The sequence below is a fragment of the Lactuca serriola genome, chromosome 2 (assembly GCF_051521515.1).
Source record: "Lactuca serriola cultivar US96UC23 chromosome 2, Lser_US96UC23_V15, whole genome shotgun sequence".
Taxonomy (NCBI): Eukaryota; Viridiplantae; Streptophyta; class Magnoliopsida; order Asterales; family Asteraceae; genus Lactuca; species Lactuca serriola.
In genome coordinates, this window is record NC_136409.1 from 114254082 (window position 1) to 114319425 (window position 65344).

The window sequence follows — 65344 nt, forward strand, 5'->3', positions numbered from 1 at the left end:
AACTTCGCTTTGACATCTCTTCTTCTTCGATATTGAGTATGTCCCATTAAATGGTGAAACAAATGACAAACACGAGACCAAAATGATCCATCACGAACTTGTGGGGGGCCCGGTGGAAAGTCCTCCTCTACAGTTATAATCCAAGCTTGAACCAAAGCGACCTCCTCTTCGTTCCTCCATATATGTGGTACAGGTGAGTCCATAATTTCAAGGGGGGGGGGGGTAATACGATACAATTAAAATGATATTAACAACTTTTTATAGAGACTCCTTATTTTCCCGGTGCAATGGTCTGTCAACTCAAGTAGCAGTGTATTGTGTTGTCATTCGACGGGGATGACTTCTCAACTCGAACAGTGATCTGTTGTGTTATTAGTATAGTACATTGCGTTCGTCAGTTAATTTTGACTATGAATTGCAAATATATTAGAAGATTGGACTGCGATTATGTGTATAAGCTACTATAAATTGACATTCAGTTTTAAGTAAAATAATTAGTTTACTAACAACCAATACAACTGTTCAAATTTTTTTTTTTGAGATTTTACTCTCTTTGTTGCAATCAAAATGAGTTCTATATCATGGAGCAATGAAGAGTTCTTGGTTCTTACACGTGCTTATATTCATGTGTACGAGACAAGCAAGTTGAACGATCCAATGTTTTGGACCCGTTTAACCAATATTTTCAACGTTGAAAACCGAATGGCTACAAGAAACGATCGTGACGAACTAGACATCTTAGCAAGATAGTATGAATTGAAAATCGAAGTTCTATTATTCAACGATCTTTATACCAAAATTGACGACACCCATTTAAATGCTACTGAGGAGGTCATCTTGGAAGCTGCTAAGGAGGAATACAAGTCATTAAGTAACGGGTTGGAATTCCAGTGTGAAGCCCCTTGGAGTATTTTGAAATATATCCCATTTGTTTAAAATCTATTTCACTTTATTATGTGAGTTCACCTTTATTTTCATGTATTTCGTATGTATTGGATGCATCTCCTATGTTTAATTTGTATTAATAAATGTCCATTGCATTATTTTCATGTATTTCGTATGTATTGGATGCATCTCCTATGTAGCAACGTTCTATTAATAAATGTCCATTGCATTAGTTTTGACAATACATTAGAATACATTACTAACAAGAGTTCCATGAACCATTACAAACATTACAACAATTACATGAAAAACAAGGACATACTACAAACAAAGCATTAAAATAAAACACAAGTCCATGGGTTATTATTAACGGAAAATAGAGCGGTCTACATGAAATATTGATTATTTTTTACAACCTTCCAAACTTCCTCATATTCGAAGTCTCTGCCGTCACGCTCACAGATGTAAAAATCTGTAACAACTTCCAAAAACCCTTCTTCATTCTGACAACGAAGTTTGCTACTTTTTGCATAATTACACGCTCGATTGAATCATGTCACTTCTTCCTTTACATTCATCCATTTAGTAACAACATCTGATTTTTCACGTTGTTGTCCTTGTCCCATCTCATGGTTGAATAAAGTTGTTATGCGAGTCCATTCATCACCAACTAGGCAATGCGGGGGAGCAAGTAACGATACACCATCCTTAACACTTAGCCAGCATCGTGTAAGAACCAACACCTCGTTTGTCGTCCATGGCTTTTCTGAATTGGAACCAGGTACTTCATTCGAAGAACATGCTACATTCAACGACATTTCTAAATATGGGAGTTCGTTTCTTTTTTATGACTTGGGTGTTTGGTTTTTAGATCTTAAACATCTATTTATATAAATAAATACAGGACTATGAATTACAACTTTGACTATGAAATGGTTGCATTTGGACTACGATTATCAGCTTTCTGCAGTGACTTATCATGTCGAACAATCATTTATGTCTTGTCACTTAAGAGTTTCAGTACGATTTGCAGGTTACTGCAGTGACTTGTCATTACTGTCTAGTCATTTCAAAATTGGACTTGTCATTACTGTCTAGTATGTATAAATACCACTTATAGCACCAGTTTATTATAATGTCGACCTTATTATGAGTTCCTCACACAAATTCGAAGTTTTCTCATGCAACGAAGTAGATTGTTACTACTGTAATTCAGTCGACCCTTTTTTACACCCTCTTCAGCCGGGCCATATATGTCAGATGAAAATTTTGAAGAATTGAAGAAGGCTGAAGAACAACAAGAAGAGGACAAAGAGTCATCCCGACTTCTCACTGAACGTGTTAATGAGATTGCATTGGAATGCAAACAAGCTCAACAATGGATAGACCTCAATAAAAACAAAATCAAACAGCATGAAGATTGGATAAAAAGAGTAAGAAGGCAATCAAAACGACTGAAAAATGGCTTGCTGAGAAGGACGAGCAGCTGATACACATTATGGTGCAAAAGGATCATTTGGAAGACAAAATGAGAATTAAGGATGACTATATAACAATGGAGAAAGAGAAATACCCATTGTAGTTCCTTGAGTTTAAAAATTAGTTATAAAATTGTTGTAATATTATCATGATACTGATTAGGTTGCAAAAGGATCGTGTGTTGTTTTTTTTAAATACCATGTTGTAATTGTTGTTAAAATCTGCAAACTAAATATTATAATAAAAAAGCTTCATTAATTGTTATAATCTACAAACTAAACTAAAATATGAAAGCATAGCAATGTCTTGTAAGATTTAATAAAAAAATTACAATACATAATAAGTTAACAGCTCTTCATTTCAAGGTTTTTTTATATCAAAATCAGCGTCATACATTTGTGAGCAACTCGCTGAACCACCAATATTAAATGCCATTTCTGCAGTAGAAATTGTGTGACATGCTCCACTACCAGACGCCCTTCCAATACAATTGTTTCTCGTGTGTCCTACTTGACCACATGTAGAGCACTCTTTTCTAATTGGACCCTCGCCTTGGGATGGAATGCGGTCTGTGTTTCTTGGTCTGCCTGGCTGACATTTATCCATTATAGGTGGCTTAACAATCATCAAATCATCGGGGATCTCCCATTCAGATGGCTTTGGTAGAGGGTTTATCGATTCCTCATATGTTTTCCTCAGTGTTTCGGTAAAGTAAGCATTTAATGCATACCTAGAGCAGTCTTGGTAATTGTTGACTGTTAAACATCTTATGACATAACCACAAGGTATCCCATCAAGTTGCCAATGCCTACATGTACATGTCATATGTTGGAAATCAACAATCACATTTTGTGCCCCCCTTTTTGACCTCGCATTTCGTATTTGAGATCATGCGAACATCCCACTTAGTAAAAGTTTTTTTGTTTTCTTTTACAATTTCATCGGCCCAAGGGGTAAGTATTGGTGTTGCTTCCGCTAAAAAACAGGCAAAATGAAGAAGTTAAGATCAATAACATCAAAATTAATAAAACATTAATATTAAAAATTTACTTAATACCTACAAAGTTACGTCTTTGAAACCACCATTGTTGCATTGTTGCACGAAAAAAATCAATCAACATAAGTATTGGCACCTTACGTGCGTGTCTAGATAATGCATTTATAGACTCCGCACTGTTGGACGACATAAGATTGTATCGGTTCCCTTTAAAATGTGCCCTTGACCAACTTTCTGGATTTATACTTTTTAAGTACTCCCATACTGGTTCTTTTGTCTTTTTCATAACATCCATGGCAGCGTCAAAAGCATCAACAGTGTAAGCCCTACAAGCCTCCCAAAAAACTCCTTTAACTGTGTTACTCTTCCCGAATCTAGATACTATGTTGAAATACAAATGGACACCACAGATTCCATGATGAGCGTGAGGAAAAATGTTGGCAACGGATGTTGCTATAGATGGAGACCTATCAGATATAATTGTAAGCTCCTGCATATTTCCTATGCAATCACGTAGTTTTTGAAAAAATCATGTCCAAGAATCGGTACACTCATTTTTGCATATACCATACGCAACCGGTAATATTTGGTTTTGTCCGTCCTTAGTAACTGCAAGTAACATGGTACCTTTGAACTCTCCCTTTAGATGAGCTCCATCTACTACTAGGGTCGGTTTACAAAATTTGACAAAAGCGCGTACCTACAATACATTGTATATCTATTCAAATACAACAAAAAAAATTAATAAATTAATAAAATATTATAATACTAACGGAGCAACCGAGTGCGACATACAAAAACTCAAAGCAATCATCACCATCTGTTTTAATATGTGTGACAGCACCCGGATTATGTTTGGCCAAGTTGTGGAAATAAGCTGGAAGTTTGGTAAAAGAATCCTCTTTCGTACCCCTTAACGACAACAATGCATATTGCTTCGCACGACATGCCTGATGGTATGAGATATTGATATTCAATTGAGCATTCATATCATTAACAATATCTTTTCCCCGATAAACTCTACTATAATCTTCAGCCAAAACATCAGCAAGATATTCACCCAAAACATATTTGTTTGCTTGTCGATGATTAGGTTGCAAAATTGTTGAGGAACAAGTATGTACATCAACAAATTTATTCACTTGGAAAAGTCCATCATAATTTTTAATTGCTTTTGCTCTTAGTAACCAAGAACAATTTTTCGAAACACACATAGCCTCATACCTTGATTTGGTGGATCTACTTGTCCTCGTCTGAAAACCTTCTCGAAGACATTTTTTACCAATACACCGCTTTAAAAGTTCTTTGTTCTTAAATATACTCTCACATTCAATCTTTTAAAGATTCTTGTCTACCATCTGTGTTAGGATATCTTCATTAATATCAACTGGGCATGCTGGTACAGGGGGCATACCGTACAAAAGGTTATCGGGAAACTTAGCTTTAACTTCATCACCCAAGTCATCTCTATCTGAATTGGTTTGTAGGTCGGTTATATCTAAACGTACATCAGCAACATCAACATAATCCCCGTAAACATGCTTTTTTCATTTTTTTGACTCTGATTTTTTTGTTTTTACTTTTATCTACCACACGCCTATTTATAACTTGAACTTCTTTTTCGGCGACATCATCACAACGACCACCCACATCATTAAGATATGTACCAATATCATCATCACCAACATACTTGTAATTCTCAGGATCCACATAGTTAATAGGTGAATAACTAACATTAACATTTTCAGCAACACTGTGAAACTGAGGTACACTAGGAGTATTGAAAGTACCTATCGGATCGTTGCTCCCTTTATAACTGCATAAATTACCAACCGGCTAATTTCCACTGTGACCACCCTCATTAACCTCATCTACTTCATCAACCACCACAAACACTTTCACAGCCCTTCCTCCACTACATTTGATTACATTTATCAACATTCTAACATCCATCTCTTCAACTATAGCTATATAATAATTTAATTCAGGATGATGGAAACGAAGACTAATTATATATTTGTCTAACAAACCAATTTTGCTTCTCACCAAAGATACAAAATCACTATAAGTAATATACTCAGAAAATATTAAAGCAAATTCAGAAATACCTCCCTGTGGACATACGTATTCCAGATTTGTTCCAATAATTTGTCATCTCCCACCGGTTACAAGACAAACCAAATATTCAATTATTTTTTAGAGAGAATTTTAAAGAAATTTCCTGAACAAATAACAACTAAACTGATAATTTTCTACAAAACTTTTTATATAGTAACATTATTTCGTAGTCAGACCAATTGATTTCGTAGTCAAACCAATTGATGTCATAGTCAAACTAGAAAAAAAAATTAAAAACCAAGTAATTTCGCAGATGGACACAATCCATCTGCGATTTTAAGCTTCATTTGCCTTATATATAGAGAAAAAAAAATCCACCTGCGAATGTACAAGCTGCTAAAGCACACTTGTGCTTTAGCCACTTGTACATTCGCAGATGGAATGTGCAAATCGCAGATGGGGCAATTCCATCTGCGAAATTGAGGGCTATTTTTGCAATTTCGATTTTTTTGGCTATTTTTGTAATGTAATTAGTATAAATGGCTATTTTTGTCATTTTCTCTTGGTTATATTGGTCCGATTAATAAATACAAATAATTATAAAGTAACTAACATAATGATTATGTCATTAGCTAACTAAATAAATAATTAAATATTCAAATTATAAACGAATTGATCTAGTGATTAATCTCAATGATCATGAAAATCAATTGAAGCATAACATGGATATCTAATACTCTCTTACACATTTAAGTTCACAATTATATCACCTAACCCTATGATTGGTTCATCTCTAGTCCTAACATTTATCGACATAAACTAATTAAGATGCAAGTTAATATAATTATATTGGTCCTCTAGACTATATAAAAAAATCATTTTTAGGTAATAAAAATTAAAACTTCAATACATAAGATAAAACAATCAATTAAACATAATAAATAATCAAATTTTATAAATCTAACCAACAAATCAAAAATAGTATTTATGGTTCATATACATATAAGGAGAAGTAAAAGGGTGTTAGCTCATTATTATAACTATAAAACATAAAATAATCAAAGAATATTGTTCAACATGATGTCTAAAACAAACCTGATGATTAAACGATGTTTCGAAGCTTCGGTATTCAAAACGATACTCCAATAATGTTCTTTAGCCTTGAAATCTACTTAAAAAGGGTTATGGATGAATATCTTCTCGTAGTTGTGAATTGGATTCTCTAATATATTGATTTGGATGGAAAATTCTCGTATATAGAGATTCAGATGTTTAGTGTTGTGGTAATAATATGTCATGTCACGTGTTTCAAAGTTTCCACATTTATCTAGAACTCATTAGCTTGATTGTTGCGCAAACATGAATGTGTCGTGTCGCTCTTTCCCATATTTTCGCAAGTTTTGCTCCTCATCTATATCAGCTCTATTCTTATCCCAGTCCACTCCTCTTGTTAATCAGCTATAAATTTATCTATATTTATCCGATTTCAAGCATAATAGTATCATTTATATCTCTAATCTTTAATAATTATTAAAAGAGAACCCTTTTATTCACAAATGAAACAATCAGAGTCTTTGATTGCATTTCATCAATAGATTTACCACCCTTTGATCATTTGTTGACATCATACATCGTTTCTTTTCGTCGATGCTTAAACGCTCCCATAACCTCTCCAAAGTTTCCAAACTTGGACCTCTACAATATGTTTAGTAAACATACACCATATTTTACCCTGATTTTCCTCCTCATTTAGTTTTCTTTCTTTCTGATTACGGTCGCACATTCTCTTTCAACAAACCCCACGAAGATCCTTCTATGTCTTTTATTTATGTCTAAACCCTATAATTACATATCCTTTCTTGATTTGCCTCCTTCATCATGTTTTTATCGAAAGAATGAACAATTGCTCCTGATGTTACATTAACATATTTGCAAAACTCTAGCAATAGTTTTTCATTAGGTTTTGTTGGAAAATGATTTGGAAATGTAACTTTTAGAGAAAAAAAAACTAATTAATACCCGGTCCGTTTTGAATTTGGGTAGATCGGGTTTTGGGTTTGAAAATTCGGGTAACCCGATATTTAAATAAGTCGGGTATTGGGTAAGCTTAAAAAAATTCGGGTATACCCGATTTAGCAAAAAATAATAATAATTAAAACACTTGTTATAATAACTATTAAAGTTGTATCATTATTTTACATAATTATTGTTCCTTATAGGTTAACCAAATGTTATATGGCTTCGTTATTTGAACGGTATATAATAAGTACAAAAGAAATTGTTGAAAATGCAATGAAGTTTTGAACAAAATGTTATAACAAATATAATGAAAGTGAAAAAGATGTTAGATTCCCCTTCATTTTCTTTGTGCACTACAAATCTGTTTCTTTTTTGTCATTTCTTCTTTATGAATTGAAATATAGATATATAGTTGATCCATACAACTTAGATAACATGCTAAAGTTTTTTTATTTATAACTTTTATGTACTACCTTTTGCATTAAATCATGTAATATGTTTGGTTAATCCAAATTGGATCTGATCCTATACTCAATAAACTGTTTTTTTTTACAAAATTTGAAATGGAATGCAAAAATCACATAACATATTATAATGTCTTTCGTATATATACTTGGAATTTCTATAGGGGTCTACAGTGGAAACCTTGTACTCTTCGGATCCATTCTATGGGATAACTTCACTTATTACACAGAAAAGTACACACGAAAGGCAGATACAACTGAAGTAACGTCTGCTAGATATTGGACACTAGACATTCACAATTTGCACAACATCGATGCTATCTCTATCGATGATGACAAACACACATTTGTGCCCCACATCCTAAAAAGATACACTTTTACCAACGAATGGGAAGAGGTGCTCAAAAAATCCAAAAAGAAAGCAACACTAGATGGTATGAATGAGATACAAATAAGTTCTAAAAACACTTTTCAATCATACAAAAATCAATAATCAGATTAACCGATAGTTGCAAGAAGGCATAGGAACACACGATTGTTGAGCACAAATAAGAATTGAAGTAACAATGCAAACTCAACACCGTATTATTGCAAGTTTGGGGTAAAGTATTTAACAAGGCAACAAGAAATGTTACCATCAATGAAAAGAACAGACTTTTGTATACAATACTTTATCAACAAAAAATGTTACCATTAATGATTTAACAAAATATAGAAAAAAACAACCCTTAAGACTTTCTGAAATCATCCCAAAATGAAAACAAATTTGATATCAAGTATCGAGAGGTTTGATCTTGTTTGCAGAATCAATTATGGTTGTGTTCATCTCGGGGTTTTTGACATTTAATAATTTCTTGAGTTTACTATAAGCCTCGGGTGAAGAATCAAAATCCGTGGGACCCGAACCCTCCGAGTTGAGAGCAAATATCACTTCATTCACATCCTCTTCAAGTTGAAGGGAGAAAAGTTTTCCAAACACCTGAAATCAGATCGAGAGATATTTAAAAAATAATAATAACAAAAAATGTATCCCAAATTTGTAAAATGACCATTTTGGGTTCCTTTGTTCTTACCACTTTCATTCTTGACACTACCATTTCCTTGACAGCTGGCGATCGGGATACAAGGTTAATAACAAAAAGACCTTCCTTGGATAATGAATTTTTAACAGTTGAGAGAAAAGACTCTTCAATAAAGTCTGCAGCAGGACACGTCATCCCAGAGCTACACAAAAAAAAAAGTTGGAATTTATAAAATTACAAAAAGTGAATAAAATCCGAGACTTTTTGATAAAAAAATATGGATGTTGGTGGGACAAAAATTGTATTTTTTTTTTGTTGTATTTAAAAGAGTTGATCTCAAAAAAGAGCTTATATTTTGTGTTTTTTTCCGGATTAAACTTCAAATTTATTTTTTTGCATTAAAAAGACTTTGTATTTTATTCTTTTTTCCGATATCGGCCCTTTTAGTCATTTTTTTCCAAAAAAAATTGTAAAATATGAGGGTTTTTTCAAGAAAAACTAAAAAAGTTAAGGGTTTATTTGGGAGCATTTAGAAGGTTGAGGGTTTTTTTCGGAAAAAAGAAATACAAAGTTAAGGGCTTTTTTGGAAAAATGAAATATACAAGGTCTATTTCAGGCAAAAAATAAATTTGAGGTTTAATCCGGAAAAAACACAAAATATAAGCTCTTTTTTTAGAATAACCCTTATTTAAAAAGGTGAACAAGATGGGACACAGACTGGCTCTTGGTTTCTTGTTTGTGTAAAAGACGAAAATGCCCTTGTGATGTTATAAATGGTTAAAAGAGGTAAACCTTGAGTCTGGGGAGTCGACATCTACTATGAGTATGTCGAGTTTGTTGATGATGCCTTCATTTTCTGTTTTAGTGGTGGCAGCGGCAACATCTTCAACGAATTTTATCCCGTCGGTGATGTGTACCTGACATGTAAAATGACTATTTTACCCTTTTTGTTTGGAATTAGTGTTGGATGAAAAATGAATGTTCTGGATGTAACTCCTAATTATCAATTTATGAAATGATGAAATAAAGAATATTTCGCACTAACAATACTAATATCGGATACAAAAATTATGAATACTTGATTACATGAATACAGAAAGTATTTAGGGTTATTTCCAAAAAAGACCCTATATTTTGACTTTTTTTTCTTTTGAGACCTAAAACTTTTTTTTTCTTTTTCAACTCCATTGATGAAATATAAAGGAATAGGTTAAAATTGGGTTTTTAAATATTTGAGATAAATATTATGTACCTCTATACATGAATGATTATAAATTTATAAACGATGGAATACTTAAATGAAAAGTAGTTTAGAAATCGAGGGCAAATTGGTCAATTACCTTAAGGTGTTCATCTTCTGTGAAACCAAAATAATCCTTAGCAAGTCCCACAACTACTGGATCCAACTCAACTGCCTGAACAAGTAATCACAGGTAAGCAAGCAAGTGAAGATTATAAGCAGTTTTTTATTGCAAAAAAAAATTTCAAATCCTTTTTTTTTTTAATAATAAATTTGGCATTTATTAAAAAAATTACCTCAACTTTTAAAAATGGAATGCATCCATGGAGAAACATAGGAAGTAGCCCAGCACCAAGACCAATTACAACTGCCCTAACCTGGAAAAGTATTTATTTATTTATTTTTTTTACTCAATTTCCAAATTTAAAAATAATAATAAAATAAAAAAGATTGTAAAATTTCTCACTGTTGTTCCAGATGATGCCATTTTTTCAAGGTATGAAGAGATGAGCATAAATCCAGATATAATTCCAGAATGATAAGAACTTGCTAAATATCCATGATCAACATTTTGATAATTGCTTGAATCTATTATTACATCAAAAAAAAAAAGTAAATCATTTAATTAAAGGAATTGATATAAAAAGAATGGACACAAACCATTTCTTTTTTGGGTTCCTTTTTTCTTTGATTTTGAAGATGAGCTGGATTTTTTATTTCCTTTTTCATTTACATTTTTTTCAAATGTTTCATCAATTAGAGAAAGTAATGCTTCAGATTGTATCAAGCCTTCTGATCTTTCAAAAGTTAGCCTACGAAATACAAGGTCTTTGGAGAGAGAAAGTTGACCGAGTTGACCATCAACTTTTTCATATATGACATCATCAACAGTTATTTGACCAGTCAATGGTGATGTCACCTATAAAACAAAACCAATAATCATTCACGAATTATAAAAAGATATCATTTTTTACCCAATAATAATATAATTTTGTAGCAACAAAATGAGATCAAAAACCTGGTGAACAATTTTTCTCTCTTTGATCCCATCACTTGCTGCCATAAATCTGTACAAATGTTTGAATATGGAAAAATATTATTAATTTATTATGAGTATCATTAAAAAAAATAGTTCAATGCGTAAAATTAATGAAATGGTGAAAATACATTGTGTTTTACTGTAATTAAACCTTTTACAAAATAGTTGGTTTTTTAAAGGTCAAAAAGCATAATAGTTTAATAATTACTGAAAATACTTAGGTGGCTAAATAGATAAAATGGTAAAACTACTTTTTTTTTTGTTTTGTATTTTGACCTTTTTAATATTAGATTGTCTTTTTTAATCATTAAAAGGTTGTGCTTTTTTTTAAATATTAAAAGAACATACGGAATTTGAGCTCCATCATCAATCTTGTAAGGTGCTAATTGTCTAACAAGAGGAGAAAGATCCTTCTGAAAAAAAGAAAAACATAATCCAATTTAGTTTGTAAATAATCGACACATGTGACATTTATGCCCCTAAGATTAATAATAAAACAAAAAATTCCACCTGTATATCCTCACTACTAATACCCATATGGCTGGCATCCAGGAAAACCTAATATGAATGATGAATAAATATAATGGTTAAAAATTTAAAATTTATATGCTAAAAAAAAGTTATTAAAGATTTATTTATATATATATGAAAGTAGGTTACCATTATGAGACGAGCTGACTTTGAACTCTCAACAACCATCCATTGTCCTTCTTCTGAAGAGAAGAGCCATTCATGAGCCCGAGTCTGAAATCTATAATTTAGTTACACAATTTATAAAAATGAAAACTAAAATAAAATACACCAACATTACATACTTTTTATAAAAGTTTTAACCCTTTCAATGAAAATCTTATTTCATTTGTCATTCTATTACATCCGACCAAGCACACATGCCTTAAATATGTGTTTTCATAGAAATATACAAAATGTAAGAAAGGTAAATGACAAAACTGACCTTGGGTACAAGAAAAACCCCACAATGATATAAGAACTCCTCAGAATTTTGTTGAGCATCAAGAAGTACACTTTTATAACAGAAACGGGATTGACCAGGTTCACCCAAAGTCAACTGTACCCTTTGACCAGGATTAAGCTCTGATAAATCCCCTTTGACTCCAATTTTTAGGTCTTCAAGTGAATACACTAAATCATTACCACTTGAGCATTTTGTTCGGATATTATTCTCAGTTTCAAGTGCTTCCAAAACTCCTTTAGCCTAAAAATAATGTCAAGAATGTAACAAAATTACTCATATGCCCCCGTAGAAATAGAAGGATAAAGGTGAGACTTGAGAGATACATGTACCTGATCACCGCTATCAAGGGCATTGTGGTCAAAAGACGTTGATATTGTCTGTAATGTTGTGGGACTTGTTTTCTCAGCTACTACCATAAAGGTTTTCAATTTTGACTTTTTAGATTGTTTTTGAGGGAGTATATGAATGCTGATTTTCCATCCGTATCTGAATTTAGGAAAAAACATGCCTGAAGAGAGATAGGGAAAAGAATGAATCTTTAAAATATCAACAAAGTGATAATAACATCTGATTGGTTGAATGGAATCGAATGAATCAATACCTAATACATGTGATTCTCCAAGGGTTAGACAGATAAACTTTCCCCCTTCTTTCAGAACTCTCTTAACCTGGTAATACAAAACCCTGGTGTTCATTATAAGTGAAGTAAAACAGTGGTTGAAAATTATACTCAAAATTGACTACAAAATACCTCTGATACATATTGATTCCCTAGCACAGGGCCAAGCTCAGGCTCCATTAAAGCATCTAATCCACCCTTATCAAGAACAGCATCAAACGACTTATCTGCAAACTGGAAAGCAACAACAATCAGTTGATAACAATGAAATCAAGTGAAAATTGTGAAAGAAATTGAAAAGTACCTGCATACTAGTCATATCCATGACCCTCCATCGCATACAAGGGCGAGAACGCACGTTTCTCTTCAACATATCCCCAATCACAACTTTAGAGAAATCAATATTGGTTATACACTGAAATCCGGCGTCGTATAACTGTTCAGAAAGCCTAGAGTTGCCGCAACCAGGTACAAGAACTTGAACATCCGATTTCGATGTTTCGCCATTGATTTCCTGTAGTGAGGAAAACTGCAGCTGTGTAAGAAGGAGGTCACGGAGCTGAGGCCACTCGGCGTACCATTCAAAAGGGTCATCTTTGCCTTTGATGCTGAAAAATTTATCCCAATTTTCTTTGCTGGTGAAGTCTTCGAGGGTGCTCAGAAGGTCTGCTTCTGCTTGTTGAGCTTTCTTCTGCTTCCCCATGTCTCTCGACTGTGAGTGTAGTATGTGTGCTCTGGTTCTTTGAAACCTGGTTTCAAGGTCTCTGAAGGGTTTTAGTCTTTGGGCTTATTGTTCGACCCGTTTGTCTTTTCTTGTTTGGGCCGGGTACGGTCCAATTAAAATAACATAATTTGTTAAACGTAATTGAAACGAAACACGCATAAGTCCAAAGACTAAATGTATGTGAATTAAAACAACAATTTTAAAACTAATAATCTCCCCGTAAAGTTGCAATTAGGGGTGAGCATGGTGCGGTTTAGTGCAGTTTTCAGATCAAATCGAACCGCAAACCGCATGGTGCGGTTTTTGCATTCTTAAAACCGTTGGGTGCGGTTTTGCAATGGTTCGGTTTTTCGGTTTTTAAATACGGTTTCGGTTTTTAAACCGTGTTAAGAATTTGGTGCAGTTTTTTTTATGTTTTTTGGTGGGGTTTTTTAAAACTGTAAGAACTAAAAACCGTGTGCATATAAGCTTGTATTGTGTTGTTTTTTTTAATACATTCATTTTCAGCTCAAAACAAAATTCCATAATCAAAAATTGTAAGTCGCTTAAAATAAAACTTGTGACCACTCTCACAAACTAAATAATAATTGAAGGTTGGTTGATTTTGACTTAATTTGTTACAAGCTTTTTACATGTAATCGATTAGTACGTTTGACTAACAATAGAACATTTCTTTTGCACCCCATATAGTCTTATACAAACACAAAATAAATATATAATAAATATATTATCGTTTATAACTATTTTAAATAACATGTATATAATATACATTGATTGATTTATTACTATACACGTTTGCGGTGCGGTTCGGTTTTGGTGGACCGGTTTTTAGGATAGAAACCGCACTGCACCGTTGACCTTCGGTTTTTGCAAAAATTAAATCCGCACCATTGGTTTTTGCATCGGTTGCGGTTTATTGCGGTTTTGTCGGTTTTTCTTTAGTCGGTTCGGTTTTTGCTCACCCCTAGTTGCAATTAACATTACATAATTTGTTAGGAATCAATTTGTTCAGCCTAATCTCCCCATAAAGTTGCAAACACTTGTCATCCCCTAAATGTATATGAATTAAAACAACATTTTTAAAACTAATAATAACAAAAGTCATAAAAGAAACATACTCTAAATCTTCCAATTTCAATGTAATTTTTTTATCTAGATTCTGGGTTGCAGTTCCAATAGATAGCATTGAAAAACATTACCGATGACATCTATAATATACACGATACAAAATGTTAGTATATAATTAGTGTTAGGATGGTCAAATTATATAAAAATATTATAAGATGTAAAATGTGAAATTAAGGTAATGAACTTACCAAAAGAAAACGGGGAAGGGATCGTCTTATCGATAAGATCTTAGAAGTTTGCAAAAGCGAAAGAATTATTGGGCACATTAAAATCAATGCACTTGGTTACTCTAGTGGTATATTGAAAAAACAATTTGTTTTGAGTGTTCACGAACTTCATAACACCATCAACATATAAACCAAGTGTTGGCCTATCAATATAAACATCGGCATATTCTTCAAGTGCTTTTCCCAATATCACATTATTTCTCCACAGTTCATTCAATTTTATTGCCCTTCAAAAAACAAATAAATAAATAATTAATAAATGATTAACATAATAGTGTATAATTGATTATATGATAATATGAAATCATTAAATAGTTTAAAAGCAATTCAGTGTAAATACCTCTTCATCTATTAAAATCATTCTGATGCGGTTTCAACCAAGTTGTTTGTTTCCAAAGTATCATATTTTGGAAATCAATTATGAATGAATTTGAAATTGGTGCGTGATTTTCTACATTAACCAAATTTGTAGCCGACTGTTTTGAAGGCAATTACTCTAATTGATTTTAATATTGATTTTGCATAAATAATTTAATGAGTTGATAAAATCTGCTGGAACAAATAACAAAAATACATGTGGAAAATACATTAAATAAAAAATGCTTAGAAAATACCGTGTGAGCAATGCAAAGAGAAAAGGACATGTGACAATAAATTTGTTATTTATTAGGGAGGATTAAGTGTTGTTTATTGAACTTTACAAAATGTTATTTGTAATAATATTGCAACGAAACGATGTATTTGCTTTTGTAAAGATTCAATGCTAATTGTCGTTGAGAAATATTAATTCCTATGAAGGTCACAAGGTTGGATTGTAGAATTGTTGAGGTGCTTGGTGTGCTATTTTGAGAGTGGTTATTGCTATTTTATTTAATTCATAAAAGTTGTTATTGTTATAATATAACATTTTTAGATAACGTTTAACATAGAAATTAATATAAACCATAGATATATAAATAATATATTTTGTTGACAATATGTATTTAGGGGGTGTTTGGCTTAGCTTTTCAAACCCAAAAGTCCTTTTTGGAAAAGTTACAAAAAATTAGGATTTTCTGACTTTTCTAAAAAGTTCATTTTCCTTATGTAAAAATTTCAAAAATAGCTTCTAAAACTAGTTTGTCAAACATCTTTTGCTTTTTACATTCAAAAGTTCTTTTTGCCAAACTTCTTTTGCTTTTTTTTCTTTTCCAAAAAGAACTTTTGAATGTAAAAAGCTAAGCCAAACACCTCCTTAAGAAGCATAAAAGGAAATTTATATGTAAAAAAACTTATTGAAAAAAACAAGTTTGACGCATAATAATAAAAAAAAGATGCCGCTGCCAGGATTGCCAGGATTAGAACCTGGGAACCTCACGGAGGAAACTTTTATCCAATTGTTTTCCTACAGCGGCTTATGTTGTTAATCATGCTCCATCCTTATATATATATATATATATATATATATATATATATATATATATATATATATATATATAGAGAGAGAGAGAGAGAGAGAGAGATTAAAACCTTGTTCCCTTAGGAACAGTGAAAGGTTCCTACTGGTTCAAATTTTGGGTTTTTTTTTTTAATAAATTTTTTCCGACCACCTTTAACTCTTGCAGAAAATGATTCAAAAATAGTTTTTGAAATGGTCAGATACGTTACTCCTTAAAGACTCAGAAATAGTTTTGCTTTAGTTCTTAATAAGCAATTTTTTTAAACAGGAAATTGATTAAAGGATTACATTTACATTCAGGAGTCCAACTTTTCCTTACTAATTAAATTACCTTTGATATTAAAACTTCCAAAAACAAGTTGACTCCCTTTTTTTTTTTAATCAGGAGGTTGATTAAAACTAAATATCACATCTCATTTTTTTTAGTTGCTATCAAAATTCACGGAAAAGAGGGAAGATGGAAACATATAGGAGATACAATAAACAAAGTTCAGGTAAATCTCAAGTTCCAACATATTCATTTACGTATTTTGAGTATATCTATTATTCCGTCAAAATTTGTTGGTTTTATTTATTTTTTTATATACATTAAATTAGTATTTATGACTTTTTAAGATGGTTTCTGGGAAAACGCTGGATCTTATGCTCATTTATAGCAGTGTATTTTATAAAAATTAGTTTTTATGACAATTTAAGATGGTTTGTGGAAAAATGTTTGATTTTATGCTCATTTATAGCAGTGTACTTTAGAGAAATTAGTTTCTGTGACATTTTAAGATGGTTTTTTTGAAAAATGTTTGATTTTATGTTCGTTTATAGCTTGACTATTTTACCCTTTTGTGAAGCACATTAATATCCGGTTTTGCGAGGAACAAGTGGAGGCATGGAAAGTAATTGTGGATGGTGGACATGTCAAAGGATGAGATTTCAAAATTTTCTCGAATCAAAACTTTTTATAGGATACTACAACATATTTTACTATTATGTGTTTGTAAATGGGCGAATTGCGGAGAATAGCAATATGCTTTACTGTGGCTACCAATTCAGGCAATGTACTATAGTTTCACACAAAAGCAATACCTTCCAACCCCCGTTACGCGGGAAAACCCTTATATATATATATATATATATATATATATATATATATATATATATATATATATATATATATTAAATCACGTTGATTTGGTCAATAAAAAACTTTTGGGATTTAGATTTCTACCACAAAATTTTCTAGCTTTTAAACATTTGCCACAACACTGTTGTAGCCCCCTCGCCTCCTTACCTTCCGGTCATAAATCCTCCACCGACTCCATTACACCGACTCCAATATTTTTTGGGATTACTTTTTTAGCTTAAAAGTCCTTTTTGTAAAAGGACTTTTTGTAAAAGAACTTTTTACAAAAGACTTGTTTTAAAATGTGTTTGTATTAGTTTTTTAAGGTTTTAAGGGGTACAAGCCAAAAGTCACAAAAAGATGGGAAATTGTGACTTTTGTCCAGCTACTTTTTCTTTGTTAGCTAAAAGTTGTTTTTTTGCATTTACCAAATAACTTTTGAGATTTTTTAACTTTTTGAAAAAGTTAAAAGTCAAAAAGTTGTTTGAAAAGGAATCACAAACATAGCCTCTCCGTTTTCCCTCTTAATTTTCATTCCCACCTCCATCAACACACCACCGCCGACCTTGCCTCCCTTAGCCTTCCTTCGACGTCGTTTCCCTCTCCGATGTAGAAAAGAGTCTCATTTGGTACTGTTTTATTAGAAGAGATGATTTTATTTCATTTGCCGGTTCCAAAAAAATTATTTACAAGGGTATTTTTAGCTTTCTAACTAATAAAGTAAGGGCATTTTCGAATATAAAAAAGTATTAAATATTAAATATTGAATAAAAATCTCTCTCTCTCTCTCTCTCTCTCTCTCTCTCTCTCTCTCTCCATGTGACTTCATCGCCTGATATTCCCATTGCTATTTATATGTGTTGTTCCGCCGTTTTCTTGACCAATCCCTTCCATCCACATTTACTACCTCCACCATCGATGTCTTCTCGGTTCTTCTGAGTTTTCTTCATCTGATTTCTTCTGCTTCATTCTGCCATCCATACCCATACCCTTCACTGCCTTTCTCTTCTCGTTACTTCGCACCGCTTTGGAAATACCCCTCATCCATCTTTTATTCGTCTTCTACATCTACTGAAAAAGGGGCACCGGCCAACCCATTTAGGTTAGTCGTCTTTTACTGGTGGTCCTGATGTGCTCCAATGATTGTGGGATTCCAAAGGATACCCAAGAAGGTTTTATTTTCAACTTTTAAACTTCAAATTTTAACTTTACTTAGAATATTATGAATTATGATTTTTGTGATTTCGGTTTTTTAGGTCATAACAGTTAAAAACTATATGTTTTTTAATAAGAATAAAAAATTAATCCCTGTTTTGGTTTCCATTGTGTTTGATTTGGATTTTCATCTTCTCTTTCTCCCACACATGTTTCGGGTTCTACAATTTTATTTGGGTTTAATTTCGAATTCCATATAAAGCTCCTACCCACATTTGTTTTCTTCTTTTGCTATCACCTGTCTTAATTGTTGGTTGGTCATATTTGATCTAACAATCGCCATGGAAGGTGAGTTATGTAAAATCTATACTACCACTCTCAATCTCATTTATTTATGGTATTATTGAGAATAGTATGCCCTTCTTGGTCTCATGTATGTTATTGCCCCCAACTCCAAAAGTTGCTGATCCTGCTTTGATATTGCAGCATCATTCTCCAAGAAAATGATTCAGTTATACCCCCACCCAATTAAGGTTGACATTTGAAAGAAAGTTTGATAAAGCACTCCAACCAGTGGCGGAGCTTCAATATTTCATTGGGGGGGGGGCAAAAATATAATTTGTATAGAAATTGGTGACCAGTGGGGGCCATAGTCAAAAAATTTATATTTTGGACTAAATATGTATAATGTAAACGCATAGGGACTATTTATGTCAAAAAAAAATCAGGGGGGGGGGGGCACAACCCTCCTAGCCCTTGAAAAGACCCGCCCCTGACTCCAACAACTCGATGAATGTCACCAATTTGGTTTTGATATTTTTTTTTGATACATAGCTTTATCAGATAGCATCAACCATCATGGCTGATGAAGAAGCAAAGCCTCTCAATTATGTGTCAGAAGTTGTATTACAATTGAAGAAGAGGAAAAACAATGAAGACTGGGCAAATAGAAGGAAATAGCAGTTGGAGCAAAGGGTGAAAAAGTCTACTTTTAGTTTACTCATTTTGTTCTTGATATTGGTACATAGAGATGACATAGGGATGCCTTATGGTCAAATGTAATTACAAAACTATAGGTACTTATTTTCTTTGATGTTTGAAATTTTTTGAAATGTAACATTGTTTTGTTTCATTTTATGCAGCCTCTGCTCTGAATGTTATGTATTAGAGTTTAAATTCACCAGGACGGTTGACCAAATATACATGAAATGGTGGCGTTCCTTGTAAAGATCATTGGAAAGGTGTTACATGTTCAGCTTTAGGCACTCATGTTATGAACTTCATCCACCAATCATTATTTTCATTCAATGATTCGTAAAAAAAAAGTTTCCAAATTTCATAAAGTTTAATTTCCATAAAGTAATAAAAAAAAAACATTTGTTAACTTTCATAAAGTTTATTATATGGTTTTGTTTTCTTTTTCTAATACCATTCTACAGATCTTTTATTATGTATAATTAAATTCTAATGTATTATAAAAAAAAACTACATTTTAAAGGTTTATGATGGAAGCAAAAATCATCATGTACACTTATTTATGTAATTTTCTAAAATTAAATTATATCTTTTTTTTTTCGTTCTAATGGTTTTTTTTCTCTTGATTTAGATTTTTTTTTTCTGGTGCTGATCTGGTAGTGGTGCTAGTGCTAGAAGGACCGACACATATTTTCTTTGTGTGTAAAACCTCTTTTAATTTTTTTTACATCAGTGTTAGATATGTAATCGGCTATGACAACGTATGTAACAACGTTACTTAAATTTTCAAGGTTAACTCATTGTTCTTAAATTATTTAAGTTAACATTGATTGTTTTGGATTACAGGCTTTGAATAACTTATATGAGAATATCTTGCAGGTGAGTTGACTCAGATTTGCATCACTTTAACTTTCATTTATACAAATAAACAAAATATAAAAAAATAGTTTTATTTTTTTCCAGGCATTTGTCAAGCATTTGAACTTCAAGGTTGTTCGATGTGCTGTAAAATGGATATCCAGGATCCAATAAGGATCAATTTCATCGCCATTTAATCAATTTCATCGCCATTTAATCTTGGAAGTTGATCTTGCTTACATCAACTTTATGTATCAATTTAGAGTTAAAAGTTTAGTATGAATACAAAGTTTTAAGGAAATTGATATGCATGTAGTCACATGATGGTTTAGATATCTGAACTAGAATTCCATTCCCATTCCCATTCTAATTCCATTTCCAGATCCAATTCAACGGCTATTTGGTGCGTTTATTGAATTTTGTCAGTTTTTTTAACCTTTTAACGATAAATAAATCGAATAGAAACCACGTCTTATATGATGGCTTCCATCTACGTTAATAAAATCAACTTTGTATGTTGTTTCCTTTACCGTTTATAACCCCGCAAGGCGGGATTTCTTCTCTAGCTTTATTTAATTCATAAAAGTCATTATTGTTATAAAATAACATTTTTAGATAACGTTTAACATAGAAATTAATATAAACCATAGATTTATAAATAATATATTTTGTTGACAATATGTATTTAACATAGAAATTAATATAAACATGGGAACCTCACGGAGGAAACTTTTATCCAATTGTTTTCCTTCAGCGGCTTATGTTGTTAATCATGGTCCATCCTTATATTATATATAATAATATTAAATCACATGGAGTCGGCCAACAGAAAACTTCTGGGATTTATTAGATTTCTGCCACAAAATTTTCTGGGTTTTAAACATTTGCCACAACACTGTTGTAGCCCCCAGCCTCCTTACCTTCCGCTCATAAATCCTCCACCGACTCCAATATTTTTGCCCTCAACTCCGTTTTCCCTCTTAATTTTCATTCCTACCTCCATCAACACACCACCGCCTCCCTCAGCCTTCCTCCGACGCCGTTTCCCTCTCCGATCCGATGTAGAAAAGAGTCGAAGATGCTTTTCTGCTTCAAACCTGGACCAGAAGACGGAGTTGTCCCTCTGTACCCCTAAATCCACACAGCAGCCACCACTTCTCATGTCGCCAACCACCATCATCTTTTTGTTCTTCTCAGAGAAGTTATTCTTCTATATTATAGAAAATTGGTCCATGATTAGAGCTGTTCTTCCTTCATTTTTTATTCTTTGTTGATTATTCCAAGATTGATTATCTACAGTTGTGGTTTTTTTCTTTTTTTTTACCGATATACCCTTTTATATCAGGGATCCCAAATTTGGTAATTCTTCTGTTTTTAGTAAAAAGGAGCAAACTTTTTAGTTGATTATTATTGTTTCTTTATAATCTCTTCTTTGATGGACAAAAGGGTTCAGTTTTTCTTATCAACATTATCAGTGGTTCCAAGCATACCCATTAAGCCAATGCTGGCAAAGTATACACAAATATTACTCTTATTTTATAAAAAAAAACTTAAAAAAGTTACTTGGTTGATTGTTTACAATGTTACAATGTTTATGTTATAGGATTGCTACTGGTATGACTCCTTGAAGTCTTGAAGCTATTTTTATGTATGAATTTCAGTTGGGAATCATTGATATGGAGTGTGAGCTGATTGATTCCGATAATCTATCAAATCAGATAAGAACACTAAAGTCAATTAATGTTGATGAAGTTATGGTTGATACATGTTGGGGAATTGTAGAAGCCAACACTACTAATTGATTATCTTTGAATTTATTGTCTCTTTTGACCTGTGTCATGCATGTAGATCCCCACTGCTTTTGATTGTCTTTTGGTTCGTGAAGTGAATGTATGTTCTTTCATCGTTTATATAAAATCTCATAAATCATATACAAAGGAAAATACAAACTTTTCTTCATCAACCAACGTTTCGCTAATTAAAGACCAATGTGACGCATATTAATTCGAAATTAGGCGAATAGTTGTGCTTGGGATTAGGCAACGTAAAAATTTAAAATTTTGACAAATAAATATTAAAATTAATATATGTTATGGATATTTTGCATAATAACACCTTTCATATTTTACCTTAACATTCCATGTTATTCCAAATACAAACATTTTCATTTTTAGAAATATAGTAATGTAGTTTTATGCATTTGATGAGTTATTTTCTACTAAAACGAAAACATCCAACAAATACTACAAAGCCTATGTCCGTTTATCACCATACTGATACATACATCTCTACTACTCTGCTTCAGTTCAGATCATGCCACTGAAAAATGCATAAAGTGACATTTGTATTTATTTTGTAGTCTATAATATCAATTAAGATTCATTTATTATTTTTTAAATGCATATCTATGCATCGTATTATTCCAGATCATATTATAATATTATTCATCAAATATATTTCTACTGACAAATAGCATTATTTATTTATGTAAAATTATGTAAGTAGGTGGATATGAAGAAATCTACTAACCAATGGCATGTATGTGATCTCCATGATGATAAATTTTATAAGAAACTAATTAGTAAACATTTAAAAATGTATTAAATTTTAATACTTATATGTAATTAGCAACCATTTTGCAAAAAATTGCACGAAAATTATAAGATGGATTTTTTACCCATTAAACAATGCCAAAGAAGGACCACTGAGTAATGCATTTCGAGCAGCCATCCAATAGTAGGATTCATAAATTATTGTAGTTCAAGCGTTGTATGCAGTGGCAGACGCAGAACGTTTTAGTAGGGGTGGTACTAAAAATTTTTTTCCTGAAAAAATCTAAATTAGTAGTGGCCCTCGTATTTTAAGCCGATGCACCTAATAGAAAAAACATAATACAAAAAAAAATTACATTGCGTGCCAGAATCGAAGCAGTGGCCCGAGACACCCCGGGTTCCACTAACTGTCAATATCAGGGCTTTACTATATGGTCTCTTGACATGCCCCTATTCAAATGAAGGTCAATATGGAACTTATAACTATCCTTAAATGGAAATTTTCAAATCGTATAATTGATTATCAGTCAAGTCAAATAAATACAGATAGTAAGAAAATTAAAATAAAAAATATATATATTTGAAACATAAACAAACATCAACTAAAGCAAACACGCATATATTGCTTACTTCGGTTTCATGTAGACATTTCATCAAAGGTTCATGAACTTGTCAAAACCTTAAGATTACGTATTAGAAGCTCAGTTCATCATAGTTAGAGTTTACCTTCCAAATTATAAGCCCAATTCGGCCATTGTTTTGTAATTAACTCCTCAATAGACAGTTTTGTCACACATAAAAAACACACTCTTTTAAAACAGAGAATATCCAAAACAAAATAAAAGAATAATGTTACTTGCTTTTATTTTATCAATCGTTGTTCCTCATCCTTGTGAGGACATACTTATGCATGTTTATTGTGTTTAGAAAAATAACCATGACTTCTTGTAGAGAGGAATCAAATAATTTTGTGAACCGAATGATGAAAATGTATATCTATACTTTCCACTTCTGAATATTAATTCACACATCACACGTGAAGCAGGAGATGAAAGAATAAGAACTCCAGGCAGCCATCTTGCTTTGTGACCTTCATCTATGAAGTGGAGATAGACCAAATTAGTATTGAAGAACCATAATTTCGATAAAAATAAAAAATAAAAACTTAAAAAAGAAACAAGCCAATAGTCTCTTATGTGAAGCAATACAAACATGATTTAATTAGTTGGGAAATATTTTATCTTTTCACTGGATCCTACATGAAAAAGACATTTAAAGAGTGAACATACAAATTCATATGCCATGAAATACAAACATTCAAAGCACTTGTAACCTAAAAAATTTAAAGATGTATGAGATAAACCTAACCTGCAATCGATCAAAACATAAGAGAGAGCATGAGTCACAGTGGTCTGTGTTTGTCCGTATTGAGAGAGAGAGAGAGAGAGAGAGAGAGAGAGAAAGAAAGAGATTGTTACTAACGGTTTAGCAATGGTGGCCCCCGTCTACATCTTCCACCGGTGGGTGTTGATGGAAGCACCTATATCTGGTAGCTTGTGATGTTTGAGGACAGAGGGTTAAGAGAATCTGTAGATAGGGATGACGACATCAGGATCGAGGTGTTGGGTTTTAGGGTTTCTAGAGAGAAATTGTAGAGATTGACAAAGTTAATCATTATATAAAGAGATGGGGGTCGAGATGTTTTGAAATTTTGAGATTCTAGTTGAATATAACTATATTCCTTATGAAGCGTTTTTGTGATACGAATTTGTTGACTAAATATGATATGATTTAGAGAATTCAAATGTAAAAGAAAGACCAGGTCAAGATAAAATTAGAAGACATGGGTCAAAACATGGTTAGTTTTAGCATTTTTCATGGCAGGTTATTGGGCGAATAGGGTGCTATTGCATCAAAAACATTACATAAAGTGATTTTATGTATTGCAATTTGATTTGTACCTCTAAAAATTCAACATTTGAAGCTAAATACTTATTAAGGTATAAAGATATATATATATATATATATATATATATAATGAAAAATCCTAACAATTCTTTTTTAAATATTATCTTCGTTATTTAATTTATCCAAAAAAATATATAAATAATAAATAAAAAAAAAATCACCATTTTTTTCGAAATATAAGTGAAATATTTTAATAAAATATTATGCTGTAAATAATCAAATCGATTTTTTAGAATGTTAGAATATTTTAATATTTTACTAAAATTGATAGATATGTTAAAATATTTTAATATTCTACATGAATTTTTAGATTTGTTAGAATATTTTAATATTTTATTAGAAATTTTTGAATATTTATAGTTTAATATCCTAGTACAATATTCTATCATTTTAAAAATTTCTTTTAAATATTTTCATGTATATTTTGAAAAAACGATAACTTTTTTTTTTGGGAGAATTTCATATATATCCTTATTAAACGTCTAAATATCGTATTTGCCCGACCTAAACTTTAAATATCATATTTGCCCTTCTTAATGTTTTAGAATATCGGATTTGCCCAAATCTATTTTATAAGTAGTTTTTATTATTTAATAATCTTTTTTTACAATTTAAAATCATTAAAATTGAAAGTATAACTAAATAGACAATAATACCCTTACCTTCTAAATCTCATGAATGCATTTACAGGTCTTTTGTTTGTGTTGGCTCTCCAAGGAGGCATCCCATCGTCTTTACTTGACTATATCTCCTCACGATTGTTTTCCTTGTGGTTAAATGGTTTTTTCCACCATGGTTGATTTAAAGATTGTTTTTTTCCTCACGATTGTTTTTTTTTCCACTATGGTTGATTTAAAGATTTATGGTCTGTATTAATAAAAAAAAATTGCAACTAAGTATTTTCTTATTGAAGAATTTGATATCATTAATAAACAAACGAACCATTAGAGACTTTTGTAATGCTCTAACTTGTTCATGGAAAAGAATTCGATATCAGATCCATCCAATTAGAGTCACTACACCAACACCGATCTTGTTGGCTCTTTCATATCCCAATTTTTTCATTCTTTTCATATCTAAAAAACACATTCAATTCATAATTATGATTTGAGCTAACAAGCTGTAATCAAAACAGAAAAAACATCTCTAATGTAAATTGAATGTATTGATATTTGTGTTGCTCTTTGAGGAATTTTTTCAAATAGTTAGTGTTCATAAAACTTGACATAACTTCATTTATGCGACCAACTAAGATTCATCATACAGGTAAAAAGAAAATAGCTTATCAACTTAGCATTAGTTCTAATCTCGCATTCTCAAATAAAAAACAACAACAATCTTTGACATTTGAGCCACAATGTTATTGTAAGCTCTGCTGTATGAGTATTGCATATTAGTTCACAAAGAAAACCATAAAATTGATGTTTGTAGCTAATTGCAAAAGAAATATGGACAAAAGGAAATAAAAAGGCGCAGAGAGGTTAAGAAGAGGATTGTGTTAAGAATTCATCACAACAGGTAAAGGATACGCTCAATTTGGTCTTCTTCAATTCGTAGTATAATCTTCATCTAATATCAAAGCGAAATCGAAGATTGAGAAATGGCAAGAAGGAGGATTACGGAATTACAATTATCTGCAGTTTATACTCGATTGGGAGAAGGAAAATGGCGATAGGGCAAGAAGGAGGCTAGAAAGTTATGATCGTGAGGAAGACTGCCAGATGCCATTTTAGAGGGCAAGGGTACTATGGTCAATCTAGTTTTTATTTTAGTTTTAATGATTTTAAAATATAAAAAAATAATTATTAAATGTTATAAACTATTAAAAATATATATTTGGGCAAATCCGATATTTTAAATGCTTAAGAATGGCAAATAAGATATTTATAGTTTAGGCTGGGCAAATACGATATTCAGACATTTACCGAGGGCATATACGAAATTCTCCCTTTTTTTTGTTAAAAAAATGACGGAAATATATTAAAAAAAATAATTAAAAATTTTTCATTTTTTTTACATTTTAAAAATGTTTCTTTTATCTCCAAAATGTATGACTAAAATTATGTTCCCATATCTCACAAAATATATTAACAAATAATACAAAAAGTAAATACACTATCATATTACTTTCGTGATTGATAAACTTAAAGTCAACCGCGTTATAACATGGCAATAAATTTACCCATGTTTCTTTTGCGAACAAATTTTGCAACAGTAGTTTAGTTATTGGTTTTAATCCTCTCGAAACATAATTTGTTTACAGAATATATTTTTTTCCATCCAATTTACATTTTCATTATTATAACAAAAAAAAAAAAAAAAAAAAAAAAAAAAAAAAAAAAACATATCTATAAGGCACACACTCACCTTGTAAGACCTTTGTTTTTTATTTATAATTTTCAATTTTCAATATAAACAGAGTTGTGACTTTCTATCTAACATTAAAATAAATATGAGTTTGACAAGATATAAATAAGTATATGAAAAGAAAAAATAAAACAAAAAGATTGATTATACTTTATATAACTTATAATTCATGAATCATGATCATCGTTTACAAAACTTTATAAATCATTTTGGTTATAAAAAAAAAAAATTGTTTTGCAAAAATGCTAACGTCATCATTTTGTGTTAACCGTCTCCCCATCGTTAACTGCCATGTGATTCCCCTGTACATTGCATCATCTTCATTTTGTGTGTTTGCATACAAACATGATACATACAAACCCTCCATCTTTCTCTCTCTTCATCCCGAGTCTCTCTCCTAACAAAACTCCTCTCCTCACTCGTACATCGGAATCGGAATCAGAATTGAAATCGAATTCACAAAAAAATCAATTCAGATGAATGAATATCAACTAATTGAATTCATGTTTTTTCTCTTTTGCTGATTTAATTTAATTGATTGATGAGAAATGGCTGTGAACGAATGGATCAATGGGTATTTAGAGGCGATATTGAGTAGCAAACCATCGAATATTGAAGATAGCAAGGTGAATTTGCGAGACCAAGGGCATTTTAATCCGACAAAGTATTTCGTTGAAGAAGTCGTTACAGGAGTCGATGAGACTGATTTGCATCGGACATGGATCAAGGTCGTCGCTACACGAAACACCAGAGAAAGAAGTTCCCGACTCGAGAATATGTGTTGGCGTATCTGGCATCTCACTCGCAAGAAGAAACAGGTTCATATAACATATCCCTCGATCGATTATCCATCTTCAATTATATTAAAATAGAATCGTAATTGCATCTAATTTGATTCGTTTGAACTCCAATTCCTCCATTGTTGTTGGCAATTGCAATGCATCATTGTACAACTAATCATTGCACGTTTTGTTAGTTTGTGTTTTAGACTCTGTTTTCATCCAAAGGCTATTCTTCTTGAGTTTTGTTTCATCAATTATACATACCCATTCTCTGTAATTTTCTACACCAGTAGTAATTATACACATAATTAATGTTTGGGATTTCTTTCATCACATACAAGTTCGAACCTCAAATGGAAATTTGAACAAAATGTAGTGCGTATACATGCTTTCTTTTGAATGAATGTCAACCATGAAAAACAGATTTTAAGCAGTTTTTCAATCTCTTTATATATCCCTTTACATGTATTCAGGAAAATTTCTAATTTTTTTGTACTTGAAATAGTTGGAATGGGAGGATTATCAACGGATACAAAAGCGGAAGTTTGAAAGAGAAAAAGGGCGAAGTGATGTAAGGGAGGACATGTCTGAAGACTTGTCTGAAGCAGAAAAAGGAGACATTCTTGGTGAACCAGCAACAGTGTCAGGTGAGAGCCCAAAGAAGACTTACCAACATAATGCCTCTACAGTTGAAGTTTGGTCAGATGATAAAAAAGAGAAGAAGCTTTACATTATCCTCATCAGGTATATATCATTTCTTTTCCTTTTCACTCACACCTTCCATTTTCAAACATGGAAATAACTTAAACTTTTCAAACAGTTTGCATGGTTTGGTTCGTGGAGATAATATGGAGCTCGGTCGCGATTCTGACACGGGTGGTCAGGTACACAACAAAATAACTTTTCCATCTAATACAAAGTTGTCAGTATTAGTCCCTGTTTTCTTACCCTAACGTAACCCAGGCGCACATACCAAGATATTGTGTGCTTTGGGAAACCTGACACAAAGACTTGGTACGTGTACGTGCGCCTGATAATGTTACATTAATTTTTACCCTATTTAGTTACCGATTATTGCCCTAATATCGGTTTTCTATCTTTTATCTTGAATCCCAGATCAAGTACGTAGTAGAGCTTGCTCGAGCTCTTGCTAAAACGCCCGGGGTATACAGAGTTGACCTTTTCACGCGTCAAGTGTCCTCACCCGAAGTAGATTGGAGCTACGGGGAGCCCACCGAGATGCTGACAGCTGGCACTGACGATCCTGATGATGACGTTGGTGAAAGCAGTGGAGCTTACATTATAAGAATACCATTCGGCCCACGTGACAAGTATCTTCGCAAGGAATTACTTTGGCCTTATATTCAAGAATTTGTAGATGGGGCCCTCGCCCATGTTCTTAACATGTCCACGGTTTTAGGCGAACAAATTGGTGGAGGACATCCGATTTGGCCGTATGTAATTCATGGTCATTATGCGGATGCAGGCGATAGTGCGGCTATCCTTTCGGGTGCTCTTAATGTTCCCATGGTTTTAACGGGGCATTCGCTTGGTAGAAACAAACTAGAGCAACTTCTTAAACAAGGTAGACAATCAAAGGAAGATATTAATTTGGCGTATAGGATTATGAGGAGGATAGAAGGAGAAGAGCTTTCGTTAGATGCGGCCGAACTTGTGATTACAAGTACTAAACAAGAAGTTGATGAACAATGGGGACTTTATGATGGTTTTGATGTGAAACTTGAGAAAGTTTTACGGGCTCGTGATAGACGGGGTGTGAATTGCCATGGTCGCTATATGCCAAGGATGGCGGTAATGTTATTTTAATTTATACTGCATTTGGTCTGCGTTTGGTATGATGGAATGGAATTGTTATTTTGTTGGAATTAAAAAATATGTTTGTTATCATTCCTCATTCCTTCCATTTTGTTAATTTTCAATCCTTAGCAAGTTGTGTTTTTTTTTTTATAATGAAAGTGAATTGAAAGAAAAATTGCAGCATATAATTATATTTATTTAAGATATATTTTAAGGAAACCAATTTTTTTCCGAAGTTTTCGTTTTACGATTTAATATTTTCTATAAAATAAATATCGTTTTTATTATGACTTAGTTGGGTTTTGACGAATTTTTATTAAGTTTAATTTTTTTTATATGATTGGTTTTAGGTTATTCCTCCTGGAATGGATTTCAGCAAGGTGATCCAAGAACAAGAAAATGACAATGATGATCTATCATTGACAACAGAAGGCAATTCTCCAAAAGCAGTGCCACCAATATGGCAAGAAGTGAGTATATTTTTTGTATAGTCATTTTCATACAAATTTGTTGCATTTTTTTTCTATAATAAAGGTAAGACTTCAAGTCTTAGTAATATATAATTTCAATATCAACCAACTATCAGGCTGTTGTGTATCTTATTTATCTCGATCACATGATTTTTGTGAGCAGTGTGAACCAACTTAAGGGTTGTTGAAAGAATAATATTTTGCAAAATTTTAGAGCATAAATAATTTGTTTAATTGTCGTAGGTAATGCGGTTTTTGACAAATCCACACAAACCAATGATATTGGCATTGTCAAGACCAGATCCAAAGAAAAACATTACCACCCTTTTGAAGGCTTTTGGAGAATGTCGTTCTTTGAGAAAGCTTGCTAATCTTGTAAGTAGGTTGACTTAATTTATGCTTATGTACATTGTTAACTTTTATATATATATATATATATATATATATATATATATATATATATATATATATATATATATATATATATATATATATATATATATATATATATATATATATATATATATATATATGCTCTTCAATATATACAGACACTTATAATGGGGAACAGAGATGATATTGATGAAATGACTGCTGGAAGCGCAAGTGTCCTCACAACCGTATTAAAACTGGTGGACAAATATGACCTTTACGGACAAGTGGCATTCCCTAAGCATCATAAACAAAATGATGTTCCGGAAATTTATCGTCTTGCTGCCAAAACTAAGGTTAATTTTTTTATTTTTTATAACAACTTTAATATTTATGTAACTAAAGTATTTTTTTTAAATATAAATTTTGATTATAATTGTATTGTTATTGTGACAGGGAGTTTTTATAAATCCTGCTTTGGTTGAACCCTTTGGGCTTACTTTGATTGAGGTCTCTTGTTAATTATATATTGTTTTTATTTGTAGCATTTTCCTTTTTTTATATGAATATACTAAAGAGTTGGTATTTATATTGTGTTTTACTTTGATAAAGGCTGCAGCTCATGGACTTCCTATGGTTGCAACTAAAAATGGTGGTCCTGTTGACATTCATAGGGTAAGTAATTATATTATTTCTTTTCCACTTCATAAGTCTAAACAGAAAAAATATAGAAGTTATAAAAAGACGTAAATACCCTTTTGTTTTTCATCTATTTACAGGCATTGAACAACGGCCTACTAATCGATCCACACGATCAACAAGGAATCGCAAACGCTCTTCTCAAACTTGTATCCGAAAAGAACTTATGGCAAGAATGCCAAAAAAGCGGCTGGAGAAACATCCACCTTTTTTCATGGCCGGAACACTGTCGGACATACCTGACACGTGTCGCATCATGTCGCATGAGACACCCCGCATGGAAAACCGACACACCCGCCGACGAATTACCAAGGGACGAATCCTTAAACGACTCACTCCGAGACGTACAAGACACGTCATTACTCCTCTCCATCGACGTCGACAGATTCTCCTCCGTTAACGACTCATCCGACGGCGGAGATATCCAAGACCAAGTCAAACGGGTCATGAGCAGGATGAAAAAACCCTCATCGGAAAAAGTCGGCGAGGTTAGTAACAGTAACAGTAAGTATCCGATGTTAAGGAAGAGACGAAGGTTGATTGTTATAGCGGTTGATTGTTATGATGTAAACGGAGCTCCGGAGAAATCGATGATTGGGATGATTCAGGAGACGTTTAAAGCGATTAAATTGGACGCGCAATTGGGGAAAGTCACCGGAGTTGCTATATCGACGGCGATGCCGTTGTCGGAGTTAATGGAGTTTTTGAAATTGGGGAAAATTAAAGTGAATGAGTTTGATGCGGTGGTTTGTAGTAGTGGGAGTGAGGTTTATTACCCGGGTACGTGTGAAGAAGGTGGTGAGTTGTACCCGGATCCGGATTATGCGTCGCATGTGGATCACAGGTGGGGGTCTGATGGGATTAAGAAGACGATTTGGAAGCTGATGAATGGAGATGAAGAAGGGAAAATTTTGAAGGTGATTGAAGAAGATGTGAAATCGAGCAACTCTCATTGCTTATCGTACTTGATAAAAGACGTGAAAATGGTGTGAAATCAATCGTAACTTAATCAATTTGGTTAACGACTAATGATTTTTTTTTTTTTTATGATTTTAATTTTGGGTTATTGTTTGTGTTTAAAGGCAAAGAAGGTGGATGATTTGAGACAAAAATTTAGAATGAGGGGCTTAAGGTGTCATCTTATGTATTGTAGAAACTCCACAAGAATGCAAGTGATTCCTCTCCTTGCGTCTCGATCACAAGCCCTAAGGTAAAATCAGTCTCAATGGAAATGAGATAAATTGTAATTTTTGTATCACGTGGTTAGACAAAAATTACAATTTACAAAAATTATAAATTATAATTTTTGTTTCACTTGAACAAAGTGAGATAAAATTACAATTTGTGTTTTATTGACACCGATTTCGGTTCAATGCATACAAATGCAGTATAGCATTTTGCAGTGTTTTGACATTTGTTAAGGTGAATATAATGTTTAGGTACTTTTTTGTGCGGTGGAGGCTAAATGTAGCGAATATGTACGTTGTTCTTGGTGAAACGGGTGACACGGATTACGAAGAACTGATAGCGGGGACCCACAAGACGCTTATTCTAAAAGGAGTTGTGAAAAATGGTTGTGAAGAGTTGCTTAGAAGCCGTGGTAGCTACTTGAAAGAGGACATAGTTCCTGAAGAAAGCCCGCTGATTGCTTATGTTAATGGAACCAATGCTGAGGAGATTGCTAATGCTTTAACAAAGGTCTCTAAATGCGATGCATGATTAAATTATATATATAACTACTTATGTTTAACTATTTTTAAACCCTAAACGGGATATATATGCATATAAATACATATATAATAACATGTATCAATAGTGTCTTACTATACATACTACAAAACGCACATATGTATTTCATTGTATTTGGAAAATATAAATATGTGTATGATGTAATTTACTGGTTGTTTGTCAAATAGATATATATCTTGGGTTGTTCCTTGGATTAGTCACAATGCTTGACTCATGTATCAATCTCTAAACATTTTTCATAAATTTGATATCATAAACACTTTCCTCTCCTTTACAACGTTAATGCGTCCTCCTTTTCAAACATAATCCCTCCGAAATGCATAAATGCAAGAAATTCACAAGTATACTAAAACAAACGCTTACTTCAAATGGATGAAAAAAAAACATTCTTCCCGATTGAATGATTAGAATGGACAATTGCCAATTGCTTAGAACATCTAGTATGAAATCTCAAATTGTATATACAATTCATCTATGAGACTTTCAAGTGTTTGCTGAACTTAAAAGTGTTAAAACTATTTTTGAAAGCCACATAGGATCCAAATTGCAGGGGTAAAAGACCCTATTGAAGAGAAATTATTTGCCTACACACTAGAAGTTTTAAGATGAAACTAAACAGAGCATCCTAACTAGATAAGCAAATTGTGTACCATTTTGCCAAAAGACGGAGTAGAAAACTGACCAAAACCAAAATGAGTTTTAGAACATTGATAAATATTCACCCTCTTGTTTTCTCTGGTCTGCTGGAAATTGAAATTTTAACAACCGAAATAAATAAAAACAACAAAATTCATTTGAAAACGTTATATACACATCGATTCATCGATGATGTTATTTTACGGATAACTTTTGTTTTATCTATCCCTTGTTGTCTTCTCCTAACAGCCTTGAGACTAACCAATAACAAAACTAACATATTTAATTGGTTTTAGAAGTTGGAAAATATTCAAAAAAAAATCCACAAATTTTGACCATGAAAAAATCATTTTTGTCTTTTTTTTTTTCTATTTACAAATAAGCACATGACACCGATAAACGTTTTCAAAATGGGTCTTGTACTCGGTTAATGCTAATGTTTACCAGTTTTTTCTTTAATAAAATTAGGGATATCTTAAAGTTTGAAGACTTTTTTAGATATTTTACCTTTATGTTTTTTGAATGACAAACATATATTAAAAAACAAAAGCTAGTTAAAAACTAGGAAAGAACAAATATAAATTAAGGCAGAATTGGATGTTCACATTCCAATTCTTAGAAATCTTAACATTTCTAAAAGAAAACCAATGAAAACAAAACACAACAATGTTATCAAAAATAAATTGATTTCAGTACTTGTTCTGACGAAAGATCACCACGTTCTGGTAAGTCCAAAGAGCCCATTTAACAGTCATAAAGATTGCATCAAGCTTGAGATGCTCCGTTCTTGTTGAAGGTCTACCATCAATCCAAAGAGTCGTATTCAAAGCCGAATCAAACAAAGTAATGTCAATATCCAACTACAATGCAACTTGCTTCCAAACCTCCGCAACAAGTGTGCATCTAAAAAACAAATGGGAAGTTCCCTATCAACCCCATAAACCGGGCATAAGATCAAATCAAATTCAATGCCTCTTTTGTATAGATTACACATTGTAGGAATACAGTCAAGTATAACCCGGCAAACAAAAACATTAATCTTGATAGGAATATACTTATTCCATTGAGTGACCATACGACCTGCCGGAAGGCAAAAATCATTAATGTGACAATGAGCAGACTTCACCGAAAAAACTCCAGACAAATCCAGATCCCACCCCCACCCATCAAGTCTCGAAAACAGTTGGATTGTATCAAAAACCTCCAAAAGTATCGAAGATTGAATGGAATCAACACCACATTTAATAGTATGATGCCAACAAAAACTCCAACCTTGATGAGACCTAAAAACTCTGAAGTCAAACCTTCTTGCAGCAGAGAAAGTGGATAGGGAAGAAGGAACTTGGATCTAAAAGGCATAGGCCTACACCACTTATCAATCTAAAGCCACATTACAATCCTATCTCTCAGCACCATGTGCATAGCTGACATTGGAACAATATCAATGTCTTGAAGTTGGTTTATAGAACTAACAATACCCGACCAAACCACATTGTAACATCCAGTTCAGGTAAACATTTTCTTAATTTATTACCCATATTTTTTTGGGCTTTAACCTTGGTCACGACGTGAGCACCTACGTGTGACGACATGAACATGCCTGTAACATCCCAAAATACGAGCCAAAAATTTCATTTTTGAAAACATATATTTAGCAAAACATTCAAATAAAACGTTTACTGGTCATAACATTTTATAAAGATAATGCATGTCTGGACAAACATTTCAATAACATAAAAATGTCAGAGTACAAATCCCCAGGAAGGTCTCATGATGCGGAATACGAAATATGTGTGTGATGGGCTGCTACCGCGCCAGCTCCTTCCCCTTCGAAGAAGAGGTACCTGAAACCAAAACTGAAAACTGTAAGCACGAAGCTTAGTGAGTTCCCCCATCGTACGGCATAACATACAATCACATATCATACATATTGCCAGGCATTTATGGGGTGCCCAACCTACTCGGTACGGCCATTCTGGGGTGCCGACCTACCCGTGTCAAGCCATTCTGGGGTGCTGACTACCCATGTCACGCCGTTCTTGGGTGCTGACTACCCTGCGGTCCTGACGACCGAACCTCGGGGACTATTTCACCCCCTACTGCTACTATCATATATCATAACATAACATATTATCAGACATATCTGGGGTGCCTGAACTACCCTTCGGTCCTAACGACCGAACTCGGGAGCTAGTCCCCTCATACTACCTCTATCGCATATAACGTAAGAAGCCAGCATGCAAACATATCATCATATACTATCAGACGTATCTGGGGTGTCTGACTACCCTTCGGTCCTAACAACTGAACTCTATTACTATCACATGTAACATATCATGCTAGCATATAACATATCAGGTAGTAGCAAACCTAGATGATATCACAAAGACAATCATCTATCATACATTTCCTACTGGTGGGCCGGTGATATTGCCATATTTATACTTATTTTTAGGCAATATTTAAGTACATTTTATTAATAAATTGATAATATGTTTAGAATAATGATACTTATAACTTTAAATTGTTATTTTCAGTCAATATAAAGGATTCTCGAAGAGAGGGACCAAAAGTGACAAAATGTGGAACATGGGAGGCTTGAAAGACGAGAAAAGAATAAATTCACGATAACTACTTAATTCACGACGTGGCATGGGGTTTCCAGAAGATAGACATCGCGACGCGGAGGATTTCCTTGGAGGATACAGATTACTTGAAGCCCACGACGTGGCACAGCTGGCCACGACGTGGCGCGGGTTTTTGAAGATTATATAAGTTCTCCTGATTATTACGAAAGGAACAAGCTTTTGGCAGAAGGAAAGAGTTCCAGAAGTCGATTTAGAGCGAAAGAAGGGTTCTGGAAGAAGGTTTTCAACACCAAAAAGAATAGAGGTTTATATTTTAGTTAAATAAGAACATGTCTTTCATTATTTTTAGTTGTGTTGGTTTAGTTGCTATGATGAGCAGCTGAATCTAGCTACTCTTGTTTAGCTAGATGAAGCTTTGAACTTATGAATAGCTCAATTTTTATGGATTAAATTTAGTTGGTAAAAATTGCTTGTGTTTGATTTGTGTAACCTAGCATGTTATTATTTGTTTTTCTAATTGCTTCATTGCATGTTCTGTGTAGCTTAGTGACCATTAACCTGCATGAACCTGTTTACCTAATGATTTAGTGAACATTGAATTGTTAGAGCTAGGATTGACCAATCTTAGTTAGTAATTAGAATAAATAAAGCTTAGTTGTGCTAGAGAACGTGTATTGTGATCATAATTGCGTTTATACAACAAATCTTACATAGCATATTTACATTCATAATTAGTTCTGTGTTTAATTATGTGTGAACATACATGGTTTGACATGAATTAGTTAATTATTGCTAAGTTAGAACTAAATTACTAATACAACTAAAAACCAACTTAATAATCCGTAATCATTAGCTAGCCATAAGGGAGAAGTGGATTCAAACTAAACTAGAGTGTGTTTTTAATTATTGAATTTGAATTTAAGTTCATCTGATCTTGTAAAATCAGGTAAAACCCCTTTTAAACTTGTTAATAAATTAGGTTAATTTAATGTAAGTAAATTAATTAGAACACCGTTCCCTGTGATCGACACCCGACTTACCCAAGCTATACTGTAATTTGACTAGGTACACTGCCTATAAGTGCATAGTTAGTTAAGTTTGTTAGATAATAAATATTAAAATTAGTGAGTACTTTCATGCACATCAAGTTTTTGGCGCCGTTGCCAGGGAACGGCTTAGTTTTTAGCTTATTTGCATTAAATTAATCGATCCTTCTTGTGGAGTAAAAACCACAAAAAGTTAATTTTTTAGCAAAATAAAATTTTTATGTCAATCACAGAGTCCACGACGTGGCTAGCTATAAAAAAAATAAATAAATAAATAAATAAATAAATAAATAAAACTAAATTTATAGTTTGAAGTTAGTTTTTCTTATTTTAGTTCAGTTTTACGTTTTTTAGTTTAGCAAGTTGCAGGAGTTCATGACCAGAAGCTCAAACACACACTTGGTGCCACCACTGGAAGATCCCGAGTCTGCACTTCACAAGAAAAAGACGCCCTTACAAGAATTGAAGTCAGCTTTTTCTAGGAAGTCGGGAAAGAAGACAGGAGAGTCAAGTTCATCAGCGAGGCACAAGAGCAATCTTGAGCATTTGGATCATACACCCATCCAAACCGAGTCCGAAAGCGATACCGAGCCGGAATTTGAAGAACATACGAGCGAACCCGAGAACGAGCCAAGGAACGAGATGGCAGCGATTGAAGAAATGTCCATGGGAGCTTACAAGAAGCGAATCCGAGAAGATGTGGGTCCCGGTTTAGTCTAACCCGCAATACCTGCCACTGCCACATTCGAGCTGAAGGGACACATATTAACTACACTGAAGGACATCCCATTTTTCGGGAAAGATCATGAGGATGCTTTTAAGCATCTAGATGAAGTCAGACATTGCGGATTACTTCAATGTCCCAAATGTCAACAGAAACACAGTCTTACTTAGGATGCTTCCCATCACTTTCAAAGGAGCTGCTAAGGAGTGGTTAAAGGCACTACCACCGGGTACAATCACCACTTAGGCTCAAATGCGTGAGCAATTCCTGGACTAGTTTTGTCCGCCATCCAAGATAGCCAAACTCAAGAAGGCAATAGCCAACTTTAAGCAACAGCCAGGGGAGTCACTATACAAAGCATGGGAGCGGTACAAGGGCTTGCTCAGAAATTGCCCTCAACATGACCTAAATGTGCAGCAAGAGATGTCAATATTTTATGATGGGGTCAACATGATGACAAGACAACTCCTTGATTCTGTGACAACCGTCAATTTTCGGTCAAGTCAAAGTCAACTAAAGTCAACAAGTCAAACCGGTCAACTTAATTTGCCATGAGTACTAGAGTTTACGTTATGTAACTTCTAAACAACTCTCTATTCTAATGAGAAATCATAAATCGAAAAGTGCGTACATCTAGATCTCCTTAACCTAAGACGGTGGTATGTAGAGAGCCAAACCGATAAAACAATGTTACATACTCATCGGGAGTATGCAAGACCCCTAAAACAAGGCTTAACGGGGTTTACGGACCTTGCAGTGCGTAGCTGGACACTCAAAGAGGTCACCAATGAAACCTCTCCCACATATCTCTCCCAGTATGTGAAATCTCTCTCACATATCCCTTTGTATGTGAAATCACTCCAAGTATGTCAAATCTCTCCCAAATCTCTCTAAGTATGTCAAATCTCTCCCAAATCTCTCTAAGTATGTCAAATCTCTCCCAAATCTCTCTAAGTATGTGAAATCTCTCTCACATATCTCTTTGTATGTGAAATCTCTCCAAGTATGTCAAATCTCTCCCAAATCTCTCTAAGTATGTGAAATCTCTCTCACATATCCCTTTGTATGTGAAATCTCTCCAAGTATGTCAAATCTCTCCCAAATCTCTCTAAGTATGTGAAATCTCTCTCACATATCCCTTTGTATGTGAAATCTCTCCAAGTATGTCAAATCTCTCCCAAATCTCTCTAAGTATGTCAAATCTCTCCCAAATCTCTCTAAGTATGTCAAATCTCTCCCAGTATGTGAAATCTCTCTCACATATCCCTTTGTATGTGAAATCTCTCCAAGTATGTCAAATCTCTCCCAAATCTCTCTAAGTATGTCAAATCTCTCCTAAATATCTCTAAGTATGTGAAATCTCTCTCACATATCTCTTTGTATGTGAAATCTCTCCAAGTATGTCAAATCTCTCCCAAATCTCTCTAAGTATGTGAAATCTCTCTCACATATCCCTTTGTATGTGAAATCTCTCCAAGTATGTCAAATCTCTCCCAAATCTCTCTAAGTATGTCAAATCTCTCCCAAATCTCCCTAAGTATGTGAAATCTCTCCCAAATATCTCTCTGTATTTGAAATCTCTCCAAGTATTTCAAATCTCTCCCAAATATCTCTCTGTATGTGAAATCTCTCCAAGTATATCAAATCTCTTCCAAATCTCTCTAAGTATGTCAAATTTCTCCCAAATCTCTCTAAGTATGTGAAATCTCTCTCACGTATCTCTTTGTATGTGAAATCTCTCCAAGTACGTCAAATCTCTCCCAAATCTCTCTGAGAACGAGGAATCTCTCTCAAATCTCTCTCTAAATCTCTCCCAACTTTCTATAATCACTCGGGGCATCCCGACCCTCGAATTTGGCGAAAAATAGCCCAAGAACGGAAGTCTACGCGAAAAACGGACTTAAGGAAACGAACCCTCCGAACCGAAAGTACTATTCATGAACCGAACCGAAAGCACTATTCATGAGGGTCCGAACCGAAAGTACTATTCATGAACCGAACCGAAGCACTATTCATGAGGGTCCGAACCGAAAGTATTGTTCATGAGCTGGACCGAAGTTACTGTTCATCCGAACCGAACCCGGCATTGAAGGAGATCCGAACCGAACCCGGCATTGAAGGAAGGTCCGAACCGAAGTTACTGTTCACTACAGTTCCTTCGGTTCTGGCTTCCCTTCGGACCGAACCCCGCCTTCACTTCTCGCCTTCGCTTCGGACAGCTACTCCTCGGACCGAGCTTCGCTTTCGCCTCCCGCCTTCTGACTCAGCCTAGCGCGTCCGAACCAAGCACCATCCGACCGAACTTCGGCCCAGAGACCGAGCCTCGGCCGAGATCCGAAGGGTCTCGCTGGGCAGCTCGGATTTCGCCCATTTTTGCATATTTTTGCGTTTTAAACCCATTTTTTATTATTTTAACATAGGATTTTCACCCAAAACTTTATTTTAAAATATAAGACCCCTAAATTAATGATTTAATCACATTTTAAGGGTAAAATCTTATCCAAATAAGGTTAGGTAAAGTACAAAGGTAGAGTGTTGACTTTACCTTATTTTATGACACAAGCAACCCCATACCCACTCCATGATTAACCCACACTCCTCCCCACCATACCTTGTCACTTCCTTGTACTTTTTACCTCCCTCACAAGCCATCTCCATGTTTGAGAGATGGATATTCATCTTCTCTCCTCATTTTCTCTCATTTGTTCTCATTTCACAAGAAGATCAAACTCCTTTCTCTCTCACTTTCTCTCTCTAGAAATCCGAGATTCAAGGGCTGATCTTGAGAGTTTCCTCCACCTTTGGTAAGCATAATCCATTTCCCTTAAGATTATCTCAATTATTTCCAATCAAATCATGAGTATCTTACACAAACTCCATTATATTTGTGTTAGAGCTTCGAATCTTCAAGCGATTCTTCAAGTGTTCTTGGGTTGAACACTTCTCTTCTTCAACACTTATCTACTGAAATCACACAAGGTGAGTTCATACCCCTACATTTTCATGTTTTCTCAAGTTTTTAGGGGGGGAATACAAGCCAAAACACCAAGAACATATCTAAATTCTTCTAACAGCTTTCATCAGAAAAGTTGGACTCCATTCACGGACTGTTTTCGACACCTTAAACATTTTAGTTTTCAAAACTGTTTTAGGTGCATGTAGTTCCACTTCTTAGCTTTAAAATGACTACTTGCACATCTCCATACGATTTTTCTACAATTTATGGTGATTTTTACAAAACTGCCTATCATTTCAAACACCAATCCGGACCAGTCTGTGATTATGGACTTTTTCACCTACGTTGCAGGTCATTAAAAATCATGATAAAAATTATGAGTAAACTAGACACATTTTGGGAACTCCCAAAATTTACGGATTTAGTTTTCGACTTCGTATGATTTTTCTATGAATTTTCAAAAACAGTGTAGAAAGGCTGAAAATTTGTTAACAGCTTGTAATTTTTACAACACTTTGTATTATGTTGAGCAAAGTGTATAATGTCAAGTTCTAAGTATTGGATGTGATACGTTGTAAATTTTATCATCATAAACTGAAAATAAGTCATTCATGATAAGATTATTCATTCATTTAGAACACGTATATATATATATATATATATATATATATATATATATATATAAACTATAATAAGCATAGTTTAATGGATTTCATAATCCTAACGCTTTTTCATAAAAGAGTTCTTATATATTACAAACGTTTTGGATAAAACTATAATAGGTATAGTTTTCGATACATCACATAACACACACGTACGAAAAGGGTACATTCATACAGAAAGGTTTTACACTCCCGCATACAACTTGTAAACTTGTTAACCTAGATTGTGAGACATTCTCTTTCCGTACGTCCGAGTGCGGAATATAAAATCCTGTACGTTATAATCAGAGTCTCCTGGAGGGAGAACGTGATAGTTATATATAGATCTATATTGGGTTTGACACCCCACACCTTGCTGCTAGCTACAGTTGGACCTGCAGGTCTACGGGTGATAATTGTCATTTCAGTTATTCGACGCCTGAGAAACGTCGTGGCAGGTTCATTTAGTCTTAAGTATAATTATAGCGGCTCACATAAGGACATAACAATACATAAAGTTTACGGGATTTTTATAAAACTTTAATGGGTTTTATGTCGATTTTAAAATCACTTTTATCTCAATAAGTACCGATATTACTGTCTACATTCGGTTTTTGGTATTTATGACTACACATCATTTGAAACCACATTTATAACTTTAAGTATAGACGATACTTGTTATTTTCTCGGTCCTGAGACTTAGGACTACATATACATTAAGTATTAATAAACATAAGAATATGCGGGAACATCATTTAATTCAAGTGCGTTTATGTCAATTTAAGCACATTTCATTTTCCTTTAATAAGAAAGGTTACTTATACATTTTGGTCATCGGTTATGAGACTACATTACATAAACTTTATAAAGAAAATATCGGATTTTCTGAATACATATCATATCATTTTTACAAGGAAAACGGTCTAATTCTTCAATAAAATCTCTTATGAACTCACCAACCTTTGTGTTGACACTTTTCAAAACTACTTGTATTCTCAGGAATTCAGTGAAAACAGGAAACCAACAACGTTTTGAGGATGGGACGATAAATCGTCAAACAGTTCATTTTGTTTCATAATGTAATTGATTCGAATCATGTAAACATATACTTTGGTGTAACTTTTTCAGTTATATTTATGATGGTTGTATTTACTTTGAGCACTATTATACTCGTTGTTGTGATACTCTACATGAAGTCCTCCACCCTCGAACGTTTCCGCCATCCTTGGTTTGGGGGTGTGACAGATTGGTATCAGAGCATTGTTTATAGTGAACTCAGTATATCGAACCACATAAGATATACAAACTATAAATGCATTGGGACTAGAGTCTCTGATTTTACGTTTTCAAAACAACTATACTTTTTGAAATAAGTAGTTTCTTATTAAAAGTATACGCGCATGCATACATACTAGGGTCACGTCGTTCTAGAACAAAACAAAAGTAATGATTGTTGGATATCACAGGTAAGCTCGGGGATGTATGGTCAGTCTTGGGATTGGCATAGCCTGATCAACTATGCCCGTCCGAGGAGTGATTAGCACATGCCCAAGAATGGTTGTGATATGGCAACAAGTCTAAAAACTTACCAACACTACCACAATGAAATACCATAGGGGTATTTGGTGTTATTATAATTATTTATCTGAGAACTAAATAGATTTTTATCAATAGGTCAATAATTGCTTAGTGGATACATTAAAATTATATGTAGCCAGAACGTCATAGACTTAGAATCTGTGAATCTTTGCTTTACTTCCTATTCTCGTTGGATTGGGGATTTAGAGTTAGGATTGCTTATTCGAAGGTCTATCCTGTCCCAAATACATGTGATTAGTATGCACTAAACAATGTATTGAAGTACCTGATGAAGATCATCTTATAATTATCTAATTAGTACGTCTACTTAGTTACTTCTTATATCCCCATTTTCTCGCGAAGATATCATGGTTGGATTTCATCCCCACGACGACCCGCACTACCCTAGCCACAACAATACTGAATGGCTCGGAGAGGAGCCAGAGAATGATCACCCAATCCCTATGGATGGTTACCAAGCTGAAGGCCTTGCTGACGGTTTCGACTCCGAACCTGAAATGGTGAACCTATCCTCGATGACCCGTGTTCCCAATCCCAATCCTCGACCGGCTTTTCAAGGCCCGATGCCTCCTTGGGTAGAGTGCTTGGAAATCTGGAGCGAAGAGCAAGACCAACCTATGTCATTCGATGGAGATCGAAACTTCTGCAACATAAACGAAGGAACCCCAGCAGATAGAATTTTTCCAACCCTGGTCCGTAGAATTGCCCGAGACGAGATTCGGAGCAGAACAACTCTCCATAGTATCGCAGAGGTTAATGCAAATGCAAGAATACATACGATCCGCACCAATCGCCTTGAGCACACTCGTGAAAAGTCTGCGAAAGACTATGAAACCTTGCTGCAAGCACTGGCTGAATCACGAACCGATGTCATAAAACTCCGAGTACGCCAGAGGATGTACGAAAGGCACATGCCTGATATGGAGCGAAAGCTAGCTGAACTGAGAGATCACAAGAAAAATGACTGCCGCCAGTAGTAAACGCCTTACTTCATTTCGTGTTAAAAAGGAATCGTTATCCCTATCTATGCCCTAGGTGGTATTCCCTATGAAACTATCTTGTACTGTAGGTACCTTTAGTGAGACCTTTAAGCGGCCAAGACACTCCTGCTTCGATATGATATAAGACCCCCTACAAGGTCAATTTTCCCTAATTTGTTACATCTTAAACATCAATGACGTATCAATCAACCAAATTCTGTGTCACCTTTTTGTTCAAACACTCCCATCATGCTGCCATAGGAGCCTGCCCAAAACCCACTCTATTCAAGTTGTAAAACTAGAGTAATCTAGCTCCGGAATCGTTCCTGATCTTCTCTCCAAGGTTGGATCATGTCATTCACCAACCAATGGAACCCGGTTTCAAACAACAAACATCAAAGGATCACTACCTGAACTTACTTTTACTCTGTATTAGGACTGCATCATAGGGATGCAGGTCAAACCTTCGAGAACATGTTCCCATTTGGTCATAATAAGGACCTAGCCTGGGTCAACTATAAGGCACCACTTGGGTGCAGAACTACTAAAAATTCATGGGTTACCATATAAAGACTCCCGTTATGAATTGTTTTTCAGAACGCCCTTAACGACCAAATTACGTTACAAATCAATATAAGATAAAGCTTAGTTGGAAACTCACGACGTGTAGCCATTCTAAAAACTCATTATCACCTCACCCTTAATCATTTTGTTGAGAAATTCCTTCATCATAGACTCTTGGGCGCGATCATACCAGCACTAATGCACCGGATCCCATCAAAACTCCTCAGCCAAGCGTGTTTGGACACACATGATTCTAAGATGGGTAAAGCTTGACGCCCATATGAAACCTACCCCTACCCACTGCTGTAACCCCATTTCAAGAACGTTAGCGGAAACACTAGGAGTAGTACAGTAATGTGCAAAAATTTATATGCGTTAATATAAATTGTAAGGATGCACTTAAGATAACCATTTCCACTAACGAAGATGTTTTTCATCGTGAAACAAAACTATGTCTTCACCAAGAGGGAACCAATCAACTAGCAAGGTGCCAACTCTGCAGATAGACGCTGCTACTTTTCAGGCTGCAGTCACGGCAGCCGTGGCAGCCGTCATGGCACAGTTCAATGCTAACAACGCCAGCAGAAATGGAAGCGGTGCTGACAATACAGATAGTGGTAATATTCAGGAACACCAACGGGTGTCCGCCAGCAAAAATACCTCAGGTCTCAAACCTACAAACAAGAAGAGAAAGTTTTGGAACATGAAAGAACGCCACCAATCTCAAAAATCCACTAAAAGACAACAACCTATGGCCACCCCCACCATCGCAACAGCAGTCACGACACATGCCCCGATACTAGCCACAGGATCTACCACCCAAACGTCGGCCAGACCATATAAGGGTTCTCTCCCAAAGTGTGCCAAGTGCAGTTTCCATCACAAAGGAGCTTGCCGAATCTTAAAATGTGATAACTGCAACGGGAAAGGACACACTGCCCGTTTCTGTAGGACCCCAACTCAGCACATCACTTCAACACCCAGTACCAAGGTAATTCCAGTGTGCTTCCTATGTGGCAAAGCGGGACACTTCAAGAGAAACTGTCCAACTGAGAGGAATGAAGGGGAAAGCGGAGGAGCATAACCAACGAACCGGCAGGATCAGTAGGAAACCATATTAGGTCTTTTGTAATGTGTCCAACGACAAAAATGTTTAAGTACTATATGTTTGTAATGAAATTGTTATGCTTGCTAAAAGTCACCGTCTTTCTAAAAGTAGTTAAAATACTCTCTCGTTCAAATTGAACCAAATACATTCATATATGATCTAAAGATCATTACCTCTAGGATGTGATGACTTTGTACATACATCGGGGTTAATCATAATCGAAATACTGAAGTTTTGAAACAAATAATTTCATCCCGACTCCTAATCCGTGTCTAATAGTAAAAGTTGAGTGGGGCCACCCACTCGACGATTCCCCAACATCAAATCACATACGACATTCATATACCATTCGATCATAGGGAGACCTGTCAGGGGTCATGATGTCAAATATTAGTACTAATTCTCAAAGCACACCTGCCGCCAGTGCTAGGCACTGTGGTGTAAATCATCTACGATAATGATAACATCAATCAAAGTTTATCACCCTAAAAAGAAACACAAGATACTTTATCACTCCAGTAATCTCTTCGTGCGAATACATCTTAGCTAGTTTTATCTAAAAAGATATTGCTGTCGTCATCCAATCTTCATTGATATAGCCCTCATCTTCCCAATTTAACATCTACAAAAGGACCTTTCACCTAACCCCTCCAAACATCGAAACCTTCGTCTCTCATAAACATCCAGCTCGAACCTACGGATTATCTTTTGCGATGGAACCCCAAAACACGCATCAGAGGAGTGTTATACTTCCGAAACCTTATCACAAGTGCTTACAGGAGACCCTTGGGAATGTCACGCATGTAGCAGGCAAGGTCCAAGCACAGAAGCCTGGGAAAGATATGGTACGAGTTCTGCCATGAACTTCGGGCCAAGGTTGCCCAGGAGGGCGAGTAAATGTCCTACCATCTAAGAAGGCCTAATCGTGTAAACCAAACCCACATGCTTCCTACCGAGCTACAAGAACTCTTAGGTCAAACCTGTCGAACTATTCAACAATAAAATTGAAGAACCAAGCTTTTCACCCTGGAAGGCTCTGTTCTTATTCTTCAAATAGAAAGACAAATTGCTCATAGTTCCATTAACCTCAGAGACCCTGACAATATCTCCAGTAGAAACCTTTACTATCTGCCTCACATAAACGAATAGGCCGACCAGCCACAAGGAACGAGATACCCTTTAGGAATCAGACCTGAGATCTGAATATCACCAGTCGCGAGTATTGGATAAGGATGTCCGAGGACAACCCTCCAAATTCGATGCGGACGCTGCAAGTCTGTAGTGATACCCCTCGGATAGGACCAACCCGTTCGCAGTATTCATAGGATGTGTCATTCTTACTAGGATCAGTTCATCGTTGTCGTTGTAAGTGACTTGCTTATCTACCCTCATAGTAAGAAGGATTACTAAGTTATTTGTTATGATTTCCTCACTTATACATTCCCCAGTTATATATAACGAATACATGGTAGATAATAGCATGTGAGAATTCTAACTTAGTTTCTTTTCCTCGTTGGGATGTGAAACTGAAGTAGAATCACACATTTTACTATCCGCCCAGTATTGGTTATATCATAATGTGTATGAGCTAAGATTTCGTGTACAATAACTCATCTCTTAGTCAGAATCAAAATAATGTAGAGCCGACCTTAGTCATTTACCAACTCCTTGCCTAAATTCGAATTTTGGGACGAAATTCCCTCTAACGGGGGGATGATGTGACAACCGTCAATTTTCGGTCAAGTCAAAGTCAACTAAAGTCAACAAGTCAAACCGGTCAACTCAATTTGCCATGAGTACTAGAGTTTATGTTATGTAACTTCTAAACAACTCTCTATTCTAATGAGAAATCATAAATCGAAAAGTGCGTACATCTAGATCTCCTTAACCTAAGACGGTGGTATGTAGAGAGCCAAACCGATAAAACAATGTTACATACTCATCGGGAGTATGCAAGACCCCTAAAACAAGGCTTAACGGGGTTTACGGACCTTGCAGTGCGTAGCTGGACACTCAAAGAGGTCACCAATGAAACCTCTCCCACATATCTCTCCCAGTATGTGAAATCTCTCTCACATATCCCTTTGTATGTGAAATCTCTCCAAGTATGTCAAATCTCTCCCAAATCTCTCTAAGTATGTCAAATCTCTCCCAAATCTCTCTAAATATGTCAAATCTCTCCCAAATCTCTCTAAGTATGTGAAATCTCTCTCACATATCTCTTTGTATGTGAAATCTCTCCAAGTATGTCAAATCTCTCCCAAATCTCTCTAAGTATGTGAAATCTCTCTCAGATATCCCTTTGTATGTGAAATCTCTCCAAGTATGTCAAATCTCTCCCAAATCTCTCTAAGTATGTGAAATCTCTCTCACATATCCCTTTGTATGTGAAATCTCTCCAAGTATGTCAAATCTCTCCCAAATCTCTCTAAGTATGTCAAATCTCTCCCAAATCTCTCTAAGTAGGTCAAATCTCTCCCAGTATGTGAAATCTCTCTCACATATCCCTTTGTATGTGAAATCTCTCCAAGTATGTCAAATCTCTCCCAAATCTCTCTAAGTATGTCAAATCTCTCCCAAATATCTCTAAGTATGTGAAATCTCTCTCACATATCTCTTTGTATGTGAAATCTCTCCAAGTATGTCAAATCTCTCCCAAATCTCTCTAAGTATGTGAAATCTCTCTCACATATCCCTTTGTATGTGAAATCTCTCCAAGTATGTCAAATCTCTCCCAAATCTCTCTAAGTATGTCAAATCTCTCCCAAATCTCCCTAAGTATGTGAAATCTCTCCCAAATATCTCTCTGTATTTGAAATCTCTCCAAGTATGTCAAATCTCTCCCAAATATCTCTCTGTATGTGAAATCTCTCCAAGTATGTCAAATCTCTTCCAAATCTCTCTAAGTATGTCAAATTTCTCCCAAATCTCTCTAAGTATGTGAAATCTCTCTCACGTATCTCTTTGTATGTGAAATCTCTCCAAGTACGTCAAATCTCTCCCAAATCTCTCTGAGAACGAGGAATCTCTCTCAAATCTCTCTCGAAATCTCTCCCAACTTTCTATAATCACTCGGGGCATCCCGACCCTCGAATTTGGCGAAAAATAGCCCAAGAACGGAAGTCTACGCGAAAAACGGACTTAAGGAAACGAACCCTCCGAACCGAAAGTACTATTCATGAACCGAACCGAAAGCACTATTCATGAGGGTCCGAACCGAAAGTACTATTCATGAACCGAACCGAAGCACTATTCATGAGGGTCCGAACCGAAAGTATTGTTCATGAGCTGGACCGAAGTTACTGTTCATCCGAACCGAACCCGGCATTGAAGGAGATCCGAACCGAACCCGGCATTGAAGGAAGGTCCGAACCGAAGTTACTGTTCACTACAGTTCCTTCGGTTCTGGCTTCCCTTCGGACCGAACCCCGCCTTCACTTCTCGCCTTCGCTTCGGACAGCTACTCCTCGGACCGAGCTTCGCTTTCGCCTCCCGCCTTCTGACTCAGCCTAGCGCGTCCGAACCAAGCACCATCCGACCGAACTTCGGCCCAGAGACCGAGCCTCGGCCGAGATCCGAAGGGTCTCGCTGGGCAGCTCGGATTTCGCCCATTTTTGCATATTTTTGCGTTTTAAACCCATTTTTTATTATTTTAACATAGGATTTTCACCCAAAACTTTATTTTAAAATATAAGACCCCTAAATTAATGATTTAATCACATTTTAAGGGTAAAATCTTATCCAAATAAGGTTAGGTAAAGTACAAAGGTAGAGTGTTGACTTTACCTTATTTTATGACACAAGCAACCCCATACCCACTCCATGATTAACCCACACTCCTCCCCACCATACCTTGTCACTTCCTTGTACTTTTTACCTCCCTCACAAGCCATCTCCATGTTTGAGAGATGGATATTCATCTTCTCTCCTCATTTTCTCTCATTTGTTCTCATTTCACAAGAAGATCAAACTCCTTTCTCTCTCACTTTCTCTCTCTAGAAATCCGAGATTCAAGGGCTGATCTTGAGAGTTTCCTCCACCTTTGGTAAGCATAATCCATTTCCCTTAAGATTATCTCAATTATTTCCAATCAAATCATGAGTATCTTACACAAACTCCATTATATTTGTGTTAGAGCTTCGAATCTTCAAGCGATTCTTCAAGTGTTCTTGGGTTGAACACTTCTCTTCTTCAACACTTATCTACTGAAATCACACAAGGTGAGTTCATACCCCTACATTTTCATGTTTTCTCAAGTTTTTAGGGGGGGAATACAAGCCAAAACACCAAGAACATATCTAAATTCTTCTAACAGCTTTCATCAGAAAAGTTGGACTCCATTCACGGACTGTTTTCGACACCTTAAACATTTTAGTTTTCAAAACTGTTTTAGGTGCATGTAGTTCCACTTCTTAGCTTTAAAATGACTACTTGCACATCTCCATACGATTTTTCTACAATTTATGGTGATTTTTACAAAACTGCCTATCATTTCAAACACCAATCCGGACCAGTCTGTGATTATGGACTTTTTCACCTAAGTTGCAGGTCATTAAAAATCATGATAAAAATTATGAGTAAACTAGACACATTTTGGGAACTCCCAAAATTTACGGATTTAGTTTTCGACTTCGTATGATTTTTCTATGAATTTTCAAAAACAGTGTAGAAAGGCTGAAAATTTGTTAACAGCTTGTAATTTTTACAACACTTTGTATTATGTTGAGCAAAGTGTATAATGTCAAGTTCTAAGTATTGGATGTGATACGTTGTAAATTTTATCATCATAAACTGAAAATAAGTCATTCATGATAAGATTATTCATTCATTTAGAACACGTATATATATATATATATATATATATAAACTATAATAAGCATAGTTTAATGGATTTCATAATCCTAACGCTTTTTCATAAAAGAGTTCTTATATATTACAAACGTTTTGGATAAAACTATAATAGGTATAGTTTTCGATACATCACATAACACACACGTACGAAAAGGGTACATTCATACAGAAAGGTTTTACACTCCCGCATACAACTTGTAAACTTGTTAACCTAGATTGTGAGACATTCTCTTTCCGTACGTCCGAGTGCGGAATATAAAATCCTGTACGTTATAATCAGAGTCTCCTGGAGGGAGAACGTGATAGTTATATATAGATCTATATTGGGTTTGACACCCCACACCTTGCTGCTAGCTACAGTTGGACCTGCAGGTCTACGGGTGATAATTGTCATTTCAGTTATTCGACGCCTGAGAAACGTCGTGGCAGGTTCATTTAGTCTTAAGTATGATTATAGCGGCTCACATAAGGACATAACAATACATAAAGTTTACGGGATTTTTATAAAACTTTAATGGGTTTTATGTCGATTTTAAAATCACTTTTATCTCAATAAGTACCGATATTACTGTCTACATTCGGTTTTTGGTATTTATGACTACACATCATTTGAAACCACATTTATAACTTTAAGTATAGACGATACTTGTTATTTTCTCAGTCCTGAGACTTAGGACTACATATACATTAAGTATTAACAAACATAAGAATTTGCGGGAACATCATTTAATTCAAGTGCGTTTATGTCAATTTAAGCACATTTCATTTTCCTTTAATAAGAAAGGTTACTTATACATTTTGGTCATCGGTTATGAGACTACATTACATAAACTTTATAAAGAAAATATCGGATTTTCTGAATACATATCATATCATTTTTACAAGGAAAACGGTCTAATTCTCCAATAAAATCTCTTATGAACTCACCAACCTTTGTGTTGACACTTTTCAAAACTACTTGTATTCTCAGGAATTCAGTGAAAACAGGAAACCAACAACGTTTTGAGGATGGGACGATAAATCGTCAAACAGTTCATTTTATTTCATAATGTAATTGATTCGAATCATGTAAACATATACTTTGGTGTAACTTTTTCAGTTATATTTATGATGGTTGTATTTACTTTGAGCACTATTATACTCGTTGTTGTGATACTCTACATGAAGTCCTCCACCCTCGAACGTTTCCGCCATCCTTGGTTTGGGGGTGTGACATATTCTCAAGGACCGTTGACAAAGAAAAATCCAAGGGAGGTCAATGAGCTAATTGAAGAATTCGCGAAGCACTCTCGCGAATACCACAACCCGAGGCAAGATGGAATCAAAGGCGGTGGAGGGGCCCAAATTGAAGAAATAGCAGCTGTCATGGCCATGCTGAATAATATGGATCGCAGGATAACACAAATGGACCAGTCGATACATGCCATAAGAGTGGGTTGCGAGAGATGCAGTGGTCCACACTTGACCAAGGACTGCAATGTAGATGAGTTTGGGAACAGAAAAGCTCAAGTGTGCTACTCTAGTGGGGAGAAGTTTGATGAGGACTGGAGGAAACCAAAGAAGGAGTGGTTGCCATGAAGAGTACAAGAAGCAAAAAGAAGAAAAGTATAGGCAGACAGGTCGAGGCCTTTATCAAAAGGAGCAGCCACCAACTGAGAAGAGGCCTGACCTAGAGACCATTTTGATGAAGTTTATGGAAGCCTCGGAAAAGAGACACGATGCCACTGATTCTGCCATTATGGAACAACAAACTCTGATAAAGAATCAGTAAGCCTCCATCCATAACCTTGAAGTACAATTTGGTCAACTAGCCACTTTAGTTCATGAAAAATTGTCCCCGAAGAATCCCGAAGTAAAGACCCAATCTCACGTAATGGTCATCGATACTGAAGAAGATGCAATATCTGAGTTCCTGGAGGCATTGGAAGAAGAACCGCAGCAGCCCAAGAAATCAAGGATCGAAAGTGGAGAAATTGTTGAACCAGGCTCGCCACGACGTGGCACTCCTCTGGCCACGACGTGGCGCATGTCTGATCAAAAACCCTTTGAGCCCGTTCCAGCTTATCAGCCACCTTTGCCATTTCCCACCCGAGCTGCACTTAGTCTACTGGAGAAGGAGCATTTAGAGTATGTAAAGCATGTGAAGGGAATCCCAATTAATACCCCCTTTGTCGATTCCTTATCCAAAGCTCCCGAGAACCAAAAATTACTGCAAGACTTGATAGACACTCGAAGGCAATTAAAGAATCAGTCTACAGTGATTCTAAGTGAACAAACTTCAAAAGCTGTGTTGGGAGAAACACCAGAAAAGATGGGGGATCCTGGACGCCTCACTCTTCCATGTGAGTTTGGGAATAAAATGAAGGTTAATGCTTTAGCCGATTCTGGGGCTAGCATTAATCTGATGCCTTTTTCATTTTATCAAAAATTGGAGATTCAGAAGATGAAGGCTACAAAAATGAAGATTCACATGGAAAATCGTTCGGTGACACAACCCCGGGGCATCGTGGAGGATATTTTGGTGAAAATTGGAAAATTTGTTTTTCCAATAGACTTTGTAGTCTTGGACATGAAAGAAGATCCGGATGTTCCAATAATCCTTGGTCATCCATTGCTTAACACTGCTAGAGCCCTTGTTGATATTCGCGAGTCTAAGCTCACTTTGAGGGTTGGAGATGAACAAGAAGTCTTTGGGATAAAAGATGACTTTCAAGAAGATAAAGAAGAGGTGTTCACAATTAACGAAGAGAATGAACTAGAAGAACTGGAAAAGCTTATGGAAGAAGAGATAAAGATAGTTCATCGAGTCAAAAGGACAAAACTGAGGGCATCTGTTCCATATTTGATTGAAGTCATAGCTTACAAGAGTCCGCCTTCTTGGGTGAGCAAAGAGGATGAGGAGATGACAAGTGATGAAGAGGAGGTCACTTCAAGAGTAACAAAGCCGGTGGTGAAAGAAGAGGAGGCTGCTATGGAGTGCAAGGAACAAACTAAGGGCACAAAACGAAAGCTTGAAAAAGAGGGCAAAGCTAAAAAGGAGAATTCAAAGAAGGCATATAAAAGGCGAGTTCAAGCTTACATGCGGCGGTTCAAGGAACAAAAGATCTTAATGGTGGACTCTTCAGAAGATTCAACGTAGAAGGCACGGAGTCCAGCTCAAGACTCCAAGAAAAAGAAGCGCTTCTCGGGAGGCAACCTGAGTTTGGTTTGCATTTTCTTTTCTTTTTAGTTTTTTTTTAGTTTTTAATTAGGAAAGACATCAACTCATCATCTAAATAACTGATAATTAGTAAGAATTAGCTGTGGGGAACTTTAAATAATGAATGAAATGCAAAGTAATTAGTTAATAGGTGATACTTTATTAAAATTTTGCATTTGGGCAGTTTCCACGACGTGGGCATAGCCAACCACGTCGTGGGTCAAATTGAAAACACGGGACCAGATGACAGATTTAAGGTCCACGACGTGGGCATAGCTAGCCACGTCGTGGCCTTTAAAAAATCAGGGTGGGACCATTTCCTTAAAACCCTTTGACCAATAATCTCATTCCCCACTTGGAAACTGCCGCACGAACGGGAACAACAAAACCCCACAGCAGGTTGCTTAATCTACTTCCAAATTCCTTGCAAGATCTTGCCAATTAATCTACTTGAAATGGGACCACGACGAGCTGTTCCACAGGAGGAAAACCTGATAGATGTAGCAAGTATACATCCCTTATACCAGTTTCCTCAAAACATTCCCCGACCGTTGTTAACTACTTACGAGAATCGGCTAGGATGGCTGTACAATAGGGAGTTTGCGATAGCCCCAATTACCGATTGGGGATGGCTTGGTGGAGTGGGAATGGTTGCTGAGTTGACATGCTATTGGTCGAAAACATACGAAGGGGACCAATTTTCTTTCACTTGTCACGGGTGGAGGAATTTGTTTTCCATCCAAGAACCCGTATACCGGGAATTATCGGTGGAGTTTTTCTCTACCGTATGCTTCGAGGAACGCACTATTGATTTTACCTACAATCGGGCACTTGTGTTTCGTTTGGGTGGTGTTTACCGAGAGTGTAGTCTTCGGGAATTCGCTTGGCGTATGGGGCTTTATACCGAAGTGGAGACTCAATCTCCATTTTTCATACCGTTCTTGCTTGGCTGCGTTCGGGATTTTAATCCCGGTGTTTTGGATGTTCAGTTCTGGAGGAGCATTTCTAGCCATGAGTACAATACTCGTGAGTCGAGTGAGTCACAAATTCGGAATCCTGTTTTCCGATTTTTACACCGCCTTATCACTTTTTCAATAAATCACAAGCATCATGGTGATAAAGTCCCCATTCAGAATTTGTTTTATTTGTGGACTCTTATTACCCCGGGAGTTTGTTGTGATTTACCTTATATGTTGGCGAGGTTCATGGGGAAGAAAGCGGCCAATTCTAGGCCAGGGAGCCCGATTACAGGGGGGCATTTGGTTACTCGCCTTGCTAGGTCATATCATATTTTGACCCATGATTTTGTGATGAATCTTACTCGATTCCTGGACACAGACTTGACCATTCAAGTCTTGGGTGTTATGCGGGCAGTGGTGAATATCGGGGGTCGTTTTGTTATACCGCCGATAGATGACGAGCAAGAGGAGGCGCAGCCAGGACAACAACCACCAGCCAAACCGCGGCATCGGAATGTGCGGGCTAGAGGTGAAGTCGAGAGAGAGCGTGCTGCTCCCCAGTATGTGCAGGGAGTGCCCACCGACCCTTTTCAAAGTCGGGTGGAAACGTATTTGGATAATCTACGGGGGCATGCCACTTACCATACCCAGCTTACTGAGGGTATTTATTCGCATTAGGGTGTGACCCGACCACCTTTTATGCCACCACAGTATCCTTATTTTCCGACATGGGAGGAGCTATGGCGTCCGCAAAATGATGGGGCAGGGCCAAGTGGAGCAGAAGATCAAGATGATGATTGATTTTATTTCTTTTCTTTTCTTTTTGTTTTGTTTTTGAGTAGTTTTTAGTTTTTTTTTATGTTTGAATTTGGTGTGTAATTTAAATCATTATTAAACTATGATGTTACTTTCTTTTGGGTTGTTCCATTTTTCAGATTAGCTTTGGAATTCTAAGGAGCATAGAAGGTTAACTTTCGAGTCGTGTTTGTCTAGTAAAGGAAGCGTAGAGTCGTGAGTTGGAACCCATAATTCAAGATAAGTGTGGGGTATATTAGTAGGAGAGAGGTTACAGTTAGGAAATATATTTGCCTAGAAGCGTCTTAAACCGTTTAGCTATTGGTCAAGTTTCTAGAGTAAATGAAACAAATAAGGTGTTTTTCTGCTGATATCCAGTTTCCACGACGTGAAATTCTTACGCCACGTCGTGGCGCTCTTGCAATTTAAAGAAATAAAGCAGATTGGTGTTCGCGCTTTCATCCCATATCACGACGTGGCCAGTTACCTACCACGACGTGACCCAGTTTTTCATTGCCCACATTTTTACTTACAAACACCCACTTTGAAGAATTGAAGTTTCGAGTCATGTTCGTGGTTTATTTACGTATTCACCCAGGTCTACACTGAGTTTCTATTTTTGGAGGTCCAGATTTCGGAGGCACGTTTTCCACACTTTTGGAGATGCTCACGCCACTATCCCAGGGGAGTCTGTTCCTTTTTCTCCCTTTTCTTTAATTTTGATTTATTTTTATGCATACAATGAGGGCATTGTATGAAATAAGTGTGGGGTAGGGGTAGAAAAAGTAAATTGCTAGATAATCATAGAATTTGATAGTAAAAATTGAAAATTTGAAAATTGAAATTTTTAATAATTGAATCAAGTAGTAATAATTTGAGCTATAATTGCTAGTATTATGTGGGATGATCCGATGAAAGTTCAAATGTTTAGTTGAGTCAATACACGTTATAGTGCATTTGTGGCCTCCCTTATTTTAGTGAAATCATGGAACAAAAACATAACCCCGCTTGGTTTGAGGGATGCAATATATTTAGCAGCCTAAACCTGAAATGTATCCAGGAAAATTATTATCATTAACCGATAAAGGTTGAGGTTGAGCGCCTCTGCTTAAGCATGTAAGTTTTGAGTGAAAAAAGAGAGGTACATGTTAAAAAAAAAAAAAGAGAATTACGAGTAAAGTGTGAAGAATTTTGGAGCAAATAAAGTGAAGATCAAAAGATCAAAATTCCAAGAAATTCAAAAGTTGAAGATACTAGAAATCAAATCAAATAAGGTGGTGAATTCAAAGAAATCAAAGATCAAATGTCAAATAAATGAAGAATTCCAAAAGAGCTCTATAGTGGTATCAATGATTGTAATTCTAGATTATGTATGCTTAGGTTGCTCAACTAAAAATACCTTGAGAATAAGGAGGTTTTCTGCGGATGGATTCGGAGGGTTGCATAAAATGAGCATTGTTCGGAAAAAGTGGGCGAGTGTTTATGAAGATTATGAGTATTTAAAGTATGGGGGGGGGTACTTTAGGAAAATTTTAGACACAAATGCATGCGTTGAGGTCTTGGCATAATGGCTGAACTAGAGTCAGATTGTTCTGTGTGGTGTTAGTAATTAAGAATTAAGTTTAAATTTGCTTGGGGGCAAGCAAAGCCTAAGTGTGGGGTATTTTGATATTGCCATATTTATACTTATTGTTAGGCAATATTTAAGTACATTTTTATTAATAAATTGATAATATGTTTAGAATAATGATACTTATAACTTTAAATTGTTATTTTCAGCCAATATAAAGGATTTTCGAAGAGAGGGACCAAAAGTGACAAAATGTGGAACATGGGAGGCTTGAAAGACGAGAAAAGAATAAATTCACGATAACTACTTAATTCACGACATGGCGATGAAGCCCACGACGTGGCATGGGGTTTCCAGAAGATAGACATCGCGACGTGGAGGATTTCCTTGGAGGATACGGATTACTTGAAGCCCACGACGTGGCACAGCTGGCCACGACGTGGCGCGGGTTTTTGAAGATTATATAAGTTCTCCTGATTATTACGAAAGGAACAAGCTTTAGTTAACTTTAGTCCCCCGAAAAATGTCTAGGAGCCCCTCATGGTAATAGACCGTGAGATGTCCCACAATAGAAAAGTCAAGGACGAAAATATAAAGAAATTGGCCAAATAAATTAATTAATTAATAAGAGTGTTATGTGTTAACTTAGTTATTTGTATATGTATTACTTAAAAAAAATTAAAAATTAAAAAAAAAAAAACTATTATTAAGTTAATCTGTGACCTTTGGGGTTCGAACAAGTAAACTTTGAGGGGTGTTTTACACCTAATCGCCTAAAGCTAAATTGTTTGGGACTGATTGAGTTGAAAATTCGTTACATGAGTTCCATAGAAAGTCATGAAATTAATAATAGCAAATAAAGCTAATCTGTGGCCTTTGAGGTTCGGGCAAGTAAACCCGAGGGATCTCTTTAAATCTAGCACACTAAGGTCATTTGATTTGGATGTGTTGGTTGGATGCCCGTTACACGGATTTCAAAGAAAGCCATGAGCTTTATTTGTAAAAAATATAATTAAGAAGTTTGTATATAATTGTGTTTATTGTTTAATTGAATATTGTGTTTAGGAAAAATATTTGGCTGCCAAAAGATTCCCTTGGACTTGGATTTGAACTTATGACATTGGGATTGAATGTTAATTACTTTGACTGGAGTAAGTGGTTTGAAACTTGTAACCAATTTGGGTAAATATTAGGGAATTTTTAGAAAATATTTTTCAGAAAAAGATTATTGTTGATCAACAAATAACTGGGGTCGATCATTGTTATAATTTGTGAAACAAAGATGATTGAGCATGTTTTGTCACATACAATTTCACGAGAGTAAGACCATAATTTGTTCTATTAATTGACTTGTTGATATTGAGAGGGAACAAGTGTGGTGATCTTTGATTCTGTTGAGTTGTGTTAGGGAGTGGCTAAGGTCTTATTTCTATTGTTATATAATATTTTGAGACTAAAGCCAAGTTGACTCAAGGCACGACAGGTATATTCTCAACTATGGTACAAAACAAGGTTAATTGGGTTGGATATATTTTTCATGTTTGTTTTGATTTCTTGCATCAAGTTACAAAAAAAAGTTTAACTTTGATTTTCTTTTCTTCTCTTTTATTTTATTTTCTCCGGTTTAAATTTTCTTGTTCTTTCTTGAGGACAAGAAAGTTTTTTTTTTTTTTGATATAGATGTACCTGCTCACAAAAATCTTGACATAAACAGTTAGTAACACCGTGTCCCCGGCAACGGTGCCAATTTGTTAGGCGTGTCAAACCCAACAAATAAAATGACTCCAAAAACACTACTAGTTTGCACTAAAAATGTAATACAAGGTAAGCAGGGTCGATCCACAGAGACACGGAACAAATGTTTATACCTTTTAAGGAAGGTACAACAATGGTCACATAAATGGGGGGGTTGGTATGCAATGATTTAAACAAGAGGATAAAGCGATAACTAAATGATCAATTAAATGAAACAAATTCAGGATTCGTGAGAACTCCAACTCTATGCAAGACAATTTAACAATGTGATTCCAAGGATGAAAAAATATCTACTCAATTCCACCTAAGTTGGTACTTGAAAGTGTTAACAAGTTCTAACACTTCTCATTCACCAAGTTGTCAAATTCAAAACAAGCTCTTTGAAAATAACCTAACCTTATAATTTAAGTCTAAACAAGCTCTTAGATAGAAATCAAAAGGTTGCAATAAGATTTATGTGAATGTTCCCAACAACACCCAATACTCCTCACAAGCTCGGGAGTGTAAGAGTATGTGAATAAGATTTACACTAAATTCATTCAATGGAAATCGATTTAGTGTTTGTTACTTAGTCCAATTTACAAATTAATTACAGATTTTGCAATTAGATAACTTGAATGACCTAACCCTAATTCAAATGGCCAATAAGAATCATAATTAGAATCAAACATTCAATTGAAACAAAATCAAATTCAGTAGGTAGGAATTGGAAGCAAATATAAAATCACATGATTGAAATCACAACTATAAAGTCAAGACATAAAGTTGGAGAAACTAGGGTTCTAGCCACTCATGGCTAGAACAAGATCACAAATCTAGAAAATGAAATTAAAGTTCTTACAAAATGAAATCAAATGTTCCCAAGTGTTAATCAACTCGAAAATCCTCAAGAAAATCGCCTTCACTTCTCCAATAAAAGTCAACCCCCTAAAGAAAAAATCGGTTCCCCCCTTTAAGAATGGTGAAAAACTGCTTTAAAACCCACGTTTACGTTTACACGGACCGCGTAAATTAACACTGTCATTTACACGGCCCGCGTAAACACAAGGCTTGCATTTACACAGCCGTGTAAATCTCTATAAAGCCAAAATCTTCATTTCTTTGATATCTTGCTCCTCGGTGCTCCGCAAGTCCTGAAATTTTGTCTCCAACTTTTATTTACCTCCTCCAACAATATCCTACCTCCAAAAGTCCCTGAAATATCACAAAAGTATTTGAATGAAATTGCCTCATGAAAAATCCCGAAAAACATGCAAAATGCATGAGTTTAAGCCTATATGCAATGTACTTTTATGAAATAAAGCTACAAAATGGGTACATGAAATGCACCTAACAGTTACCTGGTAGACCTGGTTCCTATTCTATTGAGGTGGAACAAGGTGATTATAGGCATGGATTGGTTGAGCCCCAATGGGGCAGTGATAGATTGCCCACAACAGCTGGTTCGGATCAGAACCCCAAGTCGGGGGGAGTTAGTAGTTCAGGGCGAGAGGCCGCAGCAAGGACCAGTTGTATGTTCAGCAGCGAGAGCTAGGCGTTACCTCCAGCAGGGTTGCGCAGGATATGCCGCTTATGTCATGGACACCCAGGAGGTGGGTAAGGCGACGGTGGGTGATGTGCCCGTGGTGCAAGAGTTTACGGACGTATTCCCCGAGGAGTTGCCTGGGATACCTCCGGAGAGGCAGGTGGAGTTCAGGATCGACCTAGTCCCTGGTGCGGCTCCGATAGCCAAGGCACCGTATCGGTTGGCTCCTCTTGAGATGCAGGAGTTGTCTACACAGCTGCAGGAGCTGTTAGACAAAGGATTCATTAGACCAAGTAGTTCTCCCTGGGGAGCCCCGATTCTGTTTGTAAAGAAGAAGGACGGCTAACATCGGATGTGTATAGATTATCGGGAGCTGAACAAGGTAACGGTGAAGAACCGTTACCCACTCCCGAGGATTGATGACCTCTTTGACCAACTACATGGAGCATCTTGGTTCTCCAAGATTGATCTAAGTTCAGGATATCATCAGATGAGGGTCAGAGAGGAGGACGTACAGAAGACTGCGTTTCGGACGCGCTATGGCCATTACGAGTTTGTGGTGATGCCCTTCGGGCTCACTAATGCTCCTGTCGCGTTCATGGACCTCATGAACCACGTGTGTAGACCGATGTTAGACCGGTCTGTGATAGTGTTTATTGATGACATCTTGGTTTACTCCAAGACGAAGAAGGAGCACGAGGAGCATCTGCGGGAGGTTCTGGAGACTTTGAGGAGGGAGAACTTGTATGCTAAGTTCTCCAAGTGTGAGTTCTGGTTACGCGAGGTGCAATTCCTTGGGCATCTCGTCAACCATGACGGGATTTCAGTGGACCCGGCCAAAGTGGGCCGTGATGAGATGGGAGGTTCCGAAGTCTCAATCTGAGATTCGGAGTTTCCTAGGATTAGCCGGCTACTATCGGAGATTCATCCAGGATTTCTCCAAGATAGTCGTACCCCTGACCAGGCTAACAAGGAAAGTCGTGGTCTTTCGTTGGGGGCTTGAGCAGCAGGCCGTATTCGAGACTCTGAGACAGAGACTGTGCGAGGCGCTAATCTTAGCCCTGCCTGAGGGCATGGAGGATTTTGTTGTGTATTGCGATGTGTCCATCTCAGGTTTGGGCGCAGTACTGATGCAGAGAGGGCATGTCATCGCCTACGCCTCGAGGCAGTTGAAGCCTCACGAGGCGAATTACCTGACGCATGATTTGGAATTGGGGGCTGTTGTGTTCGCCCTCAAGACTTGGCGTCATTACCTCTATGGGGTTCGCTATACTATCTACACGGACCACAAGAGCTTGAGGTACCTTATGGATCAACCGAATCTGAACATGAGGCAGCGTCGGTGGATGAACGTGGTAAAGGAATACGACTGCGAGATCCTTTACCACCCGGGGAAGGCCAATGTTGTGGCCAACACGCTTAACCACAAGGCAACACCGATCAAGGATATATGTATGAGGATGATGGTGGTGACTCCGCTGTTGGAGCGGATTCGGGAGGCCCAACATGAGGCCATGAAGGAGGAACATCGGAAGAGCGAGCGGATTGTGGGCCAGGTTTCCTCCTTTGACTATAACAACCGGGGGTTGTTGACTCTGCACCGTAGGGTGTGGGTCCCGTATCATGGGGGTGTGCACCAGGTATTGATGGAGGAAGCGCACAAATCTCAATTCTCCATTCACCCTGGGGCGACGAAGATGTATATGGATCTTCGTCTGGACTATTGGTGACCCTGCATGAAGCGGGATATGGCATGGTACGTGGAGCGATGCTTGACCTGCAGGAAGTTCAAGGCCGAGCATCGAAGACCTCACGAAAAGATGCAGCCGTTGGATATTCCGTTGTGGAAATGGGAAGACATCACGATGGATTTTATCACAAAGCTTCCCAGGACCGCACGGGGAGTGGATTCGATCTGGGTCATCGTCGATCGATTGACCAAGAGCGCCCATTTTATCCCGATTCAGGAGAGTATTTCGGCCGAAAAGTTGGCCGACATTTATATCAGGGAGGTGGTGGCGCGGCACGGGGTGCCAGTATCGGTGATTTCAGACAAAGATGTTCGGTTTACTTCCAGGTTTTGGAAGAAGTTCCATGACGAACTAGGAACTCGTCTGCATTTTAGCACCGCTTTTCACCCGCAAACAGATGGACAGAGTGAGCGAACCATCCAGACTTTGAAGGATATGTTGCGGGTGTGCGTCTTAGAGTTCGGAGGTAGTTGGGATACTTACCTTCCTTTGGCTGAGTTTTCATACAACAACATCTATAACGCGAGTATTGACCGTCCTCCATTCGAGATGTTATACGGGAGGAAGTGTAGGACCCCGATATGTTGGGGTGAGGTTGGTCAAAGGGTTATAGGGAGTACCGAAGTGGTACTCAAGACTACGAAGAGGATCCATCAGGTCCAGAGCAGGCTTCAGACTGCTCAAAGTCGGCAGAAAAGTTATGCCGACAAGCGCCGATCCGACTTGGAATTCCAGGTCGGGGATATGGTTCTCCTGAAGGTGTCACCTTGGAAGAGTGTCATCCGATTCAGGAAGCGGGGCAAGCTGGGCCCCAGGTATATTGGACCTTTCAGGATTATAGCCCGTGTGGGCAAGGTTGTGTATAGGCTGGATCTGCCAGCCGAACTCAGTCAGATTCATAGCACTTTTCATGTCTCCCAGTTACGGAAATGTTTGGTGGACGAATCAGAAGTAGTACCCTTGGAGGAAATTTAGGTTGAAGACAACCTGAACTACATCGAGAGACCGGTGACGATTCTTGACAGGAAGTCAAAGGATCTGTGGAACAAGAGGGTGGAACTGGTAAAGGTTCAGTGGCAGCATCGAAAGGGCTCGGAATGGACCTGGGAGCCGGAGGACGAGGTGAGGGAGCATTACCCAGAGCTTTTTCAGGATCGAGCGGCAGACTTTGAGGACGATGTCTAAAATAAGTGGGGGAGATTTGTAACACCTGATATGTTTTCTTCAGTATGTGTATTTTCTCTGGGACTCAACGAGATGGAGGATCAACTCGTCGAGTAGGGTCGTGGCCGCGGACATTTTAAGTGACCGACTCGACGAGTCAGGAGACTGACTCGGCGTGTAGGTGCTGGATAAGTGAAACCCTAAATATGAGGGTTTGCACCCTATATAAACAACTTAACTCAGCCTCCCTTGTCCCTAACACTCTCTTGAAAGCTTCATATCGAACCCTAGTCGTTTGTGTGTGTGTGTTAAGGCCATTTTTGGTGTTCTTGTGTGGATTGTGAAGCTTGGAAGGAAGAAAGGAGCTTGGAAATCGAGTTGGGGCTTGTAGATCCAGAGATCTTACTTCATTTTCAACATCTTCAAGGTATAATGCCCTTGTCTTGACTCATCTATGTGTTTATTCATCTTTAACTTGAGATCTCTATGGATTCTAAGTCATTCTTCGGATTTGGAAGTGTTGAGTGGGTTTTGACTTCAGATCTGGACCTTAAGAGGGGTCTCATGGCATAAAGGTGCCAACTTTAGGGCCATGAGAGCCCCATGCACTTTGTAGGACACTTTATATGGATTTTTGAGCTAAAAACCCCATGCATGTGCATCAAGTTTGGAACTTTACGTGTAAAATGGACATTAGGAGGCCAGATCTATGGTTTTGGTGTGTTAGATCTCATTTAAATCGACTGCATGGAATTGGTCAAGGTTGGACTCGACGAGTTGTTCTTGGCACTCGACGAGTCGGTAACCATTGTGCACCAAACCCTTTCTGTGAAGGGGTAAGTGTTAGGAAGGAAGTCCCTTGTTGGTTTAGACTCGAAAAGGGACCTAGAAGTCATGGGACTCGACGAGTGGTATGAGCAGACTCGGCGAGTCCATAGCAATCTCCCAATCTCTGAAGATAGACTCGACGAGTTGTTCATACAACTCGGCGAGTCATAGACTGGACAAGTTCTTATGTTGGAGATAAACTCGACGAGTTCAAGAAGGAACTCGGCGAGTCGGATGTAGATGGTCCCGATGTTATGATTGAAGGAGGACTCGTTGAGTTCTTGCTAGACTCGACGAGTGGAGTCGGGGTTTGTGTCGGATTAGAGAAGCATGGACTCGACGAGTTGGTAAGTCAACTCGGCGAGTCAGGTCAACTGAATGTTGACTTTGACTGGACTTGAGCTAACCCTGTTAGGGTTGTATGTTCTGTGTGTTGACTTGAAGGTTGTCGTGTAGGGGTCGAGGAGTCGTAGGGAGTCGACTGGTGCGCCGAAGATAATTCAAACACTGCACGACATTGAGGTGAGTTACCTTCCAGTAGGGATGGGTCTAAGGCCACAATGCCGACCCACCAAAAAGGGGAAATTAGAAGATAATGGTCTTTGTGATAATTATCTAGGTCTGGTTATGTGTTCTGGTTATGAGATTTATTTGTATGACATGTTATGTGAATAGTAGGGATTAGTTTCCCTGACAGTGGTCCTTAGGACCCAAGGGTAGGTCAGTACTCGGATATTCCCGACTGTATGCTTATATCTGTTGATTGTATGCTAGTGGTAGGGGTGAAATAGTCCCCAGTTACCGGTTGAAAGATACCGATGACAGATACCGGTTGAAAGATATTGATGCTGGTTACCGGTTGAAAGATACCGATGATGGTTACCGTTTGAAAGATACCGATGATGGTT

General features: G+C 36.1%; 2 protein-coding genes, 2 long non-coding RNA genes and 1 other non-coding gene across 5 annotated transcripts; 3 read left to right on the forward strand and 2 right to left on the reverse strand.

Annotated features, from left to right (window-relative positions):
- Nucleotides 1-8463: 8463 nt before the first annotated feature.
- LOC145086647 (S-adenosyl-L-methionine-dependent methyltransferases superfamily protein) lies at nt 8464-13549 on the reverse strand. Its single transcript, XM_079024467.1, has 16 exons — nt 13103-13549; nt 12931-13032; nt 12781-12847; nt 12509-12687; nt 12159-12419; nt 11864-11947; nt 11714-11761; nt 11552-11616; nt 11183-11231; nt 10825-11083; nt 10631-10752; nt 10461-10541; nt 10265-10339; nt 9717-9841; nt 8976-9126; nt 8464-8881 (listed from the first exon to the last, which is right to left on the reverse strand). The coding sequence occupies exons 1-16, from the start codon at nt 13499-13501 to the stop codon at nt 8675-8677; spliced, it is 2274 nt and encodes a 757-aa protein (XP_078880593.1). The 5' UTR covers nt 13502-13549; the 3' UTR covers nt 8464-8674.
- Nucleotides 13550-18743: 5194 nt separating this feature from the next.
- On the forward strand, nt 18744-19507 carry LOC145090410 (uncharacterized). Its single transcript, XR_013701550.1, has 3 exons — nt 18744-18935; nt 19074-19120; nt 19422-19507. It is a non-coding gene; the product is annotated as an uncharacterized LOC145090410 (long non-coding RNA).
- Nucleotides 19508-21250: 1743 nt separating this feature from the next.
- Nucleotides 21251-22323, forward strand: LOC145090411 (uncharacterized). The gene is made up of 2 exons (XR_013701551.1): nt 21251-21932; nt 22024-22323. It is a non-coding gene; the product is annotated as an uncharacterized LOC145090411 (long non-coding RNA).
- Nucleotides 22324-27649: 5326 nt separating this feature from the next.
- SPS3F (sucrose phosphate synthase 3F) lies at nt 27650-33378 on the forward strand. The gene is made up of 12 exons (XM_079024468.1): nt 27650-28125; nt 28595-28833; nt 28910-28973; nt 29206-29901; nt 30258-30377; nt 30621-30752; nt 30929-31105; nt 31206-31259; nt 31362-31424; nt 31529-32434; nt 32531-32658; nt 32888-33378. Exons 1-12 carry the CDS (start codon nt 27856-27858, stop codon nt 33165-33167), a joined length of 3129 nt encoding a protein of 1042 aa, XP_078880594.1. The 5' UTR covers nt 27650-27855; the 3' UTR covers nt 33168-33378.
- A 5113-nt stretch (nt 33379-38491) lies between these two features.
- LOC145091114 (small nucleolar RNA R71) lies at nt 38492-38598 on the reverse strand. Its single transcript, XR_013702002.1, has one exon. It is a non-coding gene; the product is annotated as a small nucleolar RNA R71 (small nucleolar RNA).
- Between the last annotated feature and the right edge of the window lie 26746 nt (nt 38599-65344).

Excerpts from the sequence above, each read along its gene's own strand:
- LOC145086647 (XM_079024467.1), bottom strand. The coding sequence starts at position 13,501 with ATGGGGAAGCAGAAGAAAGCTCAACAAGCAGAAGCAGACCTTCTGAGC. Across the intron at positions 11,617-11,713 it reads TTAGTAGTGAGGATATACAG|AAGGATCTTTCTCCTCTTGT; the intron begins GTGGAATTTTTT and ends TCTTTTTTTCAG. Across the intron at positions 9,842-10,264 it reads CAGAAGATGAACACCTTAAG|GTACACATCACCGACGGGAT; the intron begins GTAATTGACCAA and ends TTTACATGTCAG.
- SPS3F (XM_079024468.1), top strand. The coding sequence starts at position 27,856 with ATGGCTGTGAACGAATGGATCAATGGGTATTTAGAGGCGATATTGAGT. Across the intron at positions 30,753-30,928 it reads TGAGAAAGCTTGCTAATCTT|ACACTTATAATGGGGAACAG; the intron begins GTAAGTAGGTTG and ends CAATATATACAG. Across the intron at positions 31,425-31,528 it reads GTCCTGTTGACATTCATAGG|GCATTGAACAACGGCCTACT; the intron begins GTAAGTAATTAT and ends ATCTATTTACAG.